This window comes from Mustelus asterias, chromosome 25, assembly GCF_964213995.1.
Source record: "Mustelus asterias chromosome 25, sMusAst1.hap1.1, whole genome shotgun sequence".
In the NCBI taxonomy this organism is placed as follows: domain Eukaryota; kingdom Metazoa; phylum Chordata; class Chondrichthyes; order Carcharhiniformes; family Triakidae; genus Mustelus; species Mustelus asterias.
This window is the reverse complement of record NC_135825.1, coordinates 47,770,809-47,842,897: the sequence shown is the minus strand read 5'-3', so window position 1 is coordinate 47,842,897 and position 72,089 is coordinate 47,770,809. Positions and strand designations below refer to the sequence as shown.

Below are 72,089 nucleotides of genomic sequence, written 5' to 3'. Positions count from 1 at the left end.
TGTAGGTGTGTGGGTGTGTGGGTGTGTAGGTGTGTAGGTGTGTGGGTGTGTAGGTGTGTGGGTGTGTAGGTTTGTAGGTGTGTGGGTGTGTAGGTGTGTGGGTGTGTGGGTGTGTAGGTGTGTAGGTGTGTGGGTGTGTAGGTTTGTAGGTGTGTGGGTGTGTAGGTGTGTGGGTGTGTAGGTGTGTAGGTGTGTGGGTGTGTAGGTGTGTGGGTGTGTAGGTGTGTGGGTGTGTAGGTGTGTGGGTGTGTAGGTGTGTGGGTGTGTGGGTGTGTAGGTGTGTGGGTGTGTAGGTGTGTGGGTGTGTGGGTGTGTAGGTGGACTACCCAAAGGCTGTGTCCGATTATTCTTATGCTGCAGCTCACACTGCTTTGCTTGCAACTGACCTCAGCGACTGCTTTATTGAGTCTGCAGCGTGACGGAATAGTGGAGCTAAGCTCAGAATTAGCTGTGAAAACCAAATGAGAATCCTGGAATGTGACATTGCACCAACTCTGACCGAGGCAGCAAGTGATGGACGCTCACTGAAGCAATGCAGGGAACTGAGGCTGCTGAATTGTGGTATTTGAGGTGAAAAATGAAGATATCTTGGACAAGTCGCACCACCAATGAAGGGGTGCTGGTAAAATATGAGGCCAAAGGAACTCTGCTGACCAAAACCAGGAAGAGACAGCTGGAATTTCTTGGGTGGCGCGGTGGCACAGTGGTTAGCACTGCTGCCTCACAGTGCTAGGGATCTGCGTTCGATTCCCGGCTTGGGTCACTGTCTGTGCGGAGTCTGCATGTTCACCCCGTGTCTGTGTGTGTTTCCTACGGGCGCTCCGGTTTCCTCCCACAGTCTGAAAGATGTGCTGGTTAGGTGCATTGGCCATGCTAAATTCTCCCTCAGTGTACCCGAACAGGCGCCAGAGTGTGGCGACTGGGGGATTTTCACAGTAACTTCATTGCAGTGTTAACGTAAACCTATTGTGACACTAATAAATAAATTGTAAATCAGAAGTCATGATTTAGAAAGTCTGATACTGTGGGGAAAGATTGATGGTAGAAGATCGTGGTAGACAAAAGAATGGTCTTTCTAAAGAGCCCCGAGGCTCACTGGTTGAATGTGCCACTAACAAGAATGAAATAAAGTTTATTTATTGTTCACAAGTAGGCTTACATTAACACTGCAATGAAGTTGCTGTGAAAATCCCCTAGTCGTCGCACTCTGGTACACTGAGGGAGAATTTAGCATAGCCAATGCACCTAACCAGCACGTCTTTCAGACTGTGGGAGGAAACCGGAGCACCCGGAGGAAACCCACGCTGACACAGGGAGAACGTGCAAACTCCACACAGACAGTGACCCAAGCCGGGAATCAAACCTGGGTCCCTGGCACTGTGAGGCAGCAGTGCTAACCGCTGTGCCACCGTGTTGCCAATGCAGAGCAAGATTAGCATGAGGTCCATGATCACCAATGCCCTCTTCGGCATCATGCCTGAAGAGAGAAGAGAGAATGGACTGAGGAAACTCTTGGAACTCTTTCTCAGTCACCAGTGGTTGTAACAGCGGCACAACCCGGCCCGAGCAACTTCTAATCTTGGAGCCTGTGTAACTTTCAGAACCTCAGCACCTTCCCAAGTTTTCACATCCAATGAAACACTTAGAATGGACAAAAATTGGGCACAAATTGATTCATCGTGAAACAAGGAGATGGTGATGAAATGGCCGAAGGACTGATATTGGTAACAATGAAGCTGTTAAAACTGAAACAAATCTCTTGGAACTGAATTACTTGCACCTGACTACTGAACATTCACTGAGCAGAGTAAACCGACCCACCAATGGTGAGTTAGCCTTTCAATCTCGTAAGAAACTGGGACTGTTCCATGTTAGATATTCGTATGACCATTGGTTCATGATGTTGCAATATTCCAAAGCATCTAAAGAGAGGGCTACCCTTACGTGACCTGCGTCTGAGAGAAAGGGTTTGGGTTGAAGTTGGCAAATGGAGTAGATCAAATATCTTTACATATATCTGTTTGACCAGATATTACAGCTTATAAGCAACATGGCACATTTCTGCGGGTAACACTATCAGAGAAATAAAATTTCCCTGGTCTGTTTTACAGGACCACCATGCACCTCCGGCTGATGCCAGGAAACTCAACAACTTTTCACCGTCTTGTATAGGAATCATGTCAAACCATAGCTGCTGGCATCCTTGCCAAACGAGTATGGTAGCTATTAGTTGGATCTTGCTCTATTTGTTTTCATGGGCTCAGCTGGAAGAGATGAGTCCCTTTCCCTTCAACTTGTGTGCGCCTCGCACACTAACAAAATAGTCCTTACAAACTGTCAACAAAACCGTGACTGTTGGCAATTTGAACAAAACCCACAGAACGAAGCAGAAAGTCATTAAGTGAGCCACATTAAAACAGCTCAACATTGACTATTCAGCAAAAGTCTGAAATCTTAAAGCAAAGATGGAGCTGTCGGAATTCCCAGGGTGTACATAATTCCCAACAGCTTGCCTCTGATCTCTTTAAAAAAAACCTGAATCCGATTAGCTGTCACGCAGCTTCCCGGCATCACTCCTGTGAACAAAAGAACAAGGAAAAGAAGGAAAAGACAAACATTATTGAGCCAGGCAAAGCGGGAAGATAAAATGAATTGAGGGAGAAACATGAGGTGATGGTGTAGCTCATTGCAGCCTGAGCATCCTGTTGCAAGAGGAAGGTAATTTAACTCCCTCAGCCCCATCCTCCAGCACCACTGGACTCCCAATCAGGGCCGAGGTTATGCTTTTTGTGCAGCTCAGTGGCACAGTGGTTAGCACTGCTGCCTCACAGCGCCAGGGTCCCGGGTTCGATTCCCGGCTTGGGTCACTGTCTGTGCGGAGTCTGCACATTCTCCCCGTGTCTGTGTGGGTTTCCTCCAGGTGATCTGGTTTCCTCCCACAGTACGAAAGATGTGCTGGTTGGGTGCATTGGCCATACTAAATTCTCCCTCAGTGTACCCGAACAGGCGCCAGAGTGTGTTGACTAGGGGATTTTCGCACTAACTTCATTGCAGTGTTAATGTGAGCCTACTTGTGACACTAATAAACACTTTGTGACTCTTGTAATAGCAGATAGAGTTAGGCACATCATCTCTTGAACAGAATGATTCATCAGCTATTCTGACTCAGGTGAATTGTAATGAGCCAAAGCTGTGGACAATAATGACATTGAAATCTGACATTTTGCTTGGTGGCTGGATAGGGGTCTGGGGGAAATTTCATCTGGCTTTATTTTCGATGATTAACTGTAGCCTGTTGCCTCTCTCACATTCCCTATTAGCTTTATCAGTGACCATTCATTCAGGACATTTCCAGTAAGGATTTGGGAACAGCATGTTGGAATGGTTTCTTTCCAGCGAGGGTTTAGCTGGTACTTGGGAGCGCAGTGATAGGTTTCATTGACAGCTCAGTTGGGCATTGGAGGAAATCTGATTGTGAAGATATTGTCTTCATTCGTAGAAGATTCTGGTGACACCAAAATTGACAGATAGTCTCTTGCAGTCCCTGAAATTGTAACCTGTACGGCCACCACCTCAGCCTTGTTACTGTGAGAGTTTTCCAGCTTCATGTATTTAATGGGTAATATCCTTCACTAGTGGTAACGCTAAGAAGTATCCAGTTCGAGAATACAACACTGGAATTACTGGTACAGGAGCACAGACAGGGTGACAGATATTGCAGTGTTCATGCCAGGTTGTATTTTATAATAATCATACAGACACACACACCTCCCACAGACAAACCAGGTATGGCAGTGATACCATAATCCATGAGTTGGGCTCACAGCCTGACACTTCAGCCCTCTTCTCTTTTCACAGAACAGAGAGATCCACCAGACAATCAGTTCAAGCGACCTCAGCTTCCAGCTGAGAGTACAGACCTGAAGATGTCCTGTGAGGGAAGGGGCTGAGACTGGCAAAATTAAATTGAGCTATTTCCAGAGTGACTGCCGCTGGTTCGGCAATTTGTCAGGGAGAAATCCCATCCATTGGCTTGTGACAATCAAGGCTGGGTCCTACAATGACTATAGGACTCAATTTAAATACTTTAAGAGATGCCAGTGTTGGCCTAGGGTGGGCAGAGTAAGAAGTCTCACAACACGAGGTTAAAGTCCAACAGGTTTATGTGGAATCACAGGCTTTCGGAACGCTGCTCCGTCATCAGGTGATATCCCGAGTCCGTTATAAGGCGGGCCCCTGAGAGGGTCCTGTATTCCATCGTCCCAGATGGAGCTCGTGTACATGAACACAGGCTAGTGGTTTGACTTCTGCTTTATAAAATAAAACACTGTTTGGTTCCAGTTGGCTTCCTGGTGTTATTATAGAAAGGGTGCTGAGAATGGGTGGGGGGGTCGCTTGAACTGATTGTCTGGTGGATCTCTCTGTTCTGTGAAAAGAGAAGAGGGCTGAAGTGTCAGGCTGTGAACCCAACTCATGGATTATGGTATCACTGCCATACCTGGTTTCTCTGTGGGAGGTGTGTGTGACTGTATGATTATTATAAAATACAACCTGGCATGAACACTGCAATATCTGTCACCCTATCTGTGCTCCTCTACCAGTAATTCCAGTGTTGTATTCTCGAACTGGATACTTCTTAGCGTTACCACTAGTGAAGGATATTACCCACTAAATGTGGGCTCCCAGGCCCTCGATGTAAAGAATAGCACTGATGCGTTGAATATAGTACATAGAAACATAGAAAAACTACAGCACAAAACAGGCCCTTCGGCCCCACAAGCTGTGCCGAACACATCCCTACCTTCTAGACCTACCTATAACACTCCATCCTATTAAGTCCCATGTACTCATCCAGGAGTCTCTTAAAGACCCTATTGAGTTTGCCTCCACCACCACTGACGGCAGCCGATTCCACTCGCCCACCACCCTCTGTGTGAAAAACTTCCCCCTAACATTTCCCCTGTACCTACCTCCCAGCACCTTAAACCTGTGTCCTCTCGTAGTAGCCATTTCCACCCTGGGAAAAAGCCTCTGAGAGTCCACCCGATCTATGCCTCTCAACATCTTGTATACCTCTATTAGGTCTCCTCTCATCCTACGTCTCTCCAAGGAGAAAAGACCGAGCTCCCTCAGCCTATCCTCATAAGGCATGCCACTCAATCCAGGCAACATCCTTGTAAATCGCCTCTGCACCTTTTCAATCTTTTCCACGTCCTTCCTGTAATGAGGCGACCAGAACTGAGTACAGTACTCCAAGTGGGGTCTGACGAGGGTCTTATACAGCTGCATCATTATCCCCGTACACTGGCATCAAAAACAGAACAGGCTGGAAATACTCACACAGCACATGTGGAGTGAGAAATTGAGTCGATTTCACTTCCATGATCTGCTGTCAGAATTGGAAAATTCTGTAACAGATTTTAAACAAGGACAGAGACAGAGGGGCTCCATTGACTCTGTCTCCACTTCCCGCTGCCTCAGAAAAGCAGGCAGCATAATTAAGGACCCCACGCACCCCGGACATTCTCTCTTCCACCTTCTTCCATCGGAAAAAAGATACAAAAGTCTGAGATCACGCACCGACCGACTCAAGAACAGCTTCTTTCCGGCTGCTGTCAGACTTTTGAATGGACTTACCTTGCATTAAGTTGATCTTTCTTTACACCCTAGCTATGACTGTAACACCACATTCTGCACTCTCTCGTTTCCCTCTATATGAATGGTATGCTTTGTCTGTATAGCGCGCAAGAAACAATACTTTTTCACTGAATGTTAATACATGTGACAATAATAAATCAAATCAAATCAAATTAAATCAAAGAATGTCTGAAATAGGGTGTAAAGCAGGAGAAATTAAATGAGAAAACCAGATGAGAGAGTAAGGAAAACATGGGTGGCATTGGAATGGGGATAGAAAGTAAAACTGGATTTAGAAACTTGTAAGTGTCATCCAAAACATCGGGAACAGGAATTCTGAGCCAATATTCATAAAAATCACAGAATCCCTACAGTGCAGAAGGAAGCCATTCGACCCATCAAGTCTGCATCGACAACAAACCCACCTAGGCCCTATCCCCGCAACCCCACCTATTTACCTGCTAATCCCTCTAACCTATGCATCCCGCGACACTAAGGGGCAATTTAGCACAGCCAATCAAACTAACCCGCAAATCCTTGGACTGTGGGAGAAAACTGGAGCACCCGGAGGAAACCCACGCAGACATGGGGAGAACTTGTTAAATCCATAAAGTGCCTAACTGAAAGATGAGGTGCTTTTCCCCAACCTCCAGTTGATTTTCTGTAGAAGGGTCATCTAGATCCGAAAGGTTAACTCTGTTTCTCTCCACAGACCCTGCCAGACCTGCTGAGTTTATCCAGCATTTTCTGTTTTTATCTCAGTCGAGCTTTGTTGGAACAGAGCACATTGGTGACAATCAGAGGACCACACTTTCCCATTTGGGGTCTCCTCCCAAGCTTTCTCAGTTTAATTGTGAGAACTGAGAAAGTTCTGACGTAAGCCCCCCCCACCCCCCTCCCCCCAACCCACCACCTCACCGCCCTCCACCCCCCACCTCCAACTCCAACATCAAGGCCAGAATTCTCCGGCTGTTCACACTGGCGGGATTCTCTGGTCCCGCCGACAGCGCACCCCTGCCCACGGGTTTCCTGCTGACGCGAGGTGGCGCGATGGGAATTCCCATTGACAACGGTGGGACCAGAGAATCCCGCCGCTAGCAAACAACGCACCACCTCCCGTTGGCGGGAAACACATGGCTGGGAGGCCGGAGAGTCTATTGATGATGGTCAGTGTTGAGGAATTGTGGGGCAGTGTGAAGCAGAACCAGGGGTGAATGATGTTCTGCTCAAACAATTCCCACCAATGATATACAAGCTTCTGCAATCTGTTACTGAAATGCTGAGTACCTTTTACATAATGTGTTCAATAATTGTGCACATGGTAACCTCCATTACTGCGATAGGAATAATTAGCCCTTTAAAACAACGCTGATGTATATTCTAACAAGTCTCACAACACCAGGTTAAAGTCCAACAGGTTTATTTGGAATCACGAGCTTTCGGAGCACTGCTCCTTCATCAGGTGACTCAACTGAGGAAGGAGCAGCGCTCCGAAAGCTCGTGATACCAAATAAACCTGTTGGACTTTAACCTGGTGTTGTGAGGCTTCTTACGGTGCCCAGCCCAGTCCAACACAGGCATCTCCATGGCATATTCTAACAGCATCATACGTCCAATTTTGGACTTGGATGGCTCCATAAGTGCGAGTGTTCATGGCTCAAGCTTTTTATGATTCACAAGTCAATCCGTCCAACTGCGGGTGAAAAATATGAACTAGCTCTTGCATATATTTGTGTGCAGGACACTGGTGGCTCCAACTAGACGGTTAGACACAGAGTAGAAGCTTCCTTTGGTCTGGTGCAATCATGGACAATCACCCTTCTCGTGAACCTTAGCATGGTGAACCTTACCCTTTCCATTCCCCAAACAAGTCCTTTCCCTGGGCGATTACCGAGCTAATCCCAATTTAAGGGCTGCGTTGGAACCACCAAAGATTCATTCACTGCGCAAAGACAGAAGAAGTCTTTGTCGCATCAGCCCTGGGTTGGATTTGATCCTGGCTTCCAGAGGTGTCAGTCTAGATTCCAATCCGCAGTGCAGCTCAATTCCAAGATGTGGATTCATTGTGACAGGGTAGCTTCTGGGACAGAGTGGGAGGTCTTCAAGTCTGCCTTAGATTTTGTTGTCTTTAGTACCCAAAAAAAAGAACGGCACCAATTGGCAGTTTGGATCTTTCTAATGCATTCCACAACTCAGTGATTAGTGTAATTGGTGCTCTTGCCGATGTGTGGTTTCCATTCCAGATGGGTTTAATTGAACTATACATGGAGATACAACAGTTGCTCATAATCCTGCATTCCCACCCGTGGAAACATCCCAGAATCGGCAGAAATATTGAGAGCAGCATCTGCTCCATGCCCTGAATGAATTCAGTCGCTCCAACGTGAAACTTGCTGCTGTCCCTATACTGCAGTGGGATGAAATTGTCACCAGCGTGGACTAGCTCGGAGATTGTAATAAATGGTCTTATTCTTCTTTCCAATCTCTTGGAGTTCCGCTCCGCAGGGATCAGTTGCCCTCAGGGCCAATGTTACCTGTAAATTCTGTTTGTTGAGAGCGCTGTGGCCAGCACTGCATGGTCCCTTTAAGAGTGATGCCTGTCTGCGCATGCCTTCATCTTAGAGTTGTAGTCTTACACACTATATTTAGTAGAAAATGCCTTGCACATACCCAGGTAAATCTACTTCACGTTTACTTAATCAATGTCTACCACCGTTTAGAAATCAAGAAAGGAAATCAATCACAAAACACACGAAATGTTCTAACACGTTACCAACATGCACACAGATCAGTGAAAGTAGACATGTATATGCTGTGTGAATATAAATCGCGAGCTCAGAGGCAAGTTTAAATTTATTTATTAGTCACAAGTAGGCTTACATTAACACTGCAATGAAGTTATTGTGAAAATCCCCTAGTCACCACACTCGGGCGCCTGTTCGGGTACACTGAGGGAGAATTTAGCATGGCCGATGCACCTGACCAGCACATTTTTCGGACTGTGGGAGGAAAGCCACGCAGACACAGGGAGAACATGCAGACTCCACACAGCCGTGACCCAAGCCAGGAATCGAACCCAGGTCCCTAGCCCTGTGAGGCAGCAGTGCTAACCACTGTGCCACCGTGCTGTCCAAGTAGCAAGTTACTAGTTACTAACCAGTAAGCAATTGGCCACATGTAGCTAGTTGCTAATGTCTGGAGCAGATGTGCTTTAGTGATAGGCTGGAGAGTTCCCCTTTCAAAGGGTGATTGGAGGAACTCCTAGTTCAGCCCTTTCTTTTCCATGGTAACTTCAGGTGGAAAACTTTTTTCAATGCAAATTGTATAATGGAGTCATGAGCCAGTTCTTTTATAAGACTGTAAGATTTTGATTTACAACTGAGTCATAACCTCCCCCATGCACTCATTCTGACTTTGATTTTGATTTGATTTATTATTGTCACACGTATTAAACTACAGTGAAAAGTATTGTTTCTTGCACGCTATACAAACGAAGCATACCATTCATAGAGAAGGAAAGGAGAGAGTGCAGAATGTAGTGTTACAGTCATAGCTAGGGTGTAGAGAAAGATCAAATTAATGTGAGGTAAGTCCAATCAAAAGTCTGACCACAGCAGGGAAGAAGCTGTTCTTGAGTCGGTTGGTACGTGATCTCAGACTTTTGTATCTTTTTCCCGATGGAAGAAGGTGGAAGAGAGAATGTCCGGGGTGTGTGGGGTCCTTAATTATGCTGGCTGCTTTTCCGAGGCAGCGGGAAGTGTAGACAGTGTCAATGGATGGGAGGCAGGTTTGTGTGATGATTGGGTTATGTTCATGACCTTTTGTAGTTCCTTGCGGTCTTGGGCAGAGCAGGGGCCATACCAAGCTGTGATACAACCAGAAAGAATGCTTTCTATGATGCATCTCTAAAGGTTGGTGAGAGTCATAGCTGACATTGGCTTACTACCTTCATCTTGCAGGAGCCTCTGTCACTGGTCTCCAACCTCCAGGCTTATTTGTGGCTCCTGGTTTAGCGTACAGCTGGATCTGTCCGTGTTCTCTAGCACCCAGCCTGGTCCCCTGTCCATCAAGTTTGTCAGATGGTGGGTTTGAATCCTCCTTGATCGCAGTCGGCCAAAACTAGTGTCAGAGGGGAATTCTTCTCCCTTGTGCTCTGTCTAATGAGCTCATTTACCATCAACATTCTGAGAACAACATTCTAATGCCTGCATCACAACAATGTAGAGTTATTGTGGCTTTTCTGTTCAAACACCCTGAGTGGGCAATCAGACCGCACCCAGAGGGGAAGGGGTTTCACTTGCCACTTGGGTGTGACTCTAATATTTCCGATTGGTCGTCCGTTAAAATGTTTGCCTGATTTTCACCTCCATAGCAATCAATGGAAGCAAGCTGAAAAGCGACCACCTTTCGAAACTCATACAGACACACACACAGATTAGTTTTCCCTCCTGGCCCAGTGATGACCAATCGTGAATTCATCATTGCGATTTGATCAGTTCATGTGAACTGAAGACATGTGGTGATTCATTTTGGTAGGACAAATTTAAATGTGGATTACAGGGTCAAAGGTAGGGTTCTGAAGACTGTGGAGGAACAGAGAGATCTTGGGGTCCATATCCACAGATCTCTAAAGGTTGCCACTCAAGTGGATAGAGCTGTGAAGAAGGCCTGTAGTGTGTTGGCTTTTATTAACAGGGGGTTGGAGTTTAAGAGCCGTGGGGTTATGCTGCAACTGTACAGGACCTTGGTGAGACCACATTTGGAATATTGTGTGCAGTTCTGGTCACCTCACTATAGGAAGGATGTGGAAGCGCTGGAAGGAGTGCAGAGGAGATTTACCAGGATGCTGCCTGGTTTGGAGGGTAGGTCATATGAGGAAAGGTTGAGGGAGCTAGGGCTATTCTCTCTGGAGCGGAGGAGGCTGAGGGGAGACTTAATAGAGGTGTATAAAATGATGAAGGGGATAGATAGAGTGAACGTTCAAAGACTATTTCCTCGGGTGGATGGAGCTATTACAAGGGGGCATAACTATAGGGTTCGTGGTGGGAGATACAGGACGGATATCAGAGGTAGGTTCTTTACGCAGAGAGTGGTTGGAGTGTGGAATGGACTGCCTGCAGTGATAGTGGAGTCAGACACTTTAGAAACATTTAAGCGGTTATTGGATAGGCACATGGAGCACACCAGGATGATAGGGAGTGGGATAGCTTGATCTTGGTTTCAGATAAAGCTCGGCACAACATCGTGGGCCGAAGGGCCTGTTCTGTGCTGTACTGTTCTATGTCTATGTCTATGTTTCCACTCAAGAGCTCATTCGCAAACATGGAAATGTACAGAATGGAAGGTAGCCATGTGAAGTAGGCTAGCATTTATGGGGAGTTTAGAGACAGAGGTTAGGGATAAAGCACAGATATTCAGATTTGCAGAATGTGATCAGTGATATTCTCCAAAGAACTTTCTAGGGCACCAGCTTTTACCCTATTTACTACTGATCTGTATGAAAGGATAAAGCTGCACAGCTATGTTTGCAGATGATGTTATGTTGAGAGACACATTAAGCTTTGATGGAAACACAAAGTTATAAAGAAACATAGATTAAATAAGTAGCCATTACTTTAACTTGCAGCATTGACTAGGAGATGGATACTCGCACATTCTTTTACTTCCAGACCCACAGAATGGTAATTGTGTCTCATGGTGTCTAACCTGCATGGAGTATAAAATGGGAAAATGTTAAGTTAAAAGAAAGAACAAAAGGACAGGGCATTATTTAAATGGAGAAAAACTGCAGAAAGCTGCAACACAAAGGGACTTGCAGGTACTTGTGCACAAAACACAGAAAGCTAGCACACAGATACAGCAGGGAATCAGGAAGGCTAATGGAATGTTGGTCCTTATTTCAAAGAGGTCGGAGTATAAGAGGAGGGAAGTCTTGCTGCAACTGTACAAGGTACTGGTGGAACCACATCTGGAACATTGTGGACAGTTTTCTCTGCCATTTCGTTATTCCGTAAGACCAGAAGAAATAGGAACAGGAGTAGGCCATTCAGCCCCTCGAGTCTGCTGCACCATTCAATAGGATCACGACTGATCTAACATTCCTCACATCCACTTTCCTGCTGTGGTGATATAATCAGGGCCTAGTTTTAAGGCTGATTAAATTGGATATCCTAAATTAAAGAATTGGGCATATTGAAATCAAACACAGTCACACCGCAGGCAGGCCAATTGTACAATACACAAACATGTCTGGGCCTGACCCATCAACCACCCATCAAAGGTCGTTGCACTCTACTGATACTTAGCATTGAAATCTACCGGCCTATTGTTAGAAGCCCAGATCGGGCCAGACTTTCCGTCACCGAGAGTTCCTGCAGTTACCTTATCTAATAACAGGTTACATGTAAGCAACAGCATGGAGATGGACACCTGGGGGGCGGACCCTGGTGTCCTGTCAGGCAGACATCAAGAAACCCACTGGGTATTGGAACCCTCTCCTGGGACCTCATTGGCCAGAAGCCAGAGAAGTTTCTGGAAAGGCAAGCAGGCAGGGGGATAAAGGGACACATCTCAGATATACCAGGAGCAAAGACTCAATGAGGGATGCGACCTTGACCATCCGGAAGACTGACCAGAAGGAAGGAAGAAGCTGCCATCGAGATTCACCTTCGTGATGACGGACCAGAGGGACTCAGAGAATCGGGCCTGCAGTTCAACCAAACCATCTTTACGGGTAGTATACTTGAATCTGGGGTATCCTCTTGTTTTATGTGGGTAACTTAAGGGTTAATAGTGTTATTATTAATAAACTTGTTGAACCTTTACTTGTGTTTGTCCTTTGTCCATCTTGCAAATAAGGGTACCGGAGTAAAACCTTAGAGTAAGCAAACTGGTCGAAAGTATCTGAGAATTAACAGGTACAACACTGCCCCATCCCCCCCAACCCTTGATTCCCTCACTGATCAAAATTCTATCTATCGCAGCCTTAAATGTATAAAATTGCTGGAATTCTACTCCCTCACCCACCACGGAATCGGAGCGGGCGAGGGACGGACAATGGAAATGTCCATTGATCTTGGGTGGGAATTTCCGGTCTCACTTGACTGAGGCAGTAAAATCCCATCCAATGACTCTTCCCCGGCAGCTCTCTGTGGGAAGGAGTTCCAAAGACTCACAACCCTCTGAGGGAAGAAATTCCTCCTCATCTCAGTCTTCAATTTGTGCCCCTTTATTCTGAGACTCTGCCTCTGGTCCTAGACTCGCCCATGAGGGGAAACATCCTCTCAGCATTTACCCTGTCAAGCCCCTTAAGAATTCGCTATGTTCCAATGAGACCATCTCTCATTCTTCTAATTTCCAATGAGTAGAGTCCCAACCTGTTTAACCTTTGCTCATAAGACAATCCCACCATGCTGGGGATCATCCTCGTGAACCTTCTCTGAGCTGCCTCCAATGAAATAATATCTTTCCTTAAATAAGGGGCGGCACGGTAGCACAGTGGTTAGCACTGCTGCTTCACAGCTCCAGGGTCCCGGGTTCGATTCCCGGCTCGGGTCACTGTCTGTGTGGAGTTTGCACATTCTCCTCGTGTCTGCGTGGATTTCCCCCGGGTGCTCCGGTTTCCTCCCACAGTCCAAAGATGTGCGGGTTAGGTTGATTGGCCAGGTTAAAAATTGCCCCTTAGTGTCCTGAGATGTGTAGGTTAGAGGGATTAGTGGGTAAATGTGTGGGGGTGGGGTCTGGGTGGGATTGTGGTCGGTGCGGACTCGATGGGCCGAATGGCCTCCTTCTGCACTGTAGGGTTTCTATGATGATTTCTAAGGGACTTGCGGTTACTTGTGCATGAAACACAGAAAGCTAAAACAGAGAAACTAAACAAATAGTTTGTGGATGAATTTCACACACGACGTGCGCACGCAGTGGGCGAGAGCAGAAGAGGCCACTTTTCCTGGAGCCACACAAGATAAATCAGCAAAGATGATTTTATGCTGGCCGGCTACTTCATTGGCAGCCGGTGTGAAAGGTGTCTGGATAGGGTCGGTGGCTCTATGCGAGGTCTATGGCTGGCGCTGGGTTCAATGGCGGCCCAGCGGAAGATTAAAGGCGGTCGCCAGAAACTGCTGAAAACACTGGAGGAGCCAGAGGGAGGTCTGCATCGTGGCGGCAACAGCTGCTGGAAGACACTCCAGGCGGGAGGACACTTCAAGCCCCCAGATTTTCTGACGGTCTTGTGAAGGCAGTGACTGCCAAGAGGGACATACTGATGTCACTGAAGAATGAAAGAGGCCACCTCACCTCACCTAGAGGGCCAGGGCAGAGGTGGCAGCTGAGGCCAGCGGGCATGACCTGTTCATAGGTTTAAGGTGAGAGGGGAGGGATGCAAAAGGGCCCAGAGGGTCAATTTTTTCACACAGAGGGTGGTGAGTGTCTGGAACAAGCTGCCAGAGGTAGTAGTAGAGGCGGGTACAATTTTGTCTTTTAAAAAGCATTTAGACATTTACAAGGGTAAGATGGGTATAGAGAGATATGGGCCAAACGCGGGCAATTGGGTTTAGCTTAGTGGTTTAAAAAAAAAAGGGCGGCATGGACAAGTTGGGCTGAAGGGCCATTTTCCATGCTGTAAACCTCTATGGCTCTATGACTCTATGGCACACGAACATACAAAGCCACAAAAGATTCAATGATCTTCAGCACTCGGCAAGGGTAAGTTCTGAGTTGTCATTGTCCAGTGTGGAGAACTGAGAAAGGGTTCCCATCCCTAGTGACACTCATAGGTGTAGGAACCAGGGAGTCTCAGAACACACCTCTTCCCGTAGGTGTTAAGGCTGGAGGGAAAATCTGAAGCAATGGGTCCATCAAAGGGTCAAGTGTGCAAAGGGTTTGGGAACACCCACATGCTTTGCCGGGGTGAAGTGGGGGCTGAGATCAGTTTGGAATGGTGCTGGTGGTGGAAGGTTGAGGACTGAATGGAGCTTTGTTCTGACGGGAGAAATGTAGCCATGACAACAACAGGAGATCCACCACTTGTGCTGAGGTGCTTAACCTGACAATCTCACTAGCCATGTGCTGGGAGCCCGGGAGCTCGAGTGTGAGTGGGGTGGGAGGTCACGGAGAGGCTGGAGTCTCTGAGGTAGGCAAGAGCACAGAGAGCAGAAGCACGACAGGTGGACAGAGAAAAGAATGCGTGGATGTCTAGTTCCTCATGAGGTGTTCTGAGAAACAGTGTTCAGTGGTTCACCAATCACTAAGCTATTGAGATGCCATTGATAGCACTCACACCCCGCCCCATATCACGGACATTGACTGTGTGATATGCCAGAGCGGGTATCAGTGGAAGCTGCACCTGTGGCTCAGCACTAAGCACTGGGGCAGATACTGGCAGCAGCTCCTTTGCCTCTCTGCCAGTCACTGTGCCATCCTCCAAGCCCACAGCGACCGAGGAGTGCCCAGCAGGTCGCTGAGCAAACCCTCTCAGGCAGAGCATCAAAGGATAGGATAGGATCTCTATGTATATTTTTCCTTTATATCTCTATCCCTACAGTGCAGACAGGCCTGTTCAGGTCTGGCTGGCCAAAGGACAACCCTCAAGGTCATCAGGGTCAACAATACACCAAGGTCAGCAATCTGCCTGTAATACAAAGAACAAAGAACGATACAGCACAGGAACAGGCCCTTCGGCCCTCCAAGCCCGCGCCGCTCCCCGGTCCAGGATTGAATCCTGAATCCAGGATCCCCGCCCAATTTTCCAGCCTATCTACATCCTAATATCCTATCCACCGAGCTGTCCCTCACAGCTACGATGCTTTGTTCATCACAACCTATTAACTCACCCCCACCCCCCCATTCCAGACCATGTGATCTCCAGGGAGAGGCGAAAACCCAGAGTGAAAACCCCAGGGCCAATATGGGGAAAAAAAATCTGGGAAATTCCTCTCCGACCCCCTGAGGCGATCGAAACGAGTCCAGGAGTAATGATGCTGTCTGCAGAGGGGTTGGGGGGGGGGGGGGGGGCGGGGGGGGGGGGGGGGGGTCGATGGGATTTTGGCCTCAGCAGTGCCAGGTGAAAGACATGTGGGGCAACAAGCTTTATTACCCAGGCAGCGATGCCACGTGGGATTCAGGGCATGGTTATGTGGGAAATGTTTGAGAAGGAGGCGGTACCCTTAGCCTCAGAAGGAAGGTTGAATCCAGGTCTCCCTGGTGTCCCTGTCCTGCTGAAGGGTCCTTATTTCAGCCTCTCCGTCCTCACCATTTGCCTGTCTGGGTTCTGTATATGAGTTATCATTGGATTCCTCCTCTGAGGTAGACACATTTGCCTCAGTGCCCTCCAGTAGCTCCCCCCTTGACAGAGGATATTGTGAAGCATACAGCAGGCAATGATGCTGTGATAAGAGGAACCTTGGTCATTAATATTTGTAAAAAATAGTATGAGAGACATTAATGGGATGTAATGTAGAAATACCCTCTGGACCTGATGATCCACATTGGAAATGGTTCCTGCAGATTGGAAGGTGGCAAATGTATAGAAACCCTACAGTACAGAAAGAGGCCATTCGGCCCATCGAGTCTGCACCGACCACAATCCCACCCAGGCCCTATCCCCATATCCCGACATATTTTACCCACTAATCCCTCTAACCTACGCATCCCAGGACACTAAGGGGCAATTTTTTAGCATGGCCAATCAACCTAACCCGCACATCTTTGGACTGTGGGAGGAAACCCACGCAGACACGAGGAGAATGTGCAAACTCCACACAGACAGTGACCCAAGCCGGGAATCGAACCCAGGTCCCTGGAGCTGTGAAGCAGCAGATGTTGCCTGGATTGAGTGGCATGCCTTATGAAGATAGGCTGAGGGAGCTCGGTCTTTTCTCCTTGGAGAGACGAAGGATGAGAGGAGACCTAATAGAGGTGTATAAGATGTTGAGAGGCATAGATCGGGTGGACTCTCAGAGGCTTTTTCCCAGGGTGGAAATGTCTGCTACGAGAGGACACAGGTTTAAGGTGCTGGGGGGTAGGTACAGGGGAGATGTTAGGGGGAAGTTTTTCACACAGAGGGTGGTGGACAAGTGGAATCGGCTGCCGTCAGTGGTGGTGAAGGCAAACTCAATCGGGTGTTTTAAGAGACTCCTGGATGAGTACATGGAGCTTAATAGGATGGAGGGTTATAGGTAGGTCTAGAAGGTAGGGATATGTTCGGCACAACCTGTGGGCCGAAGGGCCTGTTTGTGCTGTAGTTTTTCTATGTTTCTATGTTTCTAACCACTGTGCTACCGTGCCGCCCCTCAGTATTTGAGAAAGGAGCGAGGGAGAAAACGGAATGGCAAATCTGTCAGTCTGAAGTCAGTAGTGGGGAAAATACTAAAATAAATGTGATAACAGGATAGAAAATAATGGTAGGATTGGACGGAGACACCATGGATTTATGCAAGGGAAATCATGTTTAACAAGCCTGTTGTACTACTTTGGGGATGTAACCAGGGTGGCACGGTGGTTATCACTGCTGCCGCACAGCACCAGGGACCCAGGTTTGATTCCCCGGCTTGGGTCACTGTCTGCGTGGAGTCTGCACGTTCTCCTCGTGTCTGCATGGGTTTCCTCCGAGTGCTCCGGTTTCCTCCCACACTCCAACGATGTGCGGGTTAGGTTGATTGGTCTTGCTAAATTGCCCCTTAGTGTCAGCGGGATTAGCAGGGCAAATGTGTGGGATAAATGGGTGGGGCTGTGATCGGTGCGGACTCAATGGACCAAATGACCTCCTTTTGCACTGTAGGGATTTTATGATTCTAAGTAGCAGAATAGATAAGGGGAAACCAGTGAATGTGGTATATTTAGATTTTCAGAAAGATTTTGATAAGGTCGTACACAAAGATAAAGTAATCAAGGTTAGAGAACATATGATTGGAGGAAAAATACTAGCATGGATTGAGAACTAGTTAATGGACAGAAAACAGAGAGTAGGTATAAATGGGTCATTTTCAGGTTGGCAGGCTGTGACTAGTGGGCTACCACAAGGATCTGGGCTTAGGCCCGAGCTATTGGAGATAATATTTGCAAGTTTACAGATGACACAAAACTAGGTGGAAGTGTGAGTTGTGAAGAGGATGCTAGGAGGCTTCAAGAAGATTTTGATGTGGAGATGCCAGCGTTGGATTGGTGTAGGCACAGTAAGTAGTCTCACAACACCAGGTTAAAGTCCAACAGGTTTACTTGGTAGCACGAGCTTTCGGAGCACTGTCCCTTCATCAGGTGAGTGTGAAGATTTTGAGAGGTTAAACGAGCGGCCAAAAACTTGGCAGATGGGACGTGAGGTGGAGAAATGTGAGGTTATCCACTTCAGTAAGAAAAACAGAAATACAGAATATTTCTTAAATGGTGAGAAACTTGGAACAGGGAGAATGGGGCTGAGTGCATTGCTCTACAGAGAGCCAGCATGACTTGATGGGCTGAATGGACTCCTTGACTGCTGTAATGACTGATTCTCTATGACTGTGATATATTTGAGTGCAAATGAAGATTATTCTGTACACAGGTTATTTGAAAACATTTATTTCAGCCATTATTTGCTCTCTTACAAGTTATCAATACTGATAATATTGAGTTGATATTGATTTGATTTGATGTTGGATTATATGAATGGTGTCTCCTCAGTTTGAAGCAGTCTCTTGTGCAGTTTCTATTATTGATCCTGGGGTAACCCAGGGTGGTTTAGAGTAGAGAAGTGAGCACTGACTCACTGGACAGGAGGAATCCCTCAACATAGACAAGAGATGGACACTACCCTGCAGCAGACTGGACTTCACAACCTCCACTGCAACCCTGCAACAGACTGGACTTCACAACCTCCACTGCAACCCTGCAGCAGACTGGACTTCACAACCTCCACTGCAACCCTGCAGCAGACTGGACTTCACAACTTCCACTGCAACCCTGCAGCAGACTGGACTTCACAACCTCCACTGCAACCCTGCAACAGACTGGACTTCACAACCTCCACTGCAACCCTGCAGCAGACTGGACTTCACAACCTCCACTGCAACCTTGCAGCAGACTGCACAACCCTCACTGCAACCCTGCAGCAAACTGCACAACCCTCACTGCAATCCTGCAGCAGACTGCACAACCCTCACTGCAACCCTGCAGTGGAATCTGCAGCCTTTACTGCAAGCCTGGCGCAGTGTTCAGGAATAACTGCTCTGTCTGGGATTTAGCCTGCACATGAGAACGTCGCACAGACAGCTCCATGAATATCTTCTTTAAATGAAGCACAGTCTCAGTTTTGTGTCTCACAGCCGAACTTTCACTCACTGAAACATCCTAAGGTGGGTCTGAGTGACACCATGTCAGATCAAAGTGGCAGTAACACTATTCCTTCAGCAGCATCCCTCCCTCTTTCCTTGCTCTCTTGGGGAAAGCGTTTGTGAGATGACTTTGGCCCATTCGTGTTTCATTTGGGATGTAATTTAAACCCTGGCCAGTGTTGAGGAACGACAAATAATAAACTGGGAGATCGGGTTTGGAGTCCTTGGAATTGATGTTTTTGCAAAGGCAAATCTTCCCTGCCCTTCAACAGCCGCAATCCCAGATCAGTGATGTTAAATAACTGACACTGTTCCTGGCCTGCTGGGACCCACAAACTGGAGCAACACAGCTTTCTGCTGTAGGTATCTGACAGTGGCAGTGACCTGAGAGATCATCATTCTAGTTATCTGTGTGGCAGGTTCTCTAAATCTCTGTTATACTGAGTCTTACAGGATTGAACACATCCTTTACCTCCGCCCTGTTACAACAAGATTAAGTTTATTTATTAGTGTCACAAGTAAGGCTTACATTAACACTGCAACAAAGTTATTGTGAAAATCCCCTAGTCGCCACACTCCGGCGCCTGTTCGGGTACACTGAGGGAGAATTTAGCACGGCCAATGTACCTAACCAGCATGTCTTTCCGACTGTGGGAGGAAACCGGAGCACCTGGAGGAAACCCACGCAGACACGGGGAGAACGTGCAGACTCTACACAGACAGTGACCCAAGCTGGGAATCGAACCTGGGATCCTGGCGCTGTGAGGCAGCAGTGCTAACCACTGTGCCACCATGCTGCACATTGCGTTAGATTGCAATATCAATAGCTGTGTCCATTGAGGTCCCGACATTCCTTGGTGCCTGCTCTTCTGTCGGCTTGTTGAGACAAAACCCCAAACTGTTCCCCCATATGATAATTTGTATGAGGCTCTGGTTGGGGTCCGTGTAGAATAATTCACCTCAGGGGACATATATTGGAAGGGTTGCATTTCAAATTCACCTGGATGCTACCTATCAGGGTTAAGTAATAAAAGCAGGTTGCAAAGACTGGGCCTATGCTCATTCATGTATAGAATATCCGAGCGTGATCTGAGAGGAGTTGGTGTGGTAGATGGGAACCATATCTTCTGATGGGGGAGTCTGGATACAAGGGGGCTTAACCTGAAAGAGCGAGGCCACTTAGAGATGATGTCGGGAAGCACTACCTCACAAAGGGGAGCGGAAATCTGGAACTCTCTTCTGGTCCACGGAGCTTTTGAGGTTGGAGATCAACTGAAAACTTCCACACTGTGATTGACTGATTTTTGTCCGGTAAATTGAGTTAAGATACAGATGAACCATAGCTAACTGAACGGTTAAACACAGGATCAAGCTGGTTACAGTCACTCTCATAGGTATGGGAGAGGTGGTGGCGTAGTGGTATTGATACTGGACTAGTAATCTAAAAGCCCAGGATGATTGGGGAGGTGGGTTCAAATCCCATCACGGCAGATGGTGAAATTTGAATTCAATAAAAATCTGGAATTTAAAAATCCAATGATGACCATAAAACCATTTGATTAAAAACCCATCTGGGTATAAGTCCTAATTTCTTTCCTGTAGGGAAGAAAATCTGTTGTCCTTACCTGGTCTGGCCTACAGGTGACTCCAGGCTTAGCTGCCCTCTGGAATGGTCTATCAAGCCATCAGTTCAGATAACGCTGGCCCAATCAGTGATCCACACATATCCCGTCAGTAGTTTATTTAAAAGGGACAGGACAGAAACCTGGCGTAATCCCCCAGCACAATAACACTCCAATTCTGGCTTCTTGCATCTCTCTGATTACCTTCGCCCACCACTGGTGGCCGTGTGTCCAATTGCAGTCACTAAACTCCCTACATACATCTCTTCCTCCTTTAAGACAGTCCTTGCAAGCTATATCTTATATCAAACTCAGTCACGCTCCTTCTTTCTGTAGACATTTAAGTTTTGTCTTATTTACACTCGGGTTCCAAGCACCTCGGGGTATTTTACTACCTAACAGCACTATTTAAATGTCCCATGGTTTATATAATTCTTATATAAACTATAGGACTTCACCTGACGAAGGAAAGCTTGTAATTTCAAATAAACCTGTTGGACAATAACCTGGTGTCGCGTGACCTCTCACTATATAAATGAAAGCTGTTGATGTAAACTGGGCTTCAGTTCAAATTGCGAGTCCCCTCCCCAGGATGGAAGTTATTCTTTCCACCCCAGCCGCAGAAATTTTGAGACCCTGAAGAGCCCAAAGTATTCACCTGGTTCTGCACAGGCCCCGTGATCGCACTCTCTCGGCCACTGAAGGGAAATGACTTTTCTTATACCCTTTATAGAATTCTGTTAGGATTGTATTTTCAATATTCCTTCTTCATGGTCAGATATTTTTGTCTCTAACTCACTTATACTTAGCGACATTAATCCTGTCGGGTCTTTTTGCAGGGGAAATCTAACCTGTAAGATACTCATCTTGTGCGTAACCTGGGGCTTGTGTCAGCTGTGGCTCAGTTAATAGTGGCCTTGCCTTGAGGTTCTGGGTTCAAACCCTGCTCCAGTGCAGTGCTGAGGGAATGCAGCACAGTCAGAGGTGTCAAAGGTGAGACTTCAAGCTGAGTGTTTTCCAGTCTTCTCAGCTGGATTTAAAGGGTCCCATGGCAGCTCTTTCGAAGGAGGGTAGTTCTTCCTGATCAATATTCATCCATCAATCAACATCCTGGTCATTGCTGGTTGTGGGATCCTGCTTTGCACAGATTGGTTGCTGCATTTCCCACATTGCAACAGTGACTGCATCTCATTGGCTGTAAAGCACTTTTGGCAGCCGAAGGATGTGAAAATTTCTATATAAATGCAAGTTATTTCTTTTTTGTATATAATACAGGGGGCAGAGTCATCAAGATCTTGTCTTCGTTGCACATGGAATGGGGGCTCTCACAAACTCGAGTAAAACGACTTACCACACCCTACCCCTGTTCTGACTCTCTCCCCAAGTGGACCAGCTCCTGTCAGGAACGCAGCACTCAGGGAGATAGCTGTCGTTCCGCTGATATGACGATCTGCCCAGAGAGCGAATTTGGGAATGAATCAATGCCTCCACGTCATTAATTGTACTTCGATTTGGAAAAAAAAATAGACTTTTTCTGTCCCATTTGCATTCTTGCAATTTCTGACAGCCCATTCAAACAAAGGAGAACATTTGGACAAGTGCTGACTAGAATCAGGAACTCCTGTAGAGAGTTTATACAGAGTTTCTTTACTCAGAGGGAGGTGAGAGGTGGAACCCGCTGACATGTTGAAGGGGAATCTTGATGCAGGCACGAGGGAAAAGGGAATAGAGTGATACGGGGGAGCTGGTGCTGCTGGGGGTGGTCAGGGTGGGATAAGACCATAAGATATAGCAGCAGAATTAGGCCATTCGGCCCATTGAGTCTGCTCCACCATTCAATCATGGTTGATCTGATTCTCATCCCCATGCTTCTGCCTTCTCCCCATAACCCTAGATCCCCTTATTTGATCAAGAACCTATCTATCTCTGTCTTAAAGACCCTCAAAGACCCGGCCTCCACAGCCTTCTGTGGCAATGTGTTCCACAGATTCACCACTCTCTGGCTGAGGAAAACATTTATTTAGTAGTCACAAATAGGCTTACATTAACACTGCAATGAAGTTACTGTGAAAATCCCCGAGTTGCCACACTTATGCCCTCAGTTCGGTACACTGAGGGAGAATTTAGCATGGCCAATGCACCTAACCAGACTGTGGGAGGAAACTGGAGCATGCGGAGGAAACCCACGCAGACACGGGGAGAATGTGCAGACTCTGCACAGACAGTGACCCAAGCCGGGAATCAAACCCTGGCGCAGTGAGGCAGCAGCGCTAACCACTGTGCTACTCCTCATCTCAGTTTTAAAGGAGCGACCTTTCACTCTGAGGTTGTGCCCTCGAGTTCTAGTCTCTCCCACAAGTGGAAACATTCTCTCCAAGTCCACTCTATCCAGGCCTCTGAGTATTCTGTAAGTTTCAATTAGATCCCCCCTCATCCTTCTAAACTCCATTGAGTGTCGACCTAGACTCCTCAACAGCACCTCATATGACAAACCCTTCATTCCTGGGATCAATATTGTGAACCTCCTCTGGACCCTCTCCAAGGCCAGCACATCCTTCCTTAGCTATGGGGCCCAAAACTGCCTATAACTTCAAAATAGGGTCTGACCAGAGCCTTATACAGCCTCAGAAGTACATCCCTGCTCTTGTATTCTAGCCATAGGGAAGAGGTGATTGGAAGGAGAGGATGTTTGATGTTGGGTATAATTGCCAGTGTAGACCAGTCTCAGCACTGTAGATACTATGCAACTTTTGGAGGAGATGGTGGCTTAGTGGTGATATCTCTGGACCAGTAATCCATAGGCTAATACCCTGGGGGCATGGGTTCAAAGCTCCCCAAGCCAGCTGCTGGAATTGAAATTCAATGAGTAAAAAGGTTCTGGATTGTAGTGCCAGTAATGGTGACCATTAAACTATGATTGATTGTTGTAAAAATCTGAACTGAACCAATGGTGATTTGTGGAAAAGCTTTTGCTGTGTTGTGACTGGTTAGGATCTGGAATACACTGTGATGGAGGCAGATTTAATCATAGGGAGTAGGAGCAGGGGGTAGGCCATTCAGCCCCTCGAGTCTCTTCCGCCATTCAAACAGATCATGGCTGATCATTTACCTCAACCCCATTTTCCCCATATCCTTCGATGTGCTGCCTTGTATCCAGGAGCGTGAGAATGATTATGGCTGAATTTCACCAGACGTGGGAGCAGCCTTCAACCCTTGGATGACCGTGGGCAGCGGGAGGGGGGCTGCCAGCGGAGATCGGAATTATTTGTGTGTCCAATCTCCAGAATAGTTCAATAAACCCTCAGATGTTTGGTCCGGCCACTTACTGGTCCACCTGTGCACTTACCCAGGGATCATTCTACACACATCCATTGGGTGGAATTTTCCCATCCTGCCCGCCCTGGGAAGCGCAGCGGGCAGGATACAGACCATGCAAAGGTTTGTTGACGATGGGGGGGATTTTCCGACCTTGGGGTGAGCACGGCTGGAAAATCCCGTCCACTGTGTCCGTCACTGCCTTTTACCCAGGGATCATAAATCATCTGATTGAAAGAACATGGTTATCGTTAGGAATAAGCTCTCAGTTGGTGTGGTAATACATTGGTGCTTTTATTTCAGACTTTGGAACATCCTCACCAAAGCTCATTTGTTCACACGGGGGATATTCTGGGGTCCTACAGTAAGCCACGGCCCCTCTGGTGTTCAACTAACAGGATGCAGGACAAAATATCAATGGTCAGCACTGACAGGAAACCGTTCTGGACTGGAGTCCTTCTGAGACCACTCCTTCAACAATAGTGTCCAACTTCACTTCCCTCAGCAGTCGGAGTTTACTATTGCCCTCCTGTGGAGGTCTCTCTCACTGCACAATCCCATCAGTTGCACTGATAAAGGATCCAGGTTCAATCATTAGCGCCCTTTATATTTTCCTTGATACAGTTGCAGACAGAGTTGCTGTGTATTTTCCAGCATTTTCTCTAAATGTCTTTGATTTTCCAGCATTTGCAATTTTCAGTTATAATTTCCATGGGTTTAATGGCTCTGTTTAAAACCTTGCTCGATTGGTGAACTCCTTGTAGTGAAAGGGGGAACTCAGAGAGGTGTATTTTACACTCTGATTATTCCCTCAATCTCTGCCTGGAAGAGGCTCTGATATTAAAATAACTCGTTTTACCTTGTGTATCCTGCGGTTTTGCATCTACCCCTCTGTCCCCCACGATCATAGAGTCTCTACAGCACAGAAAAAGGCCATTCAGCCCATCGAGCCTGCACCGACAACAATCGCAACCCGGCACTATCCCCTTAACCCCATACATTTACCCCCTACTGATCCCCCTGACACTAAGGGACAATTTAGCATGGCCAATCAAACTAACCCACACATCTTTGGACAATGTTCAGACGCCACACAGACAGTGACCCGGGGGCTGGAATTGAACCTGGGTCCCTGGCGCTGTGAGGCAGCAGTGCTAACCATTGTGCCACCGTGCCTCTGCAATGTTACTGATGGGAACCCAGGCAATCTGTTTATTTGAGGGGGTGCCGGTGGGGAGGGGGGGTGGCGGTGGGGAGAGTCACCTGTAACTTCAGTTAAGATGGAACCAGCGACTCCACTAGAATATGCTGGGAACAAAGCAGGGTGGTGGCAAATGCAACTCTGTGTGATAGCGTGCGTGGTGTATTATTTTAAATTAGTGCATGCAGAGGCCGGTATTTTATAACCTCGCTCGGGGGAGGCCAATGGAGAATTCTGTTCCGCGAGCCGTGCCCGGACTTGGCAGTAAACTTCCGACCAGAGACTTTTCAACAGGTTGCTGAGAGAAGGTTAACCTTCAGGAATTCCACATGTCAAGGCTGGACTCCCCTTTCCTGCCATTAGTCAATCAGAAAATGGTTCCCACAGCACAAAAGCTACAGCCGCCCAACATCCCAGAAACTTCTATTTCATTCTGCGAGAATTAGGAACAGACATTTAAAAAAAATAAACTACAAACATCAGCTTCCCACCCCAGCCAAGGTAATAGGACAGAAAGTGCAAAAACACAACAGAACGTTCCTCCTCTATTCCGAGAGCTTTTTTGGATCCATTTTGAAAACGGTGCCCTTCGGTTTCACAGTCTGACCACAGAGACAAGTCTTTCTCTTGTTCCCAGTCTTACCAGCCAGGTTTGTCCTTCAGACATGCTTTCCACCTATGTTGCCTCTTTATTCTAACACTAGTCGTACATCTTACGCAAAGCGCACTTCAGTAACAGAGATGGATGGTGGGCTGGGTGATGGGCCGCTCCTGTCATTCGCATGCCAGTTTCCCGTCAAAGCTGGAGAGGGCAATGGCAAATGCCTGGACAGCGCACATCGGGTAGCTGTAATCCATGGTGAATGCATCATCCGCTACTCGGCCAAACTGCATCACAATGTAGTCAACTGTGGGGGAAGGAGGGAGAGAGGGAGAAAAGACAAACTGAGGTTGGCTTTACATCGTCAATCAATACATTCAAACCCTAAAGGGACAGATTTTAAACTGGTCCCGTGCCCATCCTGTTAGGCAGCGCTCCTTCGGCAGCATCTTCTAAACCCTTGACCTCTACCATCTGGAAGGACAAGGGCGGCAGACTCATGGGGACATCACCATCAAGCTCCCCTCCAAGCCAACACACCATCCTGACTTGGAAATATATCGTTGGTTCTTCACTGTCGCTGGGTCAAAATCCTGGAACTCCCTCCCTAACTGCATTGTGGGTGTACCTACACCACATGGACTGCAGCAGTTCAAGACAGCTCACCACCACTTTCTCAAGGGCAATTAAAGGTAGGCAACAAATGCTGGTCTAGCCAGCGATGCCCACACCCCATAAAAGAATAAATAGTAAAATAATTTCATTCACTGATCCATTGCCTTCCCTTGAGTTTCCAAACCTCCAGGATTTTCCTGTTGTTTTCAGGAGTAAAGATTCATCTCCAGGACATTGCTAAGAATATCCAGGAAAAGGCCCGGAGAGGTCACAGGCCATACATTACAAAATTGGGTGTTTTATCATTGTTTTGGGCACAATTTAATTTATTAATTATACAAATACTGAGGATTGGATAAATAGGCTGCTTTACAGAGTTGGATAACCAATTGCCATGGAAGGCTGTGCTTCATGAGATTGGACCTGTTGGGTGACCAATGGCAGGAGTGGGGGGGGGAACGGATAAATAGGAGTTGAACTGTCCTGTGATGAGACCATCGGGAATGTGTCCATCGTTTGTGTGCCCCCCCACCCTCTCTAGCACCATCCCAGCCCCTACACTCCCACCGCACCCCCAACCCACCCCCATTCTCTCCATCATCATTCCCTCTACCACCATCTCATTCCCACCCACTCCCATCCCCACCTCCAATCACCCCACCCCATCACATCCATCCCCAGAATTGAACAGCCAGATATTTCCTGTGAGTTAGCTACGGGAAGCCCCTCTGGGATCACACCAAAGTGGCCATTATTTATCAATGAGCCTGATCACAGCTGAGCCCAGTGATGTCCTTGTCCAATGTGAGATGGACAATGACAACACCGGATAAGGACAACTTGCCAGCAGGAGTCAGGGTTTGGGAGTGGGATCGTGAACTGGATTATATTCTTCCCTTGCTCTGCTGTGGATAATTGTTACGGAACCGACGAGGGAACGAGCTATTTTGGATCTGGTATTGTGTAACGAGGTAGGTAGAATTAAGGATCTTATTGTGAAGGACCCTCTTGGGTCTAGTGACCACAATATGGTCGAATTTCTGATTCAGATGGAAGAGGAGAAAGTTTGGTCTCAAACCAGTGTCCTCTGTTTGAACAGAGGGAAATATGGTAGGATGAGGGATGAATTGGCTAAGGTAGACTGGGAGAGCAGGCTGGCAGGTAGGATAGCTGAGGAACAGTGGAGGATTTTTAAGGAGATCCTTTTCAGTTCTCAGCAAAAGTATATTCCAGCAAAAAACAAGGATTGTAAGAAAAGGGAGAACCAGCCGTGGATAACGAAGGAAATAAAGGAGAGTATTAAAATAAAAACAGCTGCATACAGAGTGGCCAAAAATAGTGGAGAAACAAGTGATTGGGAAAAATTTAAGAAACAACAAAGAGAGACTAAGAAAGCGATAAAGAAAGGAAGGATAGACTATGAAGCTAGGCTAGCAATTAATATAAAAAATGATAGTAAAAGTTTTTATAAATATATAAAAAGGAATAGAGTGGCTAGAGTGAATGTTGGACCCTTGGAGGACGAGAGGGGGGAGTTAATAGTGGGAAATGAGGATATGGCTGAGTCTTTAAATACGTTTTTTGTGTCGGTCTTCACGGTGGAGGACACAAATAGTTTGCCAAATATTAACGATAGAGGGTTGGCAGCAGGAGAAATACTTAATACGATTAATGTTACCAGAGAGGCAGTGCTGGGTAGACTAATGGGACTGAAGGTGGACAAGTCCCCGGGTCCGGATGGAATGCATCCCAGGGTATTGAAAGAAATGTCAGAGGTAATAGTGGATGCGTTAGTGATTATTTATCAAAACTCGTTGCATTCTGGGGTAGTGCCGGTTGATTGGAAAACGGCTAATGTTACGCCGCTGTTTAAAAAAGGAAGGAGACAAAAGGCGGGTAACTATAGGCCGGTCAGCTTAACGTCTGTAGTAGGGAAAATGCTGGAATCCATTATTAAAGAGGAGATAGCAGGGCATGTGGATAGAAATGGTTCGATCAATCAGACGCAGCATGGATTCATGAGGGGAAAGTCGTGCTTGACGAACATGTTGGATTTTTATGAAGATGTGACGAGGGCGGTTGATGGAGGAGAACCGGTGGATGCGGTGTTTTTGGATTTCCAAAAGGCGTTTGATAAGGTGCCCCATAAAAGGCTGCTGAAGAAGATTAGGGCACACGGAGTTGGGGGTAGTGTGTTAAAGTGGATTGGGGACTGGCTATCCGACAGGAAGCAAAGAGTCGGAATAAATGGGTGTTTTTCCGGTTGGAGGAAGGTAACTAGTGGCGTGCCGCAGGGATCGGTACTCGGGCCGCAACTGTTTACCATTTATATAGATGATCTGGAGGAGGGGACGGAGTGTAGGGTAACGAAGTTTGCAGACGACACAAAGATAAGTGGAAAAGTGAATCGTGTGGAGGACGGAGAAGATCTGCAGAGAGATTTGGACAGGCTGAGTGAGTGGGCGAGGATATGGCAAATGGAGTATAACGTTGATAAATGCGAGGTTATACACTTTGGAGGAAATAATAACAAATGGGATTACTATCTCAATGGAAACAAATTAAAACATGCTACCGTGCAAAGGGACCTGGGGGTCCTTGTGCATGAGACGCAAAAGCCCAGTCTGCAGGTACAACAGGTGATCAAGAAGGCAAATGGGATGTTGGCCTATATTGCGAGGGGGATAGAATATAAAAGCAGGGATGTCTTGATGCACCTGTACAGGGCATTGGTGAGGCCGCAGCTGGAATACTGTGTGCAGTATTGGTCCCCTTATATGAGGAAGGATATATTGGCATTGGAGGGAGTGCAGAGAAGGTTCACCAGGTTGATACCGGAGATGAGGGGTTTGGATTATGAGGAGAGGCTGAGGAGATTGGGTTTGTACTCGTTGGAGTTTAGAAGGATGAGGGGGGATCTTATGGAGACTTATAAGATAATGCGGGGGCTGGATAGGGTGGAGGCGGAGAGATTCTTTCCACTTAGTAAGGAAGTTAAAACTAGAGGACACAGCCTCAAAATAAAGGGGGGTCGGTTTAAGACAGAGTTGAGGAGGAACTTCTTCTCCCAGAGGGTGGTGAATCTCTGGAATTCTCTGCCCACTGAGGTGGTGGTGGCTACCTCGCTGAATATGTTTAAAGCGCGGATGGATGGATTCCTGATCGGTAAGGGAATTAAGGGTTATGGGGATCAGGCGGGTAAGTGGTACTGATCCACGTCAGATCAGCCATGATCTTATTGAATGGCGGGGCAGGCTCGAGGGGCTGGATGGCCTACTCCTGCTCCTATTTCTTATGTTCTTATGTTCTTATGTTTGAGTTGTTTGATTCCAGTACCTCTTCCAACATAGAATCGAGTTTGGCACCATCTAGTAATTCCTGAAATGGTCACCTCCTCGTTGAGCCAGTGCTTCCACACGGAACCTGATCCAAACCCGAGCAAAGGTCCAATTGGATCTGTGGGCTGTCTGGCTAATTTCAGAAATGAACGAAACAGGAAAGAAGCTTCCTGTGGGAACCTCATTTTACCAAAATGCTGTGAGCAGTGGCGGGGGGCCGAATGGTATACGGATTAATGTTTGGGAGCAGTCTAGCAGGTCACAGCCTGATAATCTGGCAAATGTGAGTACAGGTCCCACAACAGCAGTCTGAGAATTTGAACCCAACATCAATGAAAGTGACTATTAAGTTTAGGATTTGTCAAAACCTAACTAGTTCATTAATGTCTTTTAGAGAAAGGAGTCTTCCATCCTTCCCCAGTCTGGGCCTCTGAGTGACTCATAGAATCCCTTAGTGCAGAAGGAGGCCATTTGGCCCATTGAGCTTGCACTGACCTACCTTTTTATGATCTTGCCCAGCCCCTATCCCCATAACCCACGTATTTACCCCACTAATTTACACATCTTTGGGCACTAAGGGGCAATTTAGCATGGCCAATCAACCTAATCTGCACATCTTTGGAGTGTGGGAGGAAGCAAGAGCACCCAGAGGAAACCCACGCAGACACGGGGAGAACGTGCAAACTCCACACAGACAGTGACCCAAGGCTGGAATTGAACTCAGGTCCCTGGCGCTGTGAGGCAGCAGTGCTAACCACTGTGCCACTGTGCCACCCTCCAGTCCCACAACAATGTGGTTGACTCATAACTGCCCTCTGAAGTGGCAGGCCACTTAATTCAATCAAACCACTCCCAGTGGTCGAAGGAGTGGGCTCACTACAGCCTTTTTAAAGGCAATTAGGGATAAGCAATAAATTCTTAGATAAAGGCAAAATACTGCGGATGCTGGAATCTGAAACAAAAACAGAAGATGCTGGAAAATCTCAGCAGGTCTGACAGCATCTGTGGGGCGAGAGTAGAGCCAATGTTTCAAACTTCAAAAGGGTCATCTAGACTCGAAACGCTGACTCTAGTCTCTCCCCCAGATGCCGCCAGACCTGCTGAGATTTTTCAGCAATAAATTCTGGTCTTGTCAGCAATGCTCACACCTTGAGAATGAATTGATAAGAAACACGCACATCACTGATCTCTCAGACTTGCTGGGAAGAGAGGCACTGATGGTGAGACACTCCCTGAAGACACAAAGGGAGAGAAGGGGCCCGGGCCCTGTCAGTGGGCCAATGTTTTAGGTGTAAGAGGAGATCTCAAAGGCCTCTTCATGGGGGATTGGGGCATGAAGACAGCGAAAGGATAAAAATCAAATTCAAGAGGAGATAAATTCTAAAAGGAGAAGAGAAGCAGCCACGTTCACACAATAAAAACACTTAAAGCGTTGTGGCACTCAGTGTGAATGTAATGACTTCAATCAGGCCATTGAAGTTGACCTATTGGAGTATGAACTCCCTGATTAAGGATCCATTTACAGGTCCAGGCAGTGGGCGACCGAGAGGGTCGCCCACCCTAACTGTCGGCCCCTCTACCGTGGCTATGTTCGCAGCCGGGGTGTCCCTGGAGAGGCAGCATGCGATGTTCGAGGGCACAATTAATGCCTTCCGTGCCCGCTGGGCACCACAGGGACTGGGGTGTGTTATTGACCCCCTTAATCACATTTTAATTTGATGTTTCAAGTTTCCTTTCCGCTTTGCTTTTTTGGGCGGTTCCCCTCCTTTTGGGAGTTGCCCCTTTTGAGTTGTCCCTGAGTTAGTTTGATTTTGTTTATTTGGTTGGCATCAAAAGATGTCCCTGATTGAGGATCCAATTGATGGGCCAATCAGGGAGTCTTTGCCTTGTGCATAACCGGGAGTGTCAGTTCCTCTGAGCCCCCCCCACCCCCACACCGGAGGTAGACTGCTAACCACCAGCACTCTGTGTACTGCTGTTAAAGTTATAAATAAGGGGATTTTGGTGAAGGGGATTCTGGTGAAGGGGCTTCTGCTGCCGCAGACCTTTGACAGTGAACATGACAGATCGGGCATGAAACTTACCGTCATTCTCATGAACTATCTGGAAATTCTTCACTGAGGCATGTGTCACTCTCCCATGGAAGTTCAACACATAAGATTGAGTGTCATTGTTCCACACCGGAGTCTTATTGTGCAGCTCAATCAGGTTCTCCATGTTTTTACGCTGCCATCTCAAGAGCAGACCATCTTTGTCCTAAAGAGATGATCACATTTCCTCATCATTTCACTGCAAACACAGGCCCCACATCGCTCAACGATCTGGGGGGAACTCGACAGGCCCTAAGCCCTCAGTTAAAGGTCGAAGCCAGAATCCATGAGCAAATGTGCTGGGGGTCAGGGGCTGATTCAGGCCAGGAGAATCTTTGCATTGTTCTAAATCTTTAATTTACAAATGATTGGTCCAAGAAGTGTGCACCTTTCACAGAGTCTGGGTAATTGACTGGGAATAGGGGGAGGGAGGGAGGGGGGTGTGGGTTACCTCATTATTCCACTGGAGGGGGGAGTAATTTACTCCACTACCCAGTTTGAGGGGGAGTGGGTTATCCCATTATTCTATTAGGGGGGAGTGGGTTACCCCATTACTCCAGTTTGGGGGGGTAGTGGGTTATCCCATTACTCTATTAGGGGGGAATGGGTTACCCCATTATTCCAGTTTGGGGGGGGGGAGTGGGTTATCCCATTACTCTATTAGGGGGGAGTGGGTTACCTCATTACTCCAGTTGGGGGGGGGGAAGTGGGTTACCCCATTACGCTATTGAGGGGGAGTGGGTTATCCCATTACTCCAGTTTGGTGGGGAGTGGGCTGTCATATTACCCTATTAGGGGGAGTGGATTACCCCATTACATCCAGTTTGGGGGGGAGTGGGTTATCACATTACTCTATTAGGGGGGAGTGGATTACCCCATTACATCCAATTTGGGGAGGAGTGGGTTATCACATTACTCCAGTTTCGGGGGGAGTGGTTTACCCCATTACTTCAGTTTCGGGGGGAGTGTTTACCCCATTGCTCCAGTTTGGGAGGGAGTGGGTTATCCTATTACTCCAGTGTGGCGGTGCGGGGGGGGGGGGGGGGGAGTGGGTTATCCCATTACTCTAGTTTGGTGGGGAGTGGGTTACCCCATTATTCAATTGAAGGGGAGTGTGTTACCCCATTACTCCAGTTTGGGGGGAGTGGGTTACCCCATTATTCCAGTTTGGGGGGGGAGTGGTTTACCCCATTACACCATGGGGGGGAGTGGGTTACCCCATTACTCCAGTTTCGGGGGGGAATGGTTTACCCCATTACTCCAGTTTGGGGGGGAGTGGGTTAGCCATTACTCCAGTTTGGGGGGAGTGGGTTACCCCATTACTCCAGTTTCGGGGGGATTGGTTTCCCCCATTGCTCCAGTTTGGGAGGGAGTGGGTTATCCCATTACTCTATTAGGGGGGAATGGGTTACCCCATTACTCTATTGAGGGGGAGTGGGTTACCCCATTACATCCAATTTGGAGGGGAGTGGGTTATCACATTACTCCAGTTTCGGGGGGAGTGGTTTACCCCATTACTTCAGTTTGGGAGGGAGTGGGTTATCCTATTACTCCAGTTTGGTGGGGAGTGGGTTACCCCATTATTCAATTGAAGGGGAGTGGGTTACCCCATTATTCCAGTTTGGGGGGGAGTGGTTTACCCCATTACTGCAGTTTGGGGGAGGGGTGGGTTACCCCATTATTCCAGTTTTGGGGGAGTGGGTTACCCCATGACTCCAGTTTGGGGGGGAGTGGATTAGCCCATTACCCTATTGAGGGGGAGTGGGTACCCCATTACTCTATTGAGGGGGAGTGGGTTACTCCATTACTCAAATTTGGGGGGAGTGAGTTACCCCATTACTCCAATTTGGGGGGGGGGGAGTGGGTTATTCCATTACTGCAGTTTGGGGGGGGGGAGTGGGTTATCCCATTACTCCAGTTTGGGGGGAAATGGGTTACTCTATTACATCCAGTTTGGGGGGGAGTGGGTTACCCCATTACTCCAGTTTGGGGGGGAATGGGTTACCCCATTACTCCAGCTTTTGGGGGGGAGTGGTTTACCCCATTACTGCAGTTTGGGGGAGGGGTGGGGGCATTCCAGCAATGTACAGCCCTGGTATCTCAAACAAGAACCTGATCGAGAGACAGGGAGCTGAGTTGTTTGGTCACAGGTTGGTCACAAGAGTCCACCTGGTTGGACACTTTGAATGTTTCCTTCAAACTCACGTTGCGTGGCCGGAAGGGAATACGTTCCTGGTCCTCATCCATGGCTGGGATAAGAACTGTCATCTTTCTGGGACCTTTAAATCCAAGGACATTCGTCTCCTGTAAACAATTTATAACGTTGTGTTAATCAACCCACAGACACAAGGGCAGCACATTGATCAGATGAATCATAGAATCGCTACAGTGCAGAAGGAGGCCATTCGGTCCATTGAGTCTGCACCGACCACCGAGGCCCTATCCCCATAACCACGTGCATTACCCTAGCCAGTCCCCCTAACACTAAGGGGCAATTTAGCATGGCCAGTCCACCCAACCAGCACATCTTTGGGCTGGAACATGCAGAAGGCAGGAACACTCGGCCAGGTTCCAGGTTTATCGATGATTATGAACTATCTCACACTGAGTGTAGACCTGACTCCACATTAATTATCCTGATCAGACACTTCCAACACAGAGCACAAAACAAGAACATTGTTAGGAGAACACAAGGGTTCGAGGTTCAAAGAGTAGCCCTTGCATCTCTCCTAGAAGATGTGACTGTAGCGATCGAAGGTTACAGTCCCAGATAACAGGAGAGCCTCACTGAAGGATCAGCTTGCAATAACTTTAATGACAGATGTTATATCAGAGGAATTCCTCCATTTTTATTCCCAGCATTGGCCTGTTTTTAAAATCAATTTGTTGTTTCTGTCTTTCCAGGAAATATCACACGTTGGCCAAGCGGGGAGCGTTGGTATTGTGAGGTCAAAGTTTGTGAGGCCAAAGCTGTTGCACGGCAGACTGAATGGACGAGTAGATTCACCATGTGTATCAGTTGTGTATGTGTGTGAGTGCCTTCAGTCAGGACTGTTCCAAAGTTGGCTCTTTATCATTTGTAAAGAATAGCCAGCTGGCAGGCCACGTAATGGAAGCGATGACGTTCAGAGTAACACCAAACCTGCCTCTCCCACGAAGGACTGTGGATAGAAATCCCAGAATGTGGGAAGAAATGTCGGCTATGGACAGGAGGTGCCCTGGGGGGAAGGGGTATCTGGCAGGAGTTACAGGGGCTACGCATGACTTGGCCCCAGACTCACGTCTCATTGAGGATGAGGAGGAGGTACCCTCACACCATTGAGCTGACACTTGGCCAGGGAGGGGAATACTCGCATTAAGGTTGTTTTTTGTAGTTTGGTTGCCATGAACCCATGGGTCTGACGTGGACATAACTGATTGGATGAATGGGCATGACACTAGATTCCCACCCATTGGCTGTTCCATTGAACTCTCCATTCAGGATTGTTCCTGATCCCAAGACATCTGCCAATTTGCCACTTAGACATTGATGACATCATTTAGACTTTCAAACACTCCATCATTGCCTAAACTCCGAGCAGTCTTTCACTGGCTGTGAGGTGTTTGGGAGGTCCCAAGGTTGTGTAAGGTCCTATATCTAAAGGCCAGCTCTTTCCTGAAGCCAATGACAATTTGTGGAGGTAAGTCCCTTTCTTCACTACAGTTACTTACGTAGGCGACAGCAGCCAGCTCCTGGCGGATGTTGGAACGGTTAGCCTTTCCCCGCTCAGGGTTGACTCCATTGTCAAACACGGTAAACTTGGTCCCCATCAGGTTCGACCTTCAAACAGACCAAAATAAACATTGTACATCAACGGGGAAATCATTACCAACACTGTGACAAAAGCAGTGAAGCAGGCCATTTTCCAAAAGCCATATTTTCATTATCTCATCAATATTCACCTCATTAAACATATTCATTTATTGGACTGATTGGCACCATTCATAACGTGCCCACAATGCAGAGGGGAACACCCGAATGGACATTCGTTTAAATCCCCCTCTGCACAGCTGAGAGACCTTTAATTTCAAAGCCGACAACAGATCCTTATTCTGCCCAGCAACAGCACGAAGCTGCATTTTAAACCGGCCTTTGGCTAAAAGATCGGGATATCTGCGAGTCAAGACCTGGAGTGGGTTATATGGCATAACCGGACTGTCAATAAAATATTACGGGAATAAAATGGCCAAGGCAGGCAGAGAAACTTAATAAACTAGGATAAAAAGAATAAAAGATTAGATTAAATCCCCCTACACACAGCAGGACAAAATGACATTAACACCTAATCTCGCAAGCCTAGAATACAGACACAAAACAGTAGAGATCGATTTAGATAAGGGGACACATCGAGAGGATAATGGGAAACACATTAAAACACCGGGGCAAGAACAGGCAGTCCCATTAACACGGACACACACCATACAGATGCAAATTGACAAGCCTCCCAGGGAACTTCCTGACCAGACAGGCCACTTTTTAGGTATTGTAAAAATGTATGAGCAAATGTTCCCGCTCGAATTTGGATTCCTATAAATATCCAGAGCAAATGTATAACTATTGAGATCAACGTGGCCAAGCACTGTTTCTAAGCTGGCTACAGGGGTCTCCCTGGGTTCCCAGTAATTGTACAATAAAGAAAAACTCTTTGAACCTTGCCTTGCAACTCAACTTCCTTGAATGCACTGGTACAAGGGATTTTTCCCTACAACAGCAGCAAGGGGAGTGAGACTTAAAGGTGAGCATTTGAACAATGACAGACAAGGTAGAGATCCTCTGGTGCGTCCGGCCTGTTCTATATCGTTCGAAATCCCTTAAGCATCACAAGACAAAGCTTCCACACCCTACACCAAACTGTGTGAAAAACTGGGTAAAATGTGATACCAATTTGGGAATAAATAATCTGGGAAATCCCTCTTCAATCCTCCTCAGGCAATTAGAACCAATCCAAGAGATCATCTGAGTCAAACAGCATTACTGCCCTAACCTGGACATGGTAAAGGGTTATTCCTACCCAAGGACATAAGTGATCTCCATCCTGGCCAGACACAGATTCAGCTCCCGCTTGGAGGAATTCACCAATTGTCTGCATGAGCTGGCAAGATCTCCCTGACCTCCAAAGATGTGAGGGTTAGGTTGATTGGACATGCTAAATTGCCCCTTAGTGTCCCGGGGTCCGTAGGTTAGAGGGATTAGCGGGGTAAATATGTGGGGTTATGGGGATTGGGTCTGAGTGGGATTGTGGTTGGTGCAGACTCGATGGGCCGAATGGCCTCCTTCTGCACTGTAGGGATTCTATGATTCTACCTCATTGTTCTCTGGGAAAGGAACCACCTCCTGATTTTCAGCCCAGCTAAAGCCTTTTACAACTTACAGCAGTAACCTCTGCTTCTCCCTAATATCCTTCCTTAGCAAGGAAGGAGAGAGTCAGCGGAAAGATTTTTGTGGACAATCATGCACCCAGGTCCTCCCCTCCACCGCCCTATTGCCACAAGCCCACACATTTACCACGGCTAATCCACATAACCTGAACATCTTTGGACACTAAAGGACAATTTAGCATGGCCAGTCCACCTAACCTGCACATCTGTCGGGTTGTGGGAGGAAACTGGAGCACCCGGAGGAAACCCACGCAGATATGGCGAACTCAAAAGGCTGGGAAGTGTGGGAGGAGTTAAACATGGAGGCGATCGAAGCCTGGATGAGGTGAGACAATGTTGCTGAGATAGAAGTGAGTATGTGGTGTTCTGTTACAGAGCTTTAATGTTGAGCCTTCAGGCAACATAAGGTTTTAAAAAGTGGAACCTTCTAAAGGTCGTTAAGATTTCAGGCTCAGCAGAAATGAATCTTTGTGTTAAATAGGCACAATGATACATTGGTGGTGGGCCAGCACCAAAGGACTCTCCATTGTTCAGGCATCACTAGAACTATCTGACTCAGTGTCAAGTCTAGCATCCACAAGTTGCTGGACTCCAGAGGAGTGGGGCAGCCATGCTCAGAGCTGCAGTCTGACTGGGAAAAAAACTGTGTTTAGGAAGTGACTGGATTGACTGGATTCTCAGACTCAGTGTCCTCCTCTGCAGCTGCAGTTTATAGGAGGTGTGAACGGGAGTTCTGAGTGTGATGTGGAGCTAATGTCCCAGTATATGGGTGAGGAAACTGACAAAGCATTAAAATAACCTCCTGTCTGTGTGCTCCCAGCACTCTGTGCAACGCCGAATGAGAAATGCAGGCAGAATTTTCCAGCTGTTCACGCCAACGGGATTTTCCGGACCCCGCTGCAGTAAATTTGGCAGCGGCAATGGATCACGAGCGGCTGGAACATCCCAGCCACGGTGTCACAATTAGACTTAATTGTATTTGCTTTTAGAGTCAGAGAAATAGGGTGGGGTTTTCCAGCTCTTCCCGTTGAAAGGAACTCCCGATCTGCCGAGGGTGGAGCCTGTGAGCCATGCAAAACGCAATTCAGCAGGACTGGGAAATCCCCCCAATGGCTAACAGCTGTGGAGAAGGCCACACGATTCCAGCCATAGAAACATTGTAACTCAGCCCAATCTCGTGCTGGATCTCAGTCAGCACTACTCCCCCATTCCATCCCCATTCCATCCCCATTCCATCCCCATTCCATCCCCATTCCATCTCCATTCCATCTCCATTCCATCCCCATTCCATCTTCATTCCATCCCCATTCCATGTCCATTCCATCCCCATTCCATCTCCATTCCATCCCCATTCCATCTCCATTCCATGTCCATTCCATCCCCATTCCATCCCCATTCCATGTCCATTCCATCCCCATTCCATCCCCATTCCATCTCCATTCCATCCCCATTCCATCCCCATTCCATCTCCATTCCATCTCCATTCCATCTCCATTCCATGTCCATTCCATCCCCATTCCATCTCCATTCCATCCCCATTCCATCCCCATTCCATCCCCATTCCATCCCCATTCCATCCCCATTCCATCTCCATTCCATCTCCATTCCATCCCCATTCCATCCCCATTCCATCCCCATTCCATCTCCATTCCATCTCCATTCCATGTCCATTCCATCCCCATTCCATCCCCATTCCATCCCCATTCCATCCCCATTCCATCTCCATTCCATCTCCATTCCATCCCCATTCCATCCCCATTCCATCTCCATTCCATCTCCATTCCATCCCCATTCCATCTCCATTCCATCTCCATTCCATCTCCATTCCATGTCCATTCCAACCCCATTCCATCTCCATTCCATCCCCATTCCATCCCCATTCCATCTCCATTCCATGTCCATTCCATCCCCATTCCATCCCCATTCCATCTCCATTCCATCCCCATTCCATGTCCATTCCATCCCCATTCCATCCCCATTCCATCTCCATTCCATCCCCATTCCATCCCCATTCCATCCCCATTCCATCTCCATTCCATCTCCATTCCATCCCCATTCCATCTTCATTCCATCCCCATTCCATCTCCATTCCATCCCCATTCCATCCCCATTCCATCCCCATTCCATCCCCATTCCATCCCCATTCCATCCCCATTCCATCTTCATTCCATCCCCATTCCATCTCCATTCCATCCCCATTCCATCCCCATTCCATCCCCATTCCATCCCCATTCCATCTCCATTCCATCCCCATTCCATCTTCATTCCATCTCCATTCCATCCCCATTCCATCCCCATTCCATCCCCATTCCATCTCCATTCCATCTCCATTCCATCCCCATTCCATCCCCATTCCATCTCCATTCCATGTCCATTCCATCCCCATTCCATCCCCATTCCATCTCCATTCCATCCCCATTCCATCCCCATTCCATCCCCATTCCATCCCCATTCCATCTCCATTCCATCCCCATTCCATCTTCATTCCATCTCCATTCCATGTCCATTCCATCCCCATTCCATCCCCATTCCATCCCCATTCCATCTCCATTCCATCTCCATTCCATCCCCATTCCATCCCCATTCCATCTCCATTCCATGTCCATTCCATCCCCATTCCATCCCCATTCCATCTCCATTCCATCCCCATTCCATCCCCATTCCATCCCCATTCCATCTCCATTCCATCTCCATTCCATCCCCATTCCATCCCCATTCCATCTCCATTCCATCTCCATTCCATCCCCATTCCATCTTCATTCCATCTCCATTCCATCTCCATTCCATGTCCATTCCATCCCCATTCCATCCCCATTCCATCCCCATTCCATCCTCATTCCATGTCCATTCCATGTCCATTCCATCCCCATTCCATCCCCATTCCATCCCCTTTCCATCCCCATTCCATCCCCATTCCATCCCCATTCCATCCCCATTGCATCCCCTTTCCATCCCCATTCCATCTCCATTCCCCTGTGAGTTATTTGCTTTCAATTGCTCATCCAATTGCATTTCGAAATCAGTCACCATCTTGGCTTGTACCACCCTCATGGGCAGCAGTTCCAGGTCACTGACACTCACTGTTTAAAACAACTCTTTAGCAGGAAGAATAAAATAGAAGATAATTATCTAAATGGTGAGAGATTGGAAAGGTCTAAGGTGCAGAGGGATCTGGTTATCATAGTGTATGAATCAAAGGGTTAGAATACAGGTACAGCATGTAAATAGGAAAGCCAATAGGATGTTATCATTAATTGTGAAGGGAAATTGATTATAAATGTAGGGAGGTTATGTTTCAGTTGTACAGGGCATTGGTGAGATCACATCAGAAGTATTGTGTACAGTATTGGTCTCCTTATTTAGAGAAAGATGTAAATGCCTTAGAAACAGTTCAGAGGAGGTTTACTAGACTAATACCAGGAATGTATGGGCTGTCTTATGAGGAAAGGTTGGAGAAGTTAGCTTTGTATTGCCTAGAGTTCAGAAGAGTGAGAGGTGACTTGATCGAAACCTTTAAAATCCGAGCGGTTGGGACAGGGTGGCTGTGGAGAGGATATTTCCTCTTGTGGGAGAATCTAGAACTCGGGGACATTGTTCATTTAAGACAGAGATGAGGAGATATTTTTTCTCTGTGGGTGGGGAACTCCTGGAACTCTCAAAAGCCAGTGGAAGCAGAGTCTTTGAATATTTTTAAGGCGGAGCTGGATCGATTCTTCATTAACTAGGGGGTGAGAGGTTATCACGGATAGGCAGCTATGTGGGGTTGAGGTTACTATCAGATCAGCCATGATCTTATTGAATGGCGGAAAGGGGTCGAGTGGCCTACTCCTAACTCAAAGATCAATGCACATCCAGTCCACGTCCTTCAGCCCCTTTTATGCTTCTATGTACATGGACACTTGTTTTTTTTTTACAGTTTACACTTCCAGTAACATTTACATTTATATGAATCTAGACTTTGATTTAATTTGGATGCAATGTTTAACTCCGCTTTAACATTTACATTTATTTAGTCCAGAGATAAGTGAGTTAGGTGGATTGGCCATGCTAAATTCCCCTTAGCATCAGAGGACCTAGCTAGGCTAAATACATGGGGTTACAGGGATGGGGCCTGGGTGGCATTGTGGTTGTGCAAACTCGATGGGCCGAATGGCCTCCTTCTGCTCTGTAGGGATTCTATGATTCAGTGAAGTTATTCTGCTCAAAGGTGCCCAGCTGAGGCTCCAGGTGACATCCTTTCCAGAACCTGGGACAGCTCCACCTGAAGCTGAAGTGGATAGTGTTGCTCTCCTCAAATTCAGCTCTCCAGGGCAATCGGGTGGGGCGGGGGGATCTCCTGCCAGCTTGTTCCCTGGCTTTATACAGGTGTGACACATCTTTCTAGGGAGAGGGGCCTATATATCTGGCAGACAATGAGTCTCACAGAATCCCTACAGTGCAGAAGGAAGCCATTCAATCCATCGAGTCTGCACCGACAACAATCCCACCCAGGCCCTTTCCCCGTAACTCCCACCTATTTACCCTGCTAATCCCCCTGACAAAAAAGGGCAATTCAGAATGGCCAATCCAACTAACCCGCACATTTTTGGAGTGTGGGAGGAAACTGGAGCACCTGGAGGAAACCCACGCAGACATGGGGAGAATGTGCAAACTCCACACAGACAGTGACCCTAGGCTAATATTGAACCCGGGTCCCGGAGCTGTGAGACAGCAGTGCTAACCACTGTGCCACCGCGCCGCCCTTACTGTGGATTCTACTGTGAGTCTACTGTGGATTCCTCAACAACTTGCTTTGGAGGATCCTGTTTGTGGCAATGGGCATCACAGTGGCACAATGGTTAGCACTGCTGCCTCACAGCGCCAGGAACCCAGGTTCGATTCCTGGCTTGGGTCACTATTTGTGTGGAGTCTGCACGTTCTCCCCGTGTCTGCGTGGGTTTCCTCCGGATGCTCTGGTTTCCTCCCACAGTCCGAAAGACATGCTGGTTAGGTGCCATGCTAAATTCTCCCTCAGTGTGGCGACTAGGGGATTTTCACAGTAACTTCATTGCAGTGTTAATGTAAGCCTACTGGTGGCACTAATAAATAAACTTGCCATTTGTATCAGACACACAATTGACCAAAGCACTTTTCTGACATAAGGATGATGTGGAGATGCCGGTGTTGGACTGGGGTGGGCACAGATTAAACCTGATGTTGTGAGACTTCTTACTGACATAAGGAGAGTTGGCAAACTGGAATCACGACAGATACTGACTCCAGCAATGTGGAGAATATAGAGTGATAATGGGATATAGTGTATGTAGTGACAATACTCCAGCGAATGGCCTACTCCTGTAACTGTGTAAAAGTGTTTATTGTGATAGTTCTGTCTTAGATCTTTGCTGAACTATTACTAATTCCAAAAGCCCATAACCTCCGCCCTCCAAGGTGCTGTATCTGGCTGGAGTCCAAGGATGTGCTGGGGACGCCCCGGAGGTCCTGAGAAGCTCAAACCCCACACTGGGAACCAATCAACACTCTGATTTGAATCAGAAACTTTGGACGGTTCTGCCTGCCTCACATGAAGTTACCCAGAAATCATTCGAAGAATTAAAACCACTTCTAACTCCTGAGTAACGACAGAACTGGCACCCCTCCCAAACCACTTTCTAAACCTCCCAACCCCCATCCTACAACTACGACCCCACCTCCCCTACTCCCCCACAGACCAACTCCCACCGTCCTGACCAACACCCACCACCCCCGACCACCTCCCATTGCCTTGACTATGCCCCATTGCCCCCCATTACCCTACAGGCCCTCCACAGGACTGCTAACCACACGTCCAGCTCCTGAATACCCCGCCCAACCTCCTGACCCTCCCCTGTGATCACCTGACCCTCTGTCCTCTTTGACCGCCCAACCACACCCCTGACCATTCAACTCCTCCCACTGACTAGCCCCCCATCCTAACCCCTACCCCCATTCATCCCCTACCCTCCATTCCCAACCCCCTCCCCACCCCCCCTCCTTCCCACCCAGCCACCACATGCGAACCACCATCCCCAACCCATCCTTCCCACTTACAGTGTCTTGGGCACCAATAAGCTGTGACAGTTTGTAGCCAGGATGTTGAGTAGCCAGTATATACTGGCATGGAGTAGGAAACTTTGCAGAGTTGCTGATTGGAGTGTTCAAGGTTCTCAGAGGGAGAATCAATTTTTGGATTGCCTCACACACTTTGTGGAAGTTGGCCAAGGGCAACACTGCCAGTGGCTTAGAGCATGTCACCCACTGGCCAATTAATTTACCATGATCGGGTACAGCAGAGAGAGAGGAGACTGAAGTGGTGGGAAGTGGCTCTCTTTACCGTGAGTAACTTTGTGATACCGGTTAGGAAAGGTCTCAGCTGTAAACTCCAACCTCTGTAGAATCTTAGCTCCTCTGAGCGATGAGAGAGCACAAAGCGGCTTAGCATCCGTGGGATTGGGAGAGAGATGACGAATCAATGCTCCCATTGAGAAAGACTTCATTCCATTGATTTGTCTGGATTTGAAGCCAGGTGCTAGAGATGGAAATCACACGGGGTGGAGATTCCGACTGGGATGTAGGGTATTGCCGATGATACTTCCCAGCAGTAATCAGTATCATCAACTTTAACAGAACTGGAAATCAAGGGTAATGTATAACAGGCAGTGGCCACCCATTTTATAAAGTTTATTTATTAGTGTCACAAGTAGGCTTACATTAACAGTGCAATGAAGTTACTGTGAAAATCCCCTAGTCACCACACTCCGGCGCCTGTTCGGTACACTGAGGGAGAATTTAGCATGGCCAATGCACCTAACCAGCACATCTTTCGGACTGTGGGAGGAAACCGGAGCACCCGGAGGAAACTCACGCAGACACAGGTAGAATGTGCAGACTCCGCACAGACAGTGACCCAAGCTGGGAATCAAACCGGGTCCCTGGCGCTATGGGCCAGCAGTGCTAACCACTGTGCCACCGTGCCAGCCCTACTAACACTGCCTCGCAGGATGAGGTTCTACCCCAGTATTGTCAACACAATCCAGGATTGATGTACTCCGGACCTGCTGGAAAGGTAAGGTGGACCATAGAATTGAAACTCATGATGGTTTCACGTCAGCGTGATGTTGAGAATAGAGATTAGGAAAGGGAAGGACAAATGGCAGCCAGCACAAAACCTGAGTTTTCCGACAAAGTTCTCCCCCCCTCGGGACAGGTCAGTCGGATCGATTGAGATGAGGTAGTTGGATGTCTTGCTCTTCTTCCGTTTCCTCCCAGCCAACAGGAACACCTGGGAAGAAGGAGAAAGTTAGAAGCACGGTCAATATCTGGATTAGGCAACGGGATGGCATCCAGATTGCAATTCTAAACAGAGACCAGCTCCACTCAGACTGGGGGTTCCAGCACTGAGTAAGATCCGGATAGTGTGGATTAGTGTAATGCCAGCTGTCATGTCCTGTCAGTGAGCTGGCCAGGTTTGTCTGTTACTCTGTAAGATGTGATTCAGTTTGTGTCCGCTGACGGAGTGAATAACTCTAATGTTCCGATCCCTCCAGTTCCTGGCACTCCAGTTTAACTAGCCTCACTGCTGGCACCTTCCCATTCTCCGATCGGCTGTGAAATGAGGCTCGGCCGACTGAAGGACCCTTTCATCACATTGTTTTGGAGTGATTTAAACAAACACTTCCCCTCAGGCAATTCTGCGCCCCACCAATCTTGTTGGATCAGGATAAGTCCCCAACTGTCCGTAACTGTGGAACATTGTCTGCTAAATCACCCAGAGTTCCCAACTGTTCTCACAGGAGATGTTGGAATATTTACTCGTACCCCTCTGTCACCCTTTGTTGGTAATAGCTAAGGAAAGCCTGCAAAGCAGACTGGAGCTCTGTGCTGAGGCTGACAGTGTGCGGAGCTCCATGCTGAGGCTCACAGTGTGCAGAGCTCCGTGCTGAGCCTCACAGTGTGTGGCGCTCCGTGCTGAGCCTCACAGTGTGTGGAGCTCCGTGCTGAGGCTCACAGTGTGCGGAGCTCCGTGCTGAGGCTGAGAGTGAATGGGGCTCCATGCCAAGGCTCACCGTGTGAAGAGCTCCATGCTGAGGCTCACAGTGCGTGAAGCTCCGTGCTGAGGCTGACAGTGTGTGTGGAGCTCCGTGCTGAGGTTCACAGTATGCGGAGCTCCATGCTGAGGGTGACAGAGCGTGGAGCTCCGTGCTGAGGCTCACAATGTGCGGAGATCCGTGCTGAGGTTCACAGTGTACGGAGCTCCGTGCTGAGGCTGAGAGTGAATGGGGCTCCATGCCAAGGCTCACAGTGCGCTGAGGCTGAGAATGAGAGTTTTGTACTGAGTTGGGAGGATAAGGGGGGACCAGTTAATGCTGTATGTTAGGATTTCTTAACTAGCCAAAGCAAAACTCCCACTGTGAAAACTGAAGGTCAGACTTCAGTCACAATTGCTAAGGATGGTGACAGCTCAGTCACAGATATTCATGTGATCAAACATGTTCGAGGTAAAGACCCTAAAGCCATTCCTAAACAATCAAGATTTGACAATTCAACATCCTAGGAAGGCCAGCAGTTTTGTCTGTGTTCTGTGGCACTCTACCTTCTTATTCTCGTCTGTGTCCAGATGCAGGTAGTATGTGGGATAAAGGCCTCGGTCCATGCCTTTCTTGTCTCTCGTGACTCTGCATTTGATGGTCACACCTTGTGCTGCAGGTGTCAACACAAATTTCTCTAGGTCTCCAATCTCCACAATGGGAGACTCTGCCCGACAGATGAGACTGTCCTGGGAACAGAAAATGGGGGATTATCAGTAGTGACGTGCTCAATGCTGGGTTTTAGACTTGCACAATACACCTTTGCAAACATGACCTCTTCCATCTTTAGTTTAATCATAGAATCCATAGAATAGAATCCCTACAGTACAGAAAGAGGCCATTCGGCCCATCGAGTCTGCACCGACCACAATCCCACCCAGGCCCTACCCCATATCCCAACATATTTTACCCGCTAATCCCTCTAATCTACACATCCCAGGACACTAAGGGGCAATTTTAGCATGGCCAATCAACCTAACCCGCACATCTTTGGACTGTGGGAGGAAACCGGAGCACCCGGAGGAAACCCACGCAGACACGAGGAGAATGTGCAAACTCCACACAGACAGTGACCCAAGCCGGGAATCGAACCCAGGACCCTGGAGCTGTGAAGCAGCAGTGCTAACCACTGTGCTACCATGCCCCAGTGCCCCAGCAATCAGTTAGCATGGTGCAGTGGGCCTCATTTCCCACTTGGGTGGGAGCACCGACAACACAGTTTATAGACCAGCAGAGGACAATATTTCTCACGGAAATTGTCATCATCTCTTCACATTCATGGCAAATTAGGAATGGTGGCAATTTTACCTCCCAGATGGGTAACTGGCCAATCAAGTGGCTGGTCTGACTGGAGGCAGCCTCAACACATTTTAACGGCCAACCCACATTAAGAAGCCATGGTCAACTTTAAGATCAGGTCGGTGGGAAGCAATGTAAGATCAAGCAGCTGAGAGATCTCAGGCCAGACATTTGGTAAGAGTGGGGACAGGGGATGTAGAATAATCAGTGGTTTGGGAAATGGATGAGAATGTGGGGTCATCCAGACCAGAGAGGTCTACAGATTCCTTATGGAGTGGGGTGGAACACTCTGACTGCGCTGGGCCCCATGAGGGATAGTTTTAAAATGATCTTTGGGGGTTTTGACCGGATAGTTGTTGTTGGGTTGACCACACAGCTGACTTGCTGGTGAAGATGTTGTTGATTTGATTTGATTTGATTTATTATTGTCACATGTATTAACATACAGTGAAAAGTATCATTTCTTGCGTGCGATACAGACAAAACATCCCGTTCATAGAGAAGGAAACGAGAGAGTGCAGAATGTAGTGCTACAGTCATAGCTAGGGTGTGAGGGTACAGTAGGGTAAGTGTAGGGTTCTACACTTCCCGCTGCTTTGGAAAAGCAGCCAGCATAATTAAGGACCCCATGCACCCCGGACATTCTCTCTTCCACCTTCTTCCATTGGGAAAAAGATACAAAAGTCTGAGATCGCGTACCAACCGACTCAAGAACAGCTTCTTCCCTGCTGCTGTCAGACTTTTGAATGGACTGATCATATATTAAGTTGATCTTTCTCTACACCCTAGCTATGACTGTAACACTACATTTCGCACACTCTCCTTTCCTTCTCTATGAACGGTATGCTTTGTCTGTACAGCACGCAAGAAAGAATACTTTCCACTGTATCGCAATACATGTGACAATAATAAATCAAATCAAATCAGATCAAATCCTAGGATTCTGCTTCACATTACTGTATGATGCACTAACCTGTCTCACACAAGCCCCTTATATCTCTGCAAAAGCAGGAATTTTGAAATTATGACGGTTTGGGAAATGTTGTACTCGTGCCACCTTTTCCTACTTGGGTGGGAGGAGCTTAAGTTCCCCTCTAGGATGTCTGTAATGGGTACAGTGGATACAATCCACGTGGTCATCTATTGGTCTATCTCATTCTTCTCAGCTGTAGGGTTGAGATGTGCTCGATTCACAAGTTGATGGTAGAAGCATTTAGCAGGCAATGCCATGAGTATAAGTCTAGTGACAACACTCCCATGGTCATCTTAACTGGCATGGTGGCACAATGGTTAGCACTGCTGGCTCACAGCGCCAGGGACCCGGGTTCAATCCCAGCCTCAGGTGACTGTCTGTGCGGAGTCTGCACGTTCTCCCCATGTCTGCGTGGGTTTCCTTCAGGTTCTCCGATTTCCTCCCACAGTCCAAAAGACGTGCTGATTAGGTGGATTGGCCATGCTAAATTCGCCCTCAGGTTACCCGAACAGGCACCGGAGTGTGACGACTAGGGGATTTTCACAGTAACTTCATTGCAGTGTTAATGTAAGGCTACTTGTGACTAATAAATAAACTTTAAAACAACTTTCCTGTCTCAATTTCCAACTCTTTAATCACTAGTTTACGAAAATTATAAAAATGTCACTTCTTTGATGTCTGATGGATTTACCCTCAAAAGGTAATTAGCCACATGCCAAAAATATCCCGACTGCTTCCTCCTAGATCTTGCTCAATGTCTTTCTCTTGTTTTGCTAGCTCCAATCTCTGACTGACACCATTACAATGTCTGTGTCCTGTGCATCGAGGGGTCTCAGTTTTGACTCTGACCTGAGATACACACTCTCTCCCCAACTCTCAATGGACCTGCTGTCGTTCTGCTTAACCAAATGACAGGTGATTCGATGGGATCACGAAATACTTTGCAGTGTCTGGAATAAACTCACATTGTTTGATTTTTTCCTTGAAGATTTTCCCTTTCTGTTACTGTTCTTCTGCGTGCTTGTGTTCTCCTCATCCTCACCATCGGAGCCTGTCAGATCAGAGAGACACGCGATTACTCGCAACCTGAGAGTATATCTCAAACTGGGGACAGGGTAGTGGGAGCCAGGATCACCGTGTCTCATACAAAAGCTGGAAGTCAGAAATAAATACAGAAATGCTGGAAATACTCAGCAGGTCAGGCAGCATTTGTGGAGAGAGACACAGAATCCAGCTCTGATAAAAGATCATAGACCTTAATGCTGCCTGATCTGGCGAATATTTACAGCACTTACACTTTTTATAACAATGGATCTTAAAATCATAGAATCCCTGCAGTACAGAAGGAGGCCATTCAGCCCATCGAGTCTGTACCAACCACAATCCCACCCAGGCCCTATTCCCGCAATCCCACACATTTACCCTGCTAATCCCCCTGACACTAGGATCAATTTATCATGGCCAATCAACCGAACCCGCACATCTTTGGACTGTGGGAGGAAACCAGAGCTACCGGAGGAAACCCACGCAGACATGGGGAGAACATGCAAACTCCACACAGACGGTGACCCGAGGCCAGAATTGACCCCTGGTGCTGTGAGGCAGCAGTGCTAACCACTGTGTCACCTAGCTGCCCCAGATCAAGACCAGAATCTGACCCAGCTCACCAATGCAGTTGGGATAACTAAGTTTGGCAATCCGTTGGGAGTGTGGTGTTTACTTGTTTACTTTAATTGAGACTTATTCATGGCTATTAATGAGTTATAATTATGTCATTAACTTCCTCCTCTTCCCATATTCACCTTGAAACTGGGATACACTTTAGACTGAATAATCCCAGGCGTATGGAAGAACACAATTAATGCCTGAGGTTGACTGCCTGGTGCGTTTCTATCTCTGACTCATCATGCTGCATCTAGACCAATGCAGCAGAGGCTATCTGCTAGCTGTAGATGCCAATGGAATCTTCCAGAAGGCAACAGCCTCTGGCTGAGACTAGAGCTCCAAGTCACATCCTGGAATTACATCTCCCTCCCTATGGACACCATTGGCGTAACGACACCACATGGATTATCGCAGTTTATAAGGAAGTGGTTCATCATCATCTTCTTGAGGGCAGTTAGGGATGGGCAATAAATGCTGGCCAAGCCAGTGACACCCACAGCTCAGTTATGAATCAAATTAAAATATGCTGAAGGATGTTGGGCACTCAGCAATGCATTTCCAGCCTCAATGTGTCGGACCTCCATTCCCCATGTGGGAATGTTCCCGTAATGACTGCTAATTGAAGCACTGGTACCTACTCTTCCCGCCAATCTCCTGAAAATAAGTAAGAAACCCAGAGGACCATCTTATACACCCACATCCGCCTGAATTCAGGTGGCACGATGGCACAGTGGTGAGCACTGCTGCCTCACAGTGCCAGGGGCCCGGGTTCAATTCCGGTCTCGGTGACTGTCGTGTGGAATTTGCACATTCTCCCCGTGTCTGTGTGGGTTTCCTTTGGGTGCTCCGGTTTCCTCCCATACTCCAAAGATGTGTGGGTTAGGTTGATTGGTCATGGAAAATTGCCCCTTAGTGTCAGGGGGACGAGTAGGGTAATTATGTGGGGTTGTGGGGATGGGATCTGGGTGGGATTATGGTTGGTGCAGACTCGATGGGCCAACAGGCCTCCTTCTATACTATGGGGATTCTATGATTCTATGAATTATTGGATCAACTTAACTCTGCCATTCCAATTGAGTACCTTGTGCTAACCAGATCCCAGATAAAACCTTTCAGGAAGCAGGTCAAAGCAGTAAGAGCGGGGCACCTCATGAAGTAAAACTGATTCATTGCTGCACACGTGGTGGGACATGTGGATCTTTGAAGGGCGAGAGTTAGGTAGACTCAAGGATACCTGCAGTTTGGAACATATTAACCAGGTACAACTGCTGCAAAACATCTGGCCCTAGCATTTTCATAGAAGGGAGGGGGGGCTCATCTGTTCTTGGGTGAGAGAAAGCAGGCATCTTGAAGAAGTGATGTAAAACTGCCATTTCTCCAAAGGTTTGGTTGGAAGTTACTTTGGGAGAATGGGAGAATCCTCAATGGAATTCATATGGTTTCCACCTTTCCCCTCTGATCTTAGACAATTGGGATACCATTCCACATCCGTGCCTATCCATTAGCCACCCATCACATGTTCGCCCTGACCACTGATAGATTCCCTGTGGGAGCCATCACAAACAGGTTCCACAGCAAATTACTGCGGATGCTGGAATCTGAAACCAAAAGAGAAATTGCTGGAAAATCTCAGCAGGTCTGGCAGCATCTGTCAGGAGAGAAAAGAGCTCTTTTCCAGCAGTTTCGCTTTTGGTTTCAGGTTTTACTGTGCCCAGGTCCCGGCGATCATCCAGCAACGGGGTGGTCATCAGGAGCTGGTACCTGGCTACATTCTACTCTCTCTAGCCGAGAGATTCTGAGGGCAAATGTAGTCGTGTCCTTTCAGTCATGGACAGCATTTCATTCTGTTATCATTACTGAAAGCGGCAACTGCAGAGTCAAGGACCATAGTACAAGAAATGTTAAAGATTAAAAACAGCAAAGGAGAAGGTGAGATATTTCAGGAAAGAATGGTCCGGTGATACCAAGGGGTGGCTGAGGTGATTCACAATTTCGACCCCCTGAATCAGGTGTAGGGGATAGTGTGTGAGGGTGGCAAAATGATGGGATGCAATTTGGGAGCAATGGTGTAAAATAGGAAATATCAAACTGGTCCATCATGGTAACGCGTGCCTGATATACCTGATTCTCTGCTTCACAGAACACATAGGAAGGAGAGGTCAGGTAGGGGTGGATCATGGCCAAGCAATTCCATCGTGCCCATATTATACCAACAGGCAAAGCTAGAATTGCACACCTCATGTCATTGGTATCAATGCAGCCAAGGTGCAGGGAGTATAACTATCAACATAATCCTAAAAGAATAAGCTGTTTGCCCAGGCTGTAGAGTCTGGTTGCACCTTAGAGATAGGACAACATTATTCATTGAGGGAGCTGAGTGTGCTGGAGGTTAGGGTGGAGGTTAGGGTGGAGGTTTAGGGTGGAGGTTTAGGGTGGAGGTTAGGGTGGAGGTTCGGGTGGAGGTTCGGGTGGAGGTTCGGGTGGAGGCTAGGGTGGAGGTTTAGGGTGGAGGTTTAGGGTGGAGGTTAGGGTGGAGGTTAGGGTGGAGGTTAGGGTGGAGGTTAGGGTGGAGGTTAGGGTGGACGTTAGGGTGGAGGTTTGGGTGGAGGTTTGGGTGGAGGTTCGGGTGGAGGTTCGGGTGGAGGTTCGGGTGGAGGTTCGGGTGGAGGTTCGGGTGGAGGTTAGGGTGGAGGTTAGGGTGGAGGTTAGGGCGGAGGTTAGGGCGGAGGTTAGGGCGGAGATTAGATCATAGAATCATAGAATCCCTACAGTGCAGAAAGAGGCCATTCGGCCCATCGAGTCTGCACCGACCACAATCCCACCCAGGCCCTACCCCCACATATTTACCCACTAATCCCTCTAACCTACGCATCGCAGGACTCTAAGGGGCAATTTTTAACCTGGCCAATCAACCTAGGGCGGAGGTTAGGGCGGAGGTTAGGGCGGAGGTTAGGGCGGAGGTTAGGGCGGAGGTTAGGGTGGAGGTTAGGGTAGAGGTCTGGGGGGTTACTTGGTGGAGTAATACGCTACAGGGATTGAAAGTTCCGGAACCTTTCTTCTTGCTCTTTCTCTCCTTTTTAACGGAGCCAGCCTGGAACATGTTGGCCGTGTTTTTCTTCTTCTTTTTCTTCACTTTGGTGGGTTTTGGGTTGGGTTCCAAGTCTTCGTCCTCATCCTGCTCTGACTGTGCTTCTGGGTGGCGGAGAGACAGGTAGTGCGGAAGGGAAGGACAGAAAGATTAACAGCGTGAATCAAAAGATGGAGAGAGATAAATGATTCAGAGTCTGAAGAAGATTAAAATAGCAGTGAAGTTGAACAGACCAGTTTCCTTAACCTCGAGATGACTTTGGACTGAATTTAACCCAGAATCGAAGCACGAACAGTATCTGTCCCGATCCAGAGGTGGGGGCAGATTCTCCCATCTCGCTGTGCTGATATTTTAGCGCCGGCTGATTTGCGCGCTTCAGGCTGGGCGTGTGGGCCTGAGCATGTCTCCCAGCGCTGGATTTCTGGCTCCGTCAGCTCTGTGTCAAAAATCGGCACGCGGCTGCATTATATATTCACTCCCTGATTTCAATATAATTAGCGGGCCCGGGACTGGACCTACCCCACTGGAGAGAAGGTGGGGGGGGGCGCAATCAAGACCCCACCCACCCAGAGGGTCAAGTGTGGGGGGTGCTGCCACGGCACTGCCCAAGGTGTAAAATGCCCATGCCCAGGGGGCACCTTGGCACTGCCCACTGGGCATTCTGCATTGGGATCGGTGGGGGAAGGTGTGAGGCCAGCGACCGTGCTGGTCATCGGGGTGGGGGCAGCCTGCTGGAGGGGATGGGGGGCGGAAGCCTTCTGGGGGGGTCGGGGCTGCAGTGGGGGTTATCGGCACTGTGGGGGGTGGGAGAGGAGAGGATTGGGATTGCCGGGCGGGGGGGGGCGGGAGGAATTGGTGGGGGGGTGGGAGATCGAGGAGAGCAGTGAGGCGGGGTGGGGGAGGGGGGGTGGGGGGCTGGGTGGCAGGTTGAGGCTGGCCTGGACGTGTCTGGGAGAGCAGCGATCAGGCTGTAGGGGAGGTGAGAGGGCTGGCGGTGCAGGGTTCGTGAGGCCGGCCAGCAATCCAGAGGCTGGCAGACAGGGGGCACTGCGCATGCGCCAATCTCGGCACTGACAGATTGGGCAGTGGCCTGCCCAGCGCTGTGCTGCCGGCCTCTCCAGCGGGAATAGGCCCTATTTCTGGAGTGAATCCTACTGGTGCACTCTGCAGTGCACAGAGTGTGGGGGGATTCATTTTGAAAATCCCGCTGAAGAAAATCAACGTGTTTTACTCCAGTTTCACATGAGTTCAACACTCAGAATTCTTTTCATTCCCGTCATATTTCCAGGTCAAAACTCCATTGGCAAGAAAAACACCCACTTCTACGATGGACTTTGGGCTTCATTAATAGAGGAATTTTATAATAAAGCAGGAAGTTACCCTGAACCTTTATAAAGCTTTGGTTATGTCACAATTAAAGCATCTCAGCCTATTCTCGTCACCACACTTTAAGAAGGATGTGAGAGTCTGATAGAGGCTGCAGAGAAGATTTACCAGAACGGTTCCAGGGATTAACCCAGGGTGGCACAGTGGCTAGCACTGCTGCCCCACAGCACCAGGGATCCAGGTCATATTCCAGCCTTGGGTCACTGTGTGGAGTTTGCACATTCTTCCATATTTGCTGGATTTCCTCTGGGTGCTCCGGTTTCACCCACACTGGTCCAAAGATGTGCAGATTAGATGGATTGGCCATGCTAAATTGCCCTTTAGTGTCCAAAGATGTGTAGGTTGGGTGGATTAGCCATGGTAAATGTGTGAGGTTATGATATGGGGGTGTGGCTAGAGGCTGGGTAAGATGCTGTTTCAGAGAATCAGTGCAGACTCAATGGGCTGAATGGCCACTTTCTGCACTATAGGGATTCTATGGTTCTATGAGGGAACTTAGCTGCAGGGTTAGGTTGGAGAGGCTGGGATTCTTCTCTTTGGAGCAAAGGAGATTGAGGGGAGATTGAGTTGAAGTGTACAAGATTATGACAGGCTTAGATAGACAAAAAAGCCCAGTTTTGGTCTTGACAATGGTGCCAAACTTACACAATATCTACTCAACCCATCGTTGCCATGTACAACCAAACAGCACCAAAGGAGGCCATTCGGTCCATTCTGCCTGTACCAGCTCTAAAGCAGAGTTATCCAGTTCATCCTTCTCCTTTCTTTCCCATTATATTCTAGATTTTCTCTTTTCGCCTCTTGTATTATTGAATCTGTTTCCACAGATCATTCAGGAACACGTACAACAACTCACGAGGTGGAATTTTACCAGCTCGGCCCTCCAGATCCCACCCGATTTCTCGGCTCTCGCAATTTTATGAGCGCTGGATTTCTGGTGAGGTCAGCTTCTCACCGGAAATGGGCGAGACGCTGAATAATTGATTTAAATTTATTTAAATGTCAATTTGCATCTGTTTAGTGAGCCCGTTCACTCAATCGTTCGGGCTCACTTTCTTTATGGCCTCGCCGGGGGAGGTTCTCTCCGGCGAGGAAAATAACCTGTTCCCCAGGAATGGGAACAGTTGTGTTTGCCTCGCCAGCAGAGCCAGAGGCCATTGAGGGCCCCCCCCGACCAAGGGCAAGGTGGGCATTGCCAGCTCGGCAGTGCCAGCCCGGCACCATCACACTGCCAGCCTGGCACCTGGGCAATGCCCAGTGGGCAACTTGACACTGCCCATGGAGCGGGGCCTATGGGGGCAGGGCCTATGGGACGGGGCATGAAGTGAGTGGCCCGATTGGAGTGGGTGGTGGGAGGGGTGCCACTGCCACTCTACAATGGGATGGGATTGGGGGAGGGGGGCACAGTCGGTCTGGGCAGCAACTGGGGCTAGATGAGTTTGTTTAGGTTGCCTGGGCCCTGACAGCTCTCACTTTATCTGCTGAAATTGCGCATGTGCAGCATCAGAGGTCTGCACATGCGCAGTAGCACCCTCTACAGGCTGGCTGGTGAATTAAGCCCAGCCCACTGCCGGCAGCAGCTAGAAACAGTCTACACCATATTTTCAATGACTAAGTGCATAAGATTGGGCGTGAAAACTCACCCAAAAAACGGATCAGGAATTCTCCCATTTTCATGTTAGCTTGACACTTAGAATCAATGAGACAATGAAATCATGCCAGATTTCCTTAGTCTTCTGAGAAAGTAGAGGCGTTGGTGGGCTTTCTTAACTATAGTGTTGGCATGGGGGGACCAGGACAGGTTGTTGATGATCTGGACACCTAAAAACTTGAAGCTCTCGACCCTTTCTACTTCATCCCCATTGATGTAGACAGGGGCATGTTCTCCTTTACGCTTCCTGAAGTTGATGACAATCTCCTTCATTTTGTTGACGTTGAGGGAGAGATTATTGTTGCCGCACCAGTTCACCAGATTCCCTATCTCATTCCTGTACTCTGTCTCGTCATTGTTTGAGATCCCACCCACTGCGGTGGTGTAGTCAGCAAACCTGAAAATCGAACTGGAGGGAATTTGGCCACACTGTCATAGGTGTACAAGGAGTATAGTAGGGGGCTGAGAACACAGCCTTGTGGGGCACCGGTGTTGAGGATGATTGTGGAGGAGGTGTTGTTGTCTATCCTTACTGATTGTGGTCTGTGAGTTAGGAAGTTGAGGATCTAGTCGCAGAGGGAGGTGCCGAGGCCCAGGCCACAGAGTTTGGAGTTGGTTTTCGTGGGAATAATAGTGTTGAAGGCTGAGCTGTAGTCAATAAATAGGAGTCTGACACAGGTGTCCTTGTTATCTAGGTGTTCTAGGGTTGAGTGCAGGGCCAGGGAGACGGCGTCTGCTGTGGACCTGTTGTGACGGTAGGCAAACCGTAGTGGATCCAGGTAGTCCGGGAGGCTGGAATTGATTCGTGCCATGACTAACCTTTCGAAGCACTTCATGATGATGGATGTCGGAGTCACCAGACGATAGTCATTAAGGCACGCTGCTTGGTATTTCTTAGGTACCGGGATGATGGTCATCTTCTTGAAGCAGATAGGGACCTCAGCTTGTTGTAAAGAGGGGTTGAAGATATCTGTGAATACCTCCGCCAGCTGATCCGCGCAGGATGTGAGTGCTCAGAGGGATATGGTCCGATTAAGGGCAGACGGTTTCTATTAATTTAGTTAGGGCATCATAATCGGTGCGGGCTTGGAGGGTCAAAGGGCCTATTCCTGTGCTGTACTTTCCTTTGTTCTTTGTCCCACACAGACAGTCACTTTAGGCCGGAATTGAATCCGGGTCCCTGGTGCTGTGAGGCAGCAACGCTAACCACTGTGCCACCGTACTGTCCCAACAGACACTCACATCAGACTTTTGAATGGACATACCTTATATTAAGTTGATCTTTCTCTACACTCTAGCTATGACTGTAACACTACGTTCTGCACCCTCTCCTTTCCATCTCTATGAATGGTATGCTTTGTCTGTATAGCGTGCAAGAAACAATACTTTTAACTGTATGTTAATACATGTGACAATAATAAATCAAATCAAATCATCAGTGCAGACAATTTCCTGTTATTTATTCCATCATGATCGCCCTCCTCTCCCTCAGTGGGTGTTATTCCTATGATCCCAGGGGGAATCTGAGGATGTAGAATAAAGGTGCTGTCAGGTGAAAGGAAGGAAGAATAGAAGAGAAAATGAAGCTGACCTTTCTTACTGCTTTTGCCTTTTTTCTCACTTCCAGCCTGGAAGACAAGGGTCGGATCCTTTTTTTTCCCAGTTCTGCTTTTGGTCTTCGATTCACATTTGTTCTCCTCTGAGTGTTAGCCAGTGAAAGATGCACAGGGTGAGAGGGTGAAGGAGAAACGTTAGTGAGGGAGAGGGAGAAACGAGAAGCAGACAGAGAAAGATCAGGAGGCTCAGAAAATAAAAACTGCTCTTACAGGAGACACTTGGCAACATTCCAAACACTTGAATTTGATCCAGTTTTCACAATTGTCCCAACGCACAACAATCACAAGAGAGAGACATGCTCAGTTTAACATCTCATTTGAAACATGGCATCTCCATGTGTAGGAAAGGCAGAAACTAAAATAGCAGCAAAAGCCAGTCACCTGATTCTGACACAAAGTAATTAAAACTTCAGTTTAAGACCTGACATATCAATTATTCAAAGCCTGTTGTCGGTACCCAGCTGGTGAGGCCTGAGCACAGACAGTGCTCGGCATATAGACCTTCCTACCCCATCATAGTCAATTCAGAAAAAAGCTACATACATCATGTGTATATTTGTCTGTGTGTATGTACATTTGTATGTAGACTTATTCTTGTGTTTGTGCGTGTGTGTGCATGTGTGTGTCTGCGTGCACACGCACGCAAGTGTGTCTGCCTGTGTGCATGTGTGAGTGTGTGTTTGTGTGTGTACATTTGTATGCATATATATTCTTGTATTTGTGTACGTGTGTCTGTGTGTGTGCGTGTGTCGGCATATCTGTGTGCATGTGTGTGTGTGTGTATGCGCTTGTCTATCTGTGTACACAAATGTGAAGCTCTGTGCTGGGACTGAGAATTTAGGAATTATGTTTTGTGACATAATGGCTCAGATGCTTTCAAATGAACGTGTTAAATCCTCTCTTAAATAACAAAGACATTAAGCTTTCACACATTAATATCACACTATTAATTTTCCAAGTTTAGTTCCTTCCTTTCCTTCAAACGTTCACAGTTTATAGATGATATGACTGCTACGATCAAATACAGGGACTTCACTGCAAAGCAGGGACCTTACAGTGATTAGGAAAATAGGCACTGCGCTTATTGCTACACAAGCCCGAAGTAGAATGGTGCCATACGCAGTCACTCTGACACAAGCCTAACTGAAACTCACAGTTATGAATTCACCAAGTAAATCCCTGACAAATGTTCGCAGTTCTGGTATTTATATTTGCAGTAAATTTTACTTTTTTGTTTGCGTCTTTCCAGTGCTGAAGTCACGGCTGAGATATGTTCACAGAATTATCGGACAGCAGCCTCTTCACCATCCTGAATGATTTCAGTCAGTCACAGTTACCTGTGTGAGTTAAGATAATGATGGGGAGATGCCGGCGTTGGACTGGGGTAAGCACAGTAAGAAGTCTCACAACACCAGGTTAAAGTCCAACAAGTTTATTTGGTAGCACAAGCCTCTAGCTTTCGGAGCACTCAACTGACGAAGGAGCAGCGCTCCGAAAGCTTGTGGCTTGTGCTACCAAATAAACCTGTTGGACTTTAACCTGCTGTTGTGAGACTTCTTACTGAGTTAAGATAAGCCAGGCTACTGAACAGGAATACAGATCAGGGTGGCACGGTGGCACAGTGGTTAACACCGCTGCCTCACAGTGCCAGGAACCCAAGTTCAATTCCCGGATTGGGTCACTGTCTGTGTGGAGTCTGCACGTTCTCCCCGTGTCTGCATGGGTTTCCTCCGGGTGCTCCGGTTTCCTCCCACACTCCAAAGACGTGCTGTTTGGGTGCATTGGCCATGCTAAATTCTCCCTCAGTGTACCCGAACAGGTGGCGGAGTTTGCCAATTAGGGGACTTTCGCCATAACTTAATTGCAGTGTTAATGTAAGCCTACTTACGACAAATAAATAAAATATATAGATCAATGAGATACCTGGAACAACAGTGTCAGCCATGGCTCAGTTGGTAGCACTGTTGCCTTTAAACACGAGGCTCTGAGTTCAAGTCCCCAGCTGGGCTTGAACACATAAGGATGACAGCTGACAGTCTGGTGCAATACAGAGGGCGTACTGCTCTGTCTTACGGATGAGATGTTAAGCCTGTTTAGGTGGGTGAAATGATCCCATAGCACTATTGGAAGAAGCGTAGGACACTTATCCCAGTCAATATCAGTCCCTCAATCAATGTCATAAAAAACAGATGATCACAATATTTGGTAAATGTTGGTAGAATACGGATGTTTGTCTGGGATGCTGACACATCAAAAGCAGAACAACATAACAGCCAGTATTCACCCTCCAAACACATACATTGTACACACCCAAACACATTCAACATGGACTTCTGCAAACATATTTTTCCATCATAAGATCATAAGACCATAAGACAGGAACAGAATTAGGCCACTCGGCCCATCGAGTCTGCTCTGCCAATCAATCATGGCTGATATTTTTCTCATCCCCATTCTCCTGCCTTTTCCCATAACCCCTGATCCCTTTATTAATCAAGAACCTATCTATCTCTGTCTTCAACACACTCAATGACCTGGCCTCCGCAGCCTTCTGTGGCAAAGAGTTCCACAGATTCACCATTCTCTGGCTGAAGAAATTCCTCTTCATCTCTGTTTTAAAGAATCGTCCCTTTAGCCTGAGGTTGCGCCCTCTGGTTCTAGTTTTTCCTACTAGTGGAAACATCCTCTCCACGTCCACTCTATGCAGTATCCTGTAAATTTTCAATAAGATCCCCCCTCATCCTTCTAAACTCCAACGAGTACAGACCCAGAGTCCTCAACCGTTCCTCATATGACGAGCTCTTCATTCCAGGGATCATTCTTATGAACCTCCTCTGGACCATTTCCAAGGCCAGCACATCCTTCCTTAGATATGGGGCCCAAAACTGCTCACAATACTCCAAATGGGGTCTGACCAGAGCCTTATACAGCCTCAGAAGTACATCCCTGCTCTTGTATTCTAGCCCTCTCGACATAAATGCTAACATTGCATTTGCCTTCCTAACTGCCGACTGAACCTGCACGTTAACCTTAAGAGTAAATTCTATCATATTGTGGTCACTGCTCCCTAAGGGTTCCTTCACCTTAAGTTCCCTAATCAAGTCTGCCTCATTACACATCACCAAATCCAGAATTGTCTGTTCCCTAGTAGGTTCTGTCACAAGCTGCTCCAAAACAAATCTTAGACATTCCACAAATTCCTTTCCTTGGGACCCACTACCTATCTGATTTTCCCAGTCCACCTGCAAATTGAAATCCCCATGATTATTGTAATATTGCCTTTTTTATATATTTTAAAATAGATTTTCATAAACACCAACACATCACATTTAGCTTATCCCTACACACGCATATCACTTTATCACACACGTCACAGTCATATACTCAAATATACAAACACTCAAGCACACACCTACATAATCCCATACAACCAAGCATACTGGCACATACACACACACACACACACACGCACACACACAAACACAGATCCAGACACACACATGAACACAGACACAAACACACATGCACAAATGTGCACACAGACAGTCACACACACACACACACACATGAACACAGACACATGCACATACATGCACACAGACACACACACGTATGCACACACGTACACAAAGACAGACACACACATGCACATGCGCACACACACTTGTGCGCATACAGAAAGACACACATGAACACAGACACAAACACACAAAGACAAACACATGCACACACACATGCATACATGCACACACATGCACACACACATGCATACATGCACACACATGCACATACTCATGCACACATGGAGGCATGCACACACACTCACTCACACACACACAAACACACATCCTTAAATGTGACCCCAAAATCTGCCTGACCTTTCTGTTTTGGCTTTTTCTCCCTGAGAATCTTCCTTTTAGTATGTTTTGTAGAAGTTGCCTCTAAAAGGTCTTCCTCCACCCTGTTTTCATTATCATCCTCATCTTCACTCTCTTCTAAAGGGAAAGAGCATAAAGATATTTTAGCACAATTAAAAACACAGTGCCGGATATGGAGACTGCAGTGTCAGTGCAGCTGAATGGAGGTGAATTATTGTATCATGTTGGAAACAGCTCACATTATAAATATTTGGATGTAATGAATAAAGACCCCATGAACAGTTCCTTCAGGGGGGTGTATGAATTGACATAAGTGTATTTATTCTCAATTGCCATGGTTTCGGGTTATTTACTCTGGTTCAGTGTAACTACTCCACACTTCCTTAGGTGGCCCTCAGGATCTCACTCACCCCGAGTGCATCCTTTACTACCCACCATAAACAATAGTATGATCCATACCAAAGAATCCTATCTCCATACAGTGACTATAAATAGTGTCCCATCATGTCAAATCTTGGGCCAGAGTTTTGCAGAGTTGGCCCAGATCCAGAAACGTTAATAATGGTGCCTGGGACCTGGATGTGAAGTCCCATCCCCATGTCCAGCAGATCCAATTATTGCAGGCTGGGGGATGGGGATCAAGCATGAATCAGGAGAATCAAGAGAGAACGCAAACTCAACAGGACCATTTGAACCTAGTGCTGAGGTCCATCAGACCCCATTCTGGCTGCTCCATAGGCCTTATCCCACAGTGTGGGGGTCATGAATTGATGGAACAGATGCAGATGCTGTTGCAGGGAAGGAGACAAGATCAGCTTAAGTGCCATGATCTAAAGTTTATTTTAAATCCCCTACTCTTTAAACATGAAAAAATGCAGGCTTAGACTGTCAGTGAGAGTTTAAAAACTCTCTGCTGGACTGCTTTGATTGACAGGTGTAGGTTAGAAAAACATTACCATCTATTCATGCAGTTTCAGTAGAGGTCTTTGTTGGCTTTTATTATGTTATCATGAATGCATGTCTGAGTTTCAAAAGCCATAATTATCTCAGCTGGAGTTTTGAGTTGACAGTTTGATTGACAGTTTAAAGTGGGTATTAAAGGGATTCATGATGGGAGTTTTATTCATTGCCAAGTGTGTAGATTGTTAGAAGTATTTTTCATCTCTACATAGCTCCTGAAGCCTGCCTGTGGTGGATACTGGGTGAATGGCTATGGAGGTAACATGGGGGTAAGAGGTGGGTGGGGAGCATGAGTTGGAATGGAGGTGGCATGGCGATATGAGGGCCTAATAGCTGCTGAGAAGACTGGGATGAGGTCTTGTATTAGGATAAAATAGTTCACCTAATCTTAAATCCAATAGCCTTATGAATGCACCTCAATATCTCGTTATTCCTAATGCACAAATGTGCAAATCTCTTTTTTGCTACATTATTTTGATGCTTTTACCTGAAAGGTGTGGGAAATTTGAGCATTCACCCAGCTCATGCACATAACCCTGCATTTGCCCAAATTATACATCATTCGCGAGACACAATCTCCCAACACAGTAAGACGTGGGGTAATGGATAAGCCTGGGTAAGAGTCAGTGCAGATTCGGTGGGCTGAATGGCCTCCTTCTGCAATGTAGGAATTCTATAATTCTATGACCCAACTGAAGCTGATGAGCATTGTCTACAGCTCTAACACTCACACAGATCTTAGTATAATTTGTAGATCATAGGCTCAGATAGAATAGATTGCCTCTGCTGGGGTGGGTCCACAGCATGGTGGACTTTATCATTCAGGAGAGAAATGAAGAAAGGGTAATGGAAATCTGGAACCTTCTCCAAACAGCTGTGATCTTACTGACTAGTTGGAATAACAATTCCAACTGAAGCTTGTTTGCACACACAAAGGACCTACTGCCCGCTGTGGGTGTGGGTAAAGATGTCCACCTGATTGTCCTTACCCAATATGGCGGACACACAGGATGTGGATGTGTCCTTGCATGTCTTTCCTACCCTAAAACTCAAATGCTGCACAGTCTGATGTATAGCCCCACTGACACTTACGTCAGGATCACACTTACTGGCAGCCTCCAAGCACTAAGCTGCAACCAGTTATGGGGCTAATGATTGGGCACACGTGCATGTGGGAGTGGTGCAGTTTTACGGTGAAGGTAGATGGTAATTTGAACTGATGCAGAGCGTAATTCCACCAGTCATCAAGCGGATGCTACTTTCAAACAGGCTAACCTGCCAATACCATTCTTTTGATAGTCAAAAGGTTAGTCTCTTAAAGCAAGACAAAACTAAATGTATTAGCACCAAACACATTGATATTTGATTCCATTGTCCACTGCGAATGCAGATTCAGACTTCCCAACAGAAAGCAGGTAGGAGTGAAGTGGAGCTGACACAATCTGTATAGCGAAACAATACGCTTGCATTTGCACCTTGAAGTGAAGTTAATTTGTTTGTTGTGATGTACTGGGTACAGATGTTATGAGGGTTGGGTTTGTTGTGATGTGCTGGGTACAGATGTTATTACTGTAGGGTTTGCTGTGATGTGCTGGGTACAGATGTTCTGAGTGTCGGGTTTGTTGTGATGTGCTGGGTACAGATGTTATTACTGTAGGGTTTGCTGTGATGTGCTGGGTACAGATGTTATGAGTGTCGGGTTTGTTGTGATGTGCTGGGTACAGATGTTATTACTGTAGGGTTTGCTGTGATGTGCTGGGTACAGATGTTATGAGTGTCGGGTTTGTTGTGATGTGCTGGGTACAGATGTTATTACTGTAGGGTTTGCTGTGATGTGCTGGGTACAGATGTTATTACTGTAGGGTTTGCTGTGATGTGCTGGGTACAGATGTTATTACTGTAGGGTTTGCTGTGATGTGCTGGGTACAGATGTTTTGAGTGTCAGGTTTGTTGTGATATGTTGGGTACAGATGTGTGGAGTGTAGGGTTTGTCGTGATATGTTGGGTACAGATGTTATGAGGGTTGGGTTTGTTGTGATGTGCTGGGTACAGATGTTATGAGTGTCGGGTTTGTTGTGATGTGGTGGGTACAGATGCTATGAGTGTTGGGTTTGTTGTGATGTGGTAGGTACAGATGTTATGAGGGTTGGGTTTGTCGTGATGTGTTGGATACAGATGTTATGAGTGTCGGGTTTGTTGTGATGTGCTGGGTACAGATGTTATGAGTGTTGGGTTTGTTGTGAGGTGTTGGGTACAGATGTTATGAGTGTCGGGTTTGTTGAGGGGTAATTTAGCCTAGGTGAGTGAAAGTATAGAAGAAGCTCTTGGCCCTCAATTCCCCAGGGTTCCTGCAACCTCCTGTTCCAATCCTGAGTGGAAGCGGCTGGAACACCATCGAAAATGGCAGAGAACCAAGTGCATAGTTCCTGGGATCTTCCTGACTTGTTTGGAAGGGGCCAAAGTTCAAGTCATGAGGATGCACTGCCCCATTGGGGTGTCACCTTTCTGCTGAGATATTAAACCGAGACCCCGCTTGAATGATCACATGGAATTACTTGAAGAAGAGGAAGGGAATTCTCCTCGATGTCTTGACCAATATTCATCTCCCAACCAACATCAGTGAAACAGAATATCTGCTGATAATCACTTTGAGGTGGCTTTGCACAGATTGGTTGCTGCATTTCCCTCACATCAGTGAATACACTTCACCAGCCGCAAAGCATTTTGGGATGAACTGAGCTCATGAAAGTGCTAAGTAAATCCAAGTTCTTTCTTTCATTGATTATCACAGGGGAGGCAATGGCGCAGTGATATTGCTGCTGGACTAGTAAGCCAGTGTTTTCAATAATAAAAATCTAAAAAATAATGATGAAACCATTTCGACTGTTGCAAATATGCACCTGGTTCACTAATGTCCTTTAGGGAAGGAAATCTGCCATCTTAACCTGGTCTGGCCTACATGTGATTCCAGATCCACAGCAATGTGGTTGATTCTGAAATGGTCTAACAAGACACTTGGATGAAGGGCAATTAGGGATGGGCAATAAATGCTGGCTAGCCAGTTATGCCCACATCCCATGAATGAATTTATAAAATGTTCCGGTATAGATAATTCACACATTGGGGTTAATTTTCTAAATGGTGGCATGTGGAGATCTCGCCCTCTGTGTTGTGTGTGTGGCTGATGTACCTTGTTGCTGTTTTTTGGATACTTTATCCACAGTGAAATAGGAGGCAGGGTTCTCCTTCTTCATCTTGGGGTCTTTGATGAACTTGGCGTACGGGTCTTTCTCTGGTTCCGGATCTCCTGGCTCGGACTTTGGCTTCTTTTTCTTTAGCTTCTTCTCTGCGACATCTTCTTGTTTTTTGTGTGCACATCCGGGTGGGAGAAAGCAAGCATTGTCATCGGTGAGAGACTTCCAGAACCATCAACAGGGAATCTGCGGAGCAGGAAGGCCTATGCCCGGGAGGGAGTGGAGAATTACGGAGGATCTGTGCGGGTGGATTCGGAGTGGGGTTCACGGGGATCGGGAATGATGATGGTAGCTGATTAACACACATTGAGGAAAGGTTTGATAAGCACTGCATCCTATGGCTTAACATCTAACTAAAGCAGGAGCTCAGAAGCATTGGGTAGAGTTCAAACACATTGTTATACACATGGAATAGACATGCCATTGGTCACTTCACAATGCACACACTGTAAAAAAATACACGCAGCAATCCTATTAAATACGTACTGCTGAAATCCAAGTAATGCTGAAAGGCAGTGAAGTTCCCTCCTCTATCAAATAACTCGGAGGACCTTCAGTCACTGCTCCCTCTCTGTGGTTTAACTATCTATTCTTCTCCATTCCATTTTTCTCCAACCCTTACTGAAATGCTTGTTTACCTTTCAGTTTCTATTCTAGCGTTGGATTATACCTCAATCATAGAATCCCTACAGTGCTGAAGGAGGCCATTTGGCCCATCGAGCCTGCGCCAACAACAATCCCACCCAGCCCCCATCCCCGTAGCCCCACGTATTTACCCTAGCTAATCCCCCTGACGCTAATCCCCCTGTAGCATGGCCAATCCACCTAACCTGCACATCTTTGGAGTGTGGGTGGAAAGCGGAGCACCCGGACGAAACCCACGCAGACATGGGGAGAACGTGCCGACTCCACACAGATAGTGACCCGAGGCCAGAATTGAACCTAGGTCCCTGGTGGTGTGGGGCAGCAGTGCCACTGTGTCACCCACTTTACTTGCCCACTGTCTCCACAGGCACTGAATTGCCAGCCGCATGCTCACACCACTTTTGTTTCTTCATTTCTACATTTGCACCTTTTCCTTTGGCCTTTACTCTCACGAGGCATTTGTGACAGGGGGTCCACATGGAATATGCAAACTCATGACAATTTCTAATATAATAAAATTGGGATAGGGGGGTAAGGATAAGAAATCCTGTCGTGACTGTGGGGTAAGACATCACACATCTGTGTGCAAAGCTTTGCTCCTCGTAACAAAACTATTCATCTGCTCCTCACTAACCTACATAACAAGTCACTGTCTGTAGAATCCAGACTGCTACAGCATGGAAAGAGGCCACTCAGCCCATTGTGCCTATGCTGGTTCATTGAAGGAGCCCTCCAATATTTCTTGCTCCCTTGCTGGTTTCCCATGTCGCTGTATTTTTGTTGTTCCCGTTTGCAGTATTTATCTAATTTCCTTTCGAAGGGCACTATTCAATCCGCTTCTGCCACCCTTTCAGGCAGAACATTCCAGATCATAACGATTCACTGTGTAAAAAATAAAATCTCTTTTTCGACCTGCTTTTAGTTTATACCTTGTATTAGATTCAGCTACAACTATGCTTCGATGACTCTTTCCAGATGTGGCTCAACATGAACCGGAAGCATTCGTACCCCTTCATGACCACCCACAGGATGATCTCATTGACCCCAAGAGGACCCTTGACCTTTCATCATTTGCAACTTGGGTCCCAGAGTGGATACTAGAAGAGGGATCTAGTGTTCTCCCATCTCCTCCTTGAGATGTGGACACATGATCACTCAAGAAAGATAGATAAAGGGTCATTCGGATCATCAAAGCCCATCACTGCCATACATCGCCCATCCCATGGTGGGTTACAATGCCACAGTGCTGGCAAACATCTGGCAGCTTGTCCCCATTCTCCATGTCCAAGCTTGGACATTTGACTGTTGGTGGCCTTGTCAATCCTAGGCACATCATGTGTAGCATAAAGGGTTAACAGATGGGATATGTTAATGTATGGTATAGATGATGATGCACCATTCACACCAGTCACGTCATGTGTTAGATCCTCTCCCTTGCTCTCATGCCTACTCTGTAACCCGTATGCATGTAGTACTAATCAACAAGTGTTAAGCAGATACCAGGCCATGTATAGTCTGTCTTTGAACCAAGTTTCATATTGGTTGTGCTATTGTAAAAATGCTAATGCGGACAATGATGTACCTTTAAGAAGCTGCATAGTGACATTACTATGGCATCGCTGTGTGTAAGACTACAGAATAAAAGTTGGGGCCTCCATGTTGAATGTTCACTGGTGCCCAAGATCACTATTGCAGACTGTGACTCTGTATCAGTAATACTCCATGTACACCTTATGAGACAGGCACATAGTCAAGTAACTAACCAATGTGATTGTTAGGGCCCAGGTTAGATCAAGGCCTGTGCAGAGCTGTTCATAGTTGTTGCTAGTAATAAACTTCATGTCACTGTGTCAACCAGAACCCTCCTAATTCTCAATATCTTCCTTCATATGGATAACATACAGACCAATCCACTGAGATCCACATTGAGACCCTCAATATAGATGCTGGCAGTAGACAGTATGAGACCACGACAATGCCTGGAGTCCGAGATAGAAGGACACATTTCACAACATCATAGAGGAAATATCAGAATGAATGCCTTTCCTGTGTGTGCTGATGAGTTCTATGCATTTTTCAATGTGCACAATGTTGTGGATGCAGTGTAGCGGTTCTGACATGGCATTTAATGCGTATTCTTCCCCATTCTTAGTAACAGGTGAGGAAAATGGAAAAATAACACTTTTATATCACAAGCAATAAAATAACTTCCCTGACCAAAGACAGCTGAATCATATCAGTGACTCAAGGAGACACTGTACAGATACAGGCCTGGTTCAAACACTCAGGTAGAATTTGACTTTGTGTAAAATGAACGATAACAAGTTGGCAATTTTATACTGACTTCATTCTTACCTAAGTTATAGGAAATAAAAATGAGGAGAGTTATAAAACGGGCTGCTTACTCACTATCATCCATTTTACATTGTATTGCATAGCAAAGCCAAGCTCTATACCTTTGGGTTGATCCAGGGGGCAAGCGCCAGGACAAGGATCTCATTGCCATCCTGGTGTCACACAGAAGCTTCCTGAAGAAATTTTCAAATAAATCTGCAGAGGACATGGTTCATATTGGTTACCGCAGTAAGTGGCAGAAATAATGTAGCTCAACTATTCTTACTTTTACTGAAAGCGGAGAGATGTTGCTGAAACTTTTTATCTTGCACTCATCAGGACAAACACAAGAATACCAAATTTCAAACAACCACAACAATGCATACTGTCGCAGAAAGGGATGCTGATTGGCTGGCAAATCGATGCTGATTGGCTGAGGCACAGCAATGGAGTTCGGATCTTGGAGTTCTCTGTTGCCTCTTCCATGATCCACACTTTGATCAATTAGAGTCAATTTGCCAACCAATCAGCAACCTTTCTCCTGTAATTTAAATTGTCATGATCGTTTGGAATTTGGCATTCTTGTGCTTGTCCTGATGAGTTTAAGGTGAAAAGTTTCAGCAGCATGTCTGACTTTTCAACAGTATTTAAGTTCTGTATGACCAAGTGCCTATTCTTGATGTGTGAATCTAGACAACAAGAGTCAATATATATTTGAACCATGGATGACACCAACAGTGAGCCTGATCCTATTGTTATCACAGCTATCACACACCTATACTTCCCAATCAGTGGCCATTAATAGCAGTTCCCTCCTCTGGCTTTGGAGTGGTCAGTTGTAGCTTGATCTGCCTTGCTATTTCCAGTTTTTAGAACAGGCTCCAACATTACTGAATAACCATACGTCACATTTAGACATTCAAGCGTTCAATTTCCCTATTACTATACAGCTTGGGAATGCCCGCACAGACTGGCACATTGTGCTCCTCTCCTGCCTGCTCCCCGATTGCAATGCCCTTACCCATACGATGATTTGCATGACCGGCATGTCTTACTTTGGTTGGCAGTCTTTGCTTCGACCAATGGGGCCTGTTCATCCGAGCGTTTAGTCCTGGTCTTCTTCAGCTTCTTGTCCTCAGTGTTGGACTGAACCATCAGAGGCTCCTGACGTTTTTTCTTCTGTTTCTGCTCCAGCAGTGCACGCTGTGGGGACAGGGAAGAGAGATTTTTAGTAGGTATAGATTCACTCATTGAGAATGAGAACTGTTCAGGATCCCAGGGCCAAAGAAAGGAGAAGGAATGTGTCAATGTCAAATGAACTTTGTATACAATTACACTTACATCATTTAAAAGAACTAGTTAATCCCCAGTATGTTCCTTCTCTGTTATCCCTCCCCCTCTTCATGTAGCATCCTGTAGTCTGGGGATTGTCTGCTCAGTGGGGAAGGCCCCAAGAACTATTTCAGTCAGCATGGAGATTGAATCCATCGCTTCCTTGGATATCAGCCCAGCGCTTGCAGTGGTGTACCCAGCCCCCGTATAATTCCCAGCACGAATATCAGTAAACAGTTCATTCCTGAGTGAAAAATATGAGCGGCAAATGTTTCGAACTAACTGGTTGGTACCACGTCAGTATCAGTGTGACCTCTGTAATGTGGCTAAATCTACCCACGATTCATGTCTCTTCTCTGAATATTGTGTGCTGAAATCCCCTAAGCACCCAGCTGTCTTGTAGAGTTTGCCTTGGAGCTCAAGTTGGATTGTACAAAAAATCCCTAGCTAGTGCCTGGTACGACTTCTTCAATACAACAAAACTATTTTCTTCTTCTGAGGCACTTCCACGAGTGTCAACAGAACGGCTCAAACGCTGATCTAAGTGAGAGTATGAGAAGATAAATACCATCAACCCCAGCTAGCAGGAGCTGACTGCAATAATCTAGCTGGAGGTTGGCTGATCCACTGATCCAAGAGCCCTGGACTTGTCCTTGCTTCTTTATCCCCCACCTTAGCTTGCCAAAGACGCTGGTCCCTTCAGGCAGGGCCGAAAAGGGCCAGACCAGATCCCCTGCTTGGTGCTGTCCGCCGCCCCCCCCCCCCCCCCCCCCCTCCCAGAGACATGTAACATAGACAACAAGATCACCAGTAACTGGACAGCCTGATAACCAGAGCTTTCAAAGCCAATGGATAAATTGATAGTAAGTGTGCTGCTTTTCAGTAAGCTGTGCTAAGTCGATGGCAATTTGTGGGAAAATATTCTATGCTGCAATAATATCCCTCTGGGAATAGATTTAAACATGTGTCAATCCTTTGAACCAAGGAATCTCCACTTCCATTGAATAATGAAGTCCATTATTCCATCAAAGTTTAATTTTAAACATTAACCAGCAAGGAAATAATTCAAAACAGTGGGCTAAGTCTGACCAGAAAAAGGCAGTGTTGTTTACAACAAGAAACAACAAAGCAATAGGCTGGTTTTCTCCCTGGATCTTATGACATTCTGCCAAAAAAAAAATCAAGGGGGTGTGTTTCACACCGTCATACAAGGAGAGCGGGGCTGCAACATGCTGGAAAAACCTGGCTGCACAGAGATTGGAGCGCCATGTTTAAAGAGTAAACCTCCCCTCCACAGCCCATCTTTGCACCCACCGGGGAGATCCCCACAATAGATTCACATCTAGGTGAACCTGTTGTAAACCACGCCGATGGCGCAGTGTCAATATATGGCGGGGGCGGGAGTGGGGGGGGGGTCAATATCTGGTGAGGGGGTGGGTTAATTATACTAAAATCTATCCAAATGCATGTACAGCAGGCTCACGCCCACTATGGACATGAACTTGATGATGTCACCAGCGTGGGGCTGGGAAGATCCGAAATCGCGGACTCACCGGCGAAATCTGTGAGGTTGAACCCTCGCCGGCATTCGCACGGACGGCGAACGCGGGCTCAGGATCGCCCCCAAGATCACCCCCAGTGCATTCCCTAACGAAACAGGCTCCCCAAGGAGGAAGAACAATAGGAAAATGAACTGATCCTATTGAATGTATTGACTCATTGCTGCTATTGAAACTGGGGCATTAATCAATTGAAAATAAACAAGATAACACCTTCACTAAGATGGAGGAGGAAGCAACATTAGATTATTGCACTGAACACTCACTAGTATTACAAAGGATTGGATAGGATATATCGCACAGAAACAGGCCATTGGGTCCAACCAGTCTTGATGGTGTTCATGCTCTGCTTGAGCCTCTTCCCATCTTTTCTCATCTACCGGCACGGTAGCACAGTGGTTAGCACTGCTGCTTCACAGCTCCAGGGACCTGGGTTTGATTCCCGGCTTGGGTCACTGTCTGTGTGGAGTTTGCACATTTTCCTTGTGTCTGCGTGAGTTTCCTCCGGGTGCTCCGGTTTCCTCCCACGGTCCAACGATTTGCGAGTTAGGTTGATTGGCCGTGCTAAAATTGCCCCTTAGTGTCCTGAGATGCGTGGGATTAGTGGGTAAATATGTAGGGATATGGGGGTAGGGCCTGGGTGGGATTGTGGTCGGTGCAGACTCGATGGGCCCAATGGCCTCTTTCTGCACTGTAGGGTTTCTATGATTCTATGATCTAAATCTACCATTGTAACCCTCTATTCCCTCCTCCCTCATGTGTTTCTCTGACTTTTCTTTAAATGTCTCTATTCTATTCAATTCAACCACGCCCTGTGGTCGTGAGTTCACATTCTCACTATTCCTTGGGTGAAGAGGTTTCTTCTGAGTTCCCTAATGAATTTCTTGGTGACTATCTCACATTGATGGCCTCCAGTTATACTCTTGCCCACAAGAGGAAACGCCTCTCTGTATGTACATCACAATGTCACTTCATATGCCTTAAATTTGATCAAAGTAATCTTCTCCTCATCTTCCCCTCCCGCCCTCCCTTCATCGCTGTGCGTGCTCCCACTGTAAAAACTGTTTCTGCCAACTCATCAAATAAGGACTGAAGCGCAGCTAAGCAATGCAAGCTGAAAGGAGATGAGAGACTCTTCATTGATTGTAGGGTTTCAGTTCAGCCCTGTCAGTGTATTCTCTCAGGCTTTCTGCAGTACACTGT

At 47.2% G+C, this 72,089-nt stretch overlaps 1 protein-coding gene across 1 annotated transcript; it reads right to left on the bottom strand.

Moving 5' to 3' along the window:
* Positions 1-24,152: 24,152 nt before the first annotated feature.
* On the bottom strand, positions 24,153-69,092 carry LOC144479216 (tubby protein homolog). The gene is made up of 7 exons (XM_078197877.1): positions 69,051-69,092; positions 45,753-45,935; positions 44,329-44,441; positions 35,435-35,543; positions 33,929-34,027; positions 31,718-31,889; positions 24,153-25,987 (listed from the first exon to the last, which is right to left on the bottom strand). Exons 1-7 carry the CDS (start codon positions 69,090-69,092, stop codon positions 25,854-25,856), a joined length of 852 nt encoding a protein of 283 aa, XP_078054003.1. The 3' UTR covers positions 24,153-25,853.
* Positions 69,093-72,089: the final 2,997 nt, after the last annotated feature.

What these genes read in the sequence shown, in the direction of transcription:
- LOC144479216 (XM_078197877.1), bottom strand. Translation starts at nt 69,092, where the DNA reads ATGAACAGGCCCCATTGGTCGAAGCAAAGACTGCCAACCAAA. An exon ending in ACACAGACGAGAATAAGAAG is followed by an intron (nt 44,442 to 45,752) that starts GTAGAGTGCCAC and finishes CCTTCTTCCCAG; the next exon opens with GTGTTCCTGTTGGCTGGGAG. An exon ending in TTCCCTTCCGGCCACGCAAC is followed by an intron (nt 31,890 to 33,928) that starts GTGAGTTTGAAG and finishes TCATCTCTTTAG; the next exon opens with GACAAAGATGGTCTGCTCTT.